Below are 72089 nucleotides of genomic sequence, written 5' to 3'. Positions count from 1 at the left end.
TAAATTCCGAACAGTAAAGTCAGATGAAATCCGTGGTTAGTGAAATCATCACAAATTTTACAAGCTAAACTACGAATTACAGATCAAATAGATATCATTATGTAAACTTAAATCATAAAACTTACTATAACATAACAAAATATAAGATCAGATCTACACGTATATACCTCAAATCAAACAAATAAGTATCACGGTTATATCAAAATAAGATCTAAATAAGTTAAGAATAATTGTGAGGAAATTATACCTTTGATCGATAGAGTTGAAAATATCTAAAAAGTGGAAATGAGGTTCGGAGCTTTTGGCTCGGGGTAATCAGATAAGGTATTTGGGTATCACAATAACGCCTATTTATAGGTCAAAAACTCAGAGTTAGTCCAGTCCATCTTCCGAACCTCAGGTTCGTAAGTCATCACCGAAGCAACCTTTTGAATGAGGACGGTGTAATGGGAAAATCACACTAAACTTGAAAACTCATTAAAAATCACTTTTTAATAATTAATACTAGTTTTTTCAAAAAGAAAAATATAAATAAAAATAAGGAAGTAACGCAGATTTCTTATAAAGGCAAACAAATCAAGCTTCGAATCGAGAAAAACTTCAAAACAAGCTAAGCTTTTTCAATCTCTGGTCTTAAATAAAACTCGTTTAGTTATAATGTTTTGTATGAGAAGTTTGTTTAGGCTCGTTGAGCCTTAATGAATATTGAGCCATTTATTAATTTTCTTTTATCTTTCAATTTTTTGTGTATTAATTTTCACATTGCACAGCTGAAATCCATCTAAGCTTCACCTAGTTTAAGCTACTGCTTGAGTCGAGCTTAGACTTATTTAAGGTTTGAGCTTTATAAAATAGCTTAAAACAACTAGAGCTAGGCTCTGGTAAATATAACGATCTAAGCTCGAGCCTAGTCGGGCTCGCCTCCATTAAACCCCTAATTGTCGAAGTAAATATATGTATCTTGCGAATTTTAGATATATGTATCTCAAACGAAATAGGGAAAAGTTAACGTAAAAAATAAATTAATGTGCTATCTGTGAAAATCAAGTAGTGTAATTATGTAATTATATCATAGTATACACTAAAATTACACCATGTTATATACATAATTACAATATTTGGATCTCACAATTAACACGTTAATTTAATTTGTATTTGATTAAAAATATTATGGAGTAAAAGCAGGGTCGGCCTAAGGGTGTGACAGGGTAGACGGCCCGAGGTCCGACACCCGTTAGACCCAAAATTATATGTATTTTGATGAAAAAAAAATATGTATAATCAATGTTTCAACTCAATTATATAACCACTAGCTTGGTCTATTGGCAAAAAGATATGACATCTAACCAAAAAGTTGTGGATTCTAGTCTTATTTGAGACATTTTTAAGTTTATTTTTATATAAAATTTTTTTAAACAACTCAAATCATAACCAAGTAAGTTTACTTAAAAAAAATTGTTAAAACTTAACAAAATGTTCATTTTATTTGAGACCAAAATTTTTTCCCATCTTTAGCCAAAAAATAAAATTTCGTTTTTTCGAAGACGGCCTTGAGTAAAAGTTAAAAATATTAATACTTTTCAGTTACTTTGATGGTGGTCGCTCCCTGTTGACTGTTGAGTCAGTTCATACTCCGAACCTGAGGTTTGTAACCGAGCCAACCCATTGATTGCATTCAAACCGATGAACAGCCGACGCGCTTTACCCACAGGTGTTAATTTCCGAGTGGAGGAAAGTGATGGGAAGGTGCGTGGGACCCACGTGTGCGTTGGTGGATTATTACGTGCAGATTGACGGTTGAGATTAAACTTTGAGTTTAATCCAATGGTTGGTTGTTTGGGTTGGTATTATTGTACGGGCCAAGAGTTAGAAAGACGACAAACCTTGATTATTATGTGGGCACACCACATTAGGGGCACTTTTTTCAATTAATTTATATTTTGAAGTGACAAAATATCTTATTATAAAATTGCCGTTTAAAAAAAAAGGTGACAAAATGATTTGTAATTTAATATTATTATATGTTATCTGAAATATCTGTTTAGAGGAATTTTTCTAGAAAGTTAAGATTCATGTGACATAAATCATAAATGTATTTGCCATTTTGGTTTTCATTCTCTCATTAGAGCATGTTATTGTGTATGACTATTTGATTAATTGTATTCTTATAAAAGGCATACATTTGCATGCTAATGTTTATGTTTAATAAGATCATCATTAGTTGTTCACTTGTTACATTATCACTTGTCAAATACTTAAACATAATGCTATTGACTATATGGTTCAATGACATGAGGGTGATAGTTAATTTTTAAATATTAAATTCTCAAGTTTGAAATCGAAATTAAGTAGATTTTTCCTCTTTGATGGTGATCATGAGTGAGATCATGTCTCAGAAAAACCCACTCGAGCATTGAGGTAGTTTCACTTGATGTTAAAAAAAATACTTAAACATGATGATAATCAAATAAGTAGAATTGCAAGTTTGCAACTTGTATATCTGGATGTATGATATAGATATTCAAGGGGCTAAGGCCCACAATTGAGGTGTGATTGACTTTATCTGTCATCACTAATAGTGGGCTGGAATTATGGCCGAAGGCCCACAATACTATTGAGCAGAAGGTTTTAAAGAACAAAAAGATTTATAAAAACCTTCTATGGTCGTTGCCGTGATGTTTGAGAGCTCACTTCTTTCTCATCATTCAAGTGCATGCTTGTTGACTCTAGTAGTCTAGTGATACAAGTGATAGCCATGTACGCCATCCTGCATACTTTGATATATAATAGGCGTGGACCATGATCGTGGACATTAATTGCGTTCTCATCATAAACAATGCAAAATATACATTATGATATTGGATAGATTCTGTATATACATGTAGTTATATAAGTAGTTATAACTTATATGTATACAAACTTATAAAACAATGGATTTCACTAGTAGCTGAAAAGAATGTCATATTACAACAACGATTACTTTATTTCCGATGCGTTGCATGCCAAAGAAATGTTTGGCATCTTTCTAGTCGATCAAATGATCACCTTTCTTAATGCCATGATGGGTACACAGCTACACATAGTGGATTGCTACACTTGATAACACAACATTAGTCATTACTCATTAGTCATTACCATTTACCACTATACTTCGAAAAACATAAATGATAACTATATTTCCATACAACCAATCTTATTATATCATTTTCAAAATCTGTGTTTTATATTTAGGCTCATCATTGAACACAAAACACGTGATCTCAAACACAACTCATGTTTAATTTCATAGGTTATAGACCGGACGTTTAAATGAAAAAGAATGATGATCAACATTCAACACATAATACGGCAAACTACTTGAAATGGCATGTTGGCTAGAAGCCTAGAACCCTTTGTGTAAAACTCATGATCAACACTTGTATCAATTTTCGTATCCTGCTAATTTATAGGTAAACTATATTTTCTTTAGTTTATATTTTTCCTTCTTATTTAACGGATAATTCACAAAAAAATGAAAAAAAAAGGTGTAGATTCTTCATGATGTCAGTACACACGTGTTAGCACAACACATGCAAAACCGCAACATTTTACACGTGTCACCCCATAACAAAAAGTAAAAACCCTACTTATCCAAAACATCAAACCATATATATTAGTAACACACTAACACCATAGTAACTAAACATTAACATCAATAATAATATTATGTGACCATGTCTATGTCTAACATCCCATGGGAAGCACTTGTTCTTGTTGCCAACTATCTTGACCCCAAAACCCTAGCCATTGCCTCATGTGTGTCAAAACCATGGTGTTCCATCATGTCCTTAGACCACCTATGGGTGCCCCTTTGCACCAAACACTTCCCATCACTCACCCACCTCCGTTCGGCCGTCCCGACCCTCGCGTACCACCGTCTCTACAATCTCGGCTTTACGTCCACCAAACGTCGCAAACCGCCACCTCCAACACCTAAAATAACCCTCCAAAACCTTCTTTTTATTATAACACTTAATACTACTAAGTCGGCCCCGGTCACAATAATAAAACCCGGGGCCGAGGTGGCACCGGACTCGAAATCGCTATTTAGGTTCGATTTCGACGTCCGGGAAAGTAACATGTGGTTGAAGTTCGATGTGACGGACGAGACACGGGTGACGTGGAATGTGGTGTTGAATGGTTTTGAAGGGGTTTTTACTATGATGGATTGTAAAGGGAGGGGGAGTTTCTTTTCGAGTAGTGACGGGTGGTTTTCGGCGGAGTTGCCGGTGGCGGGGTGTTGTTGTGGTGGTGGGTCGAGTGGGATGGTGGCGGAGATGCGGTTGGCGATGAGGGAGGCGGTGGGTGGTGATGGGAGGAGGGTGGGGGTGGGGGTGTTGAGTGTTGTGAGTTGGAGATATGTTTGTGTTGATGATGGTCTTAGATACTTGCAACATTTTCTTGAACCTTCACATTGATGGGGTTGTTCATTTTGTTACATGTAATATGTAATGTTTTTTAATGGTTATTTGTAAATAATAATATGTAATGTTTCTTTTTAGCGGTTTCTAGTTGCTTTATGTAATCCCTTTATATCGTGTCTTTAGGTTTGGAAAATAATTTAAAAGAAATAATAACCAAGTGAATAACTAGCAACAAAATGGCCCATGTCCTATAAGACCCAAAAGCTGACTTCACTCCTATAGTCCTATCCTATGAGCCTCTCTGGACTCTGACACAAAATAGCCCACGGAAAATGGATCTTTATAACGACGTTTTGGGATTACTCTTTTAATTAATGGGTTTATTGTGGAATATTTGTAGCTGCAGTTCATATAACCAGAGAGAAATCGTCGTTTTTGAGTGAAAAAGTTCACTCTTGAACTAGGCATATTAGAAGGGTTGGGTCAAGTAAATTAGTGCCACGACTCGAAATTAACCGGGGTGTCTGCACCAACTATTCGGCCTAACGACCCATTCCGTTCATTCTTATCTTTTCACTGTTGAACGGCCCATTAAAGAACATTGGCTGCCGTTTCAGTCATTCAACCTCTACAGGGTATAAGACCATAGTCTCATTCCCATACGTCATGCATGGTTTAACTAGCAAGACTCGTCAAAACGTCCCGGTCATGTCATGGAGTGATTTTTTAACTAGCAAACCCTTTAAATTGAAGGATTTTTTTTAAAAAAAAACCTTTAACAAGGGTGGTGTTAACAAGATCTTTAACTTGTGACATGAAGTGATTTTTAACTAGCAAACCCTTACAAGGGTGGTGTTTACAAGATCTTTAACTTGCAACCGTTAAGAGAGGGTATATAGTATATATCCTAAAAAAAGGAAAGAAAAAGATATACTAAAAAATGTGATTAATTGTGAGTGGATGGAACTCTAGCGCTCTATTATTTTTCATGGTCTTTCACAGCATGGTTGAACGCAGCGTCATTGGTAATGTCGCCTGATACGGTGGCGTTAGGGCATAACCAATGTCGCCTGATACGGTGGCGTGCCCTAACCAGTGTCGCCTGATACAGTGGCGTTAGGGCATAACAATTAGCCTAAGGAGTGTTGCCAGTTTATTCGCCAAAGTTTGTTAATTAAGAATGAGAACAATAAGCTTAAGAAGTGTTGCCAGTCCATTCGTCAAAGTTTGTTAATTAAGAATGGGAGATATAAACTAAGACAATTGAAAAGACAACCTATAGAAAAGTGTTTCTTCATGGTTATAGCAATAACCAACCGACAGTAATAGTAGTCAAGATGTTGTGATGGAAATTATGGCTAAGCTAAAGCACCTATATTGGTAAAGAAACAACATTGATTGGCGACCAAATTATAAGTGACAACCATAATGGTCATATCCAATTTCGACGAAAACTATAGCAAAAGAACCAACTTTAGAAACAATGTTGGTCGGCTGAATCCGAACCAGAAAAAGTATAAAACAAACTGGACAGGTTTAAAGATTATAAAGAAAACATCATACATAACTTCTCAAAAAAGAACATTGACCCACTAGATTTGGTTGTGACAAAAATTATAACAGAAGCACAAGCTATAAAAGGATAGAATAGTTAACATAACACACAGACAACTGTTAGTATGATGCAAACACACCTAACTATTAGAACGTATAATACATATATGTAGCCACATACTACAGAAAAATGAATAAAGAATGGTATAACCCCTAGCTCCATACAGTAAATCACCACACATCAAAACCAAACCATATATATCTCAAATATTTCTTAAACATCCCTACACGATCTGAATATATTTCTTACACCGGTCGTCTTGCTTTGATTTAAACGGTTGAAATGAGTGGATAGCTAGGAACACTAAGGTACACAAAGGATTCGTAATAGAGATTATGTAGAAGGGAAGAACTTGTATCAGTATCTCAATTTCAATTCAAACATGGGTTTGATTCACACTCCATTTGAATTACAACTCTATTGTACCGCAATTGGTGCATTGATCTTTGCACTACTTTAATTCCGGTTTCAAAAATAGATAGTTTTGTATCTCGGATTCATTGATATTCCTGGTATAGTAGATGCTATCACACATACAATCATACTCAATTCGATGGAATTGTTTGATCTTAAAGGGGATCTTCTATAATTTCGCTCTAGCATGACCACTTGATGAAATGTGGAGGGAAGTGGCGGAAATGGCCTATACTACTATGATCACCTACTCCCTCCATATAAATCTCAAACCGGCCAACGTGCTTCAGTTTACACCCGCATATAACAACATTTTACTCACCAACAAACCATATACAAATAGATAAAGACACAAACAACAAATCAAGAAACCGGTTTCTTTACACTCCATCTATGTGTCTGTGAACTCGGCTTCACCGGTCCACAATAATAACCCGACTTCCTCCTATTCTCATTATCCCGACCCCCATCACCATCCTTTCGAAACCTCGACATGTACCTACCACTCCCTTCTTTATTCTCTTTTTTCACATCACCGTAAAAGCAATTATTATCATCGTACATGTTCCAACCCTGATAATCGTTATTTTCATTCCGCACCCCCCAATTATCATTATTATCAAAACCACCCCCTTCAACTTTCTTTTTGTCGTCATCACTATCACCCCATCCATAAGGCGAGAAGTTTTGATAATTAGGGGGGAAACTCGACCCGAATATCACTACATGTTCATCTTTGGAATTGGAATCGGGAACAACGCAATCAGAATCCAAATCGAGTATTAGATTCTGATCCACTTCGGAATCCCAATCTACATTATCGATGTAAATATCGGCGTCTTGTAACCTGTTGTCACTCTGGAGATTATACATATTTGCATAGAAGTTGTGTTTCGCCTTTTCAAAGGCTTCTTTCCCTGCGGAATCGTTCCATTTTATTATGTTGTCGTATAAATGGATGGTTTTTTTCGTCTCCAATAATTTCTTCCATGATATTGACCCGACTGAAGAACAAAACTTTTTCTCCCACGAAGGGACGGTTTGATGCCAATTTGAACCACCTTGTTGCCAATTTGAACCACCACCTGAAGTAAGAGCACATAAGTTAGTTTAAATTATTTTAATATATAAAGGTGTAACGAGCCAAGTTGCACATGAGCTACTCAAGATCGGCTTGCTAAAACCTTGAATTGAGCCTAGCTTAAACAAACTTGAGCTACAGCTGGTTACGAGACTAAACGGACTTATTTTTCATACATTTTTTTTATTTAATTTAATGTATTAAATATATATTTGTACAATAATGATAAAATAACTAAATAACACATACCAATTAGTAAACTATGTATATAAACTAATAAACGATAAACACGTTGAGCCCAAGCCAAGCTAGAGAAACTACTCACGAACAGAGCTCAAACTTTAAAGATAGAACTCGAAAGTTACACGAGGCAAGCTCAAACTTGACTCGGCTCATTTACACCCGCCCCTAGCCGGATACGAATATATGATTACAAAAGCCTATACGGTTTAGTAAGTTTTATGCATTAGAAATAAACTATCACCCACTTTTGAAATTAAAAGTATTAGATCTAAGGCGAAGCATAACACAAATTGTGCAGAGCATGCTTATTGTTCCTAACTATAGAAGCAGTATTTCTTCATTTGAAGTCAAGTATGCTACTTTAATAGACTTAGGTAGTTAGGTATTTAACTTCTATTAAACTTTCTGCAAGTTGTGTAAAAGAAAGGAAATACACACAAGTTCCCTGAGATTATTCAAAAACTAACATAAATTAATGTTAATCAAAGTTCTGCTTTGAAACAACTCTGCACCCAGCAGGGACTGTAAACAAATCGAACGTTCAGCGAACTGCTCGTGAACCGTTTGGCAGAAAGTTCATTTACTTAATTGACGAACAAACATGAACACTTGTTACATTCGTTCATTTATGTTCATGAACATATTAATAGAAAATAATTAAAATTTAATTAAATTTTACAAATTATATTACCTTAATACCTAATATTGTGGTCATTTAAGTTTGTTTGTGGCCATTTACGTTTGTTCATATATATGTTCATTCATGTTTGTTCAAATATGTCCGTTTAGATTTTAAAAGAACGAACACAAACATGTTCAATTTTTAAACGAAAGAACACCAACACAAACTATGTCCGAATTAACTGTCGTGTTCGTGTTCATATTCATTTACAGGCCTAGCAGCCAGTATCTCTAAAATTAATACCCTGTTAATTTAGGGCAAACATACAAATTCACATAAAATTATCAAACCCACACCATTTATATAACAATTAACCTCAGTTATAATTTTACAGGTTGCTTAATAAGTAATAAATCAAAGACAAAGATGATACCTAGAGGCGGCTTCCTGTAACCATTAGATCTTATTCGTGTAGTCTCTGGATAAAAATAATGACTCTGATCTTTCCAACTATCCATCAACAATTAATTCAAACACTACATCCAAAACAAACACGCATATTATTTGAAAAGCGAAATAATCAGAATATGGGGATTACGAATTGAAATAAAATACAGATTTTTGAGAGTGAAATTGAAGATGTTTGTACCTTTGATTGAGAATTGGAAACTGAGAGAAATTGAGACACAAAAGGGTGTGAGTTTTGGGTTTTTATTCTGCCAGGGTCAGGCCGACACAAGCTTATTAATGACGGTTTTAAAACCGAATCGAATTTAACCGATAACCGAACTAAACTGAACCGGACCTACAAAGCTGAAAAAGTTTGGTTTTTAAGCACAAAGCCTACCCAAAGTCCAAACTAATTAACCGACCCGTAACCAATCCGAACCATTATAACCAAACCGAATTAACTAACCCCTATGAGCGTTGTTTGGTTCGGATAAAGCTCAATTCTCTTTGTATATTTTTAAATTATTTCACTTGTTGATAGATTTAAGAGTAAAGTGTTATTTCCGTTCTTGTGGTTTGACAAATAATGCGAATTTAGTCCAAAAAGTTAATTTTTTGCATATAGATCATTCACGTTTCTCAGTTCTTGCCAATTACATCCAAATCATTAACCCCGTTAAATTTAATCGTTAAGTCAGGGTAGACATGTCTTTTCACTCTTTCTTTATTATAATACTTATTTGAGTGAATTGCGGCTTCCGTCTCTTTTGTTTGTCCAAATCTGCAGTTTTATTCCCTATTGTTTCATTTCACTTGCAATTAAACCTGAATTCTTTAACTTCGTTAAGTCAGTCAGTGTGCCCTTCACGTGTGGGGCAGTTTTGTTCCTTCTTTTTTCCTTTTCCCCAAATACACACCAGTCCTTCACGTGAGGGGGCTTGCGAATTAGGACTGATGTTTATTTTGGGAGAAAAACAACAAAACTGGTCGTCATGTGAGAGGTACGCAATAGGTTAACAACCAGACTTAAAGAGGTTAATAAATTTGGGTTTAATTGCAAGTGAAATGAAACTACAATAACGAAAGTGCAACATTGAACCTATTGGACTAAAACTGCATATTTGAACAAACCACAAGGACGAAAACCGTAGTTTACGAAAATAAGTATTATAATAAAGAAACAATGAAAAAACATGTCAACCCCGGACTTAACGATTAAATCTAACGGGATTAGTGGTTTGGATGTAACTAGCAAAAACTGTGAAACGTGGAGGGCTCATATGCAAAAAATAAACTAATTGGACTAAATTCGTGTTATTTGTCAAACCATAAGAACGAAAATGACAATTTACTCTAGATAATAATAATAATAATAATAATAATAAAATAGTTTTTTTTTCTATTAAAAGTTGGCTTGGCCTACTAAATTTGGGCGAGCCTCTCTATCCCCAGGTCATATGTGACGTTCATTTGTTTATTATTTGTTAACGCACAAATTTATTATAAGACTAATTTACATACTAATACTTTGAATCGGTGAATATTACTTATTTGCATTGGTCTGTACTCTGTAAGGCCTTCTATGGCATGTGGTAATTGATTGACATTTTTGCTTTTACGTTTTATTGAAGATAGATTGAGAATTGGAAACTGAAAGAAATTGAGACACAAAAGGGTGTGAGTTTTGGGTTTTTATTCTGCCAGGGTCAGGCCGACACAAACTTATTAATGACGGTTTTAAAACCGAACCGAATTTAACCGATAACCGAACTTATAAAACTGAAGTTTGGTTTTTAAGCACAAAGCCTACCCAAAGTCCAAACTAATTAACGGATCCGTAATCAATCCAAACCCTTATAACCGAACCGAATTAACCAACCCTATGAGCATTGTTTGGTTCGGATATAGCTCAAATTAATTTGTATATCTTTGTATTGTTCCACCAATTGATAGATATAATAATAATAATAATAATAATAATAATAAAATGGATTTTTTCCCATTAAAAGTTGGTTTAGCTTACTAAAAGTGGGCGAGCCAAACGAGCAAGCGTCTCAATCCCTAGGTTATAGGTGACGTTCATTCGTTCGTTATTTGTTAACGTACAAATTTATTATAAGACCAATTTACAATAAGTGAATATTACTTATTATTTGCATTGGTCCGTGTGGGCTCTTATGGCATGTGGTAATTGGTCGACATTTGTGCTTTTACGTTTTATTGAAGATAAATTGGCTTGTATATGAGCATATGTTTGGTTCGAATAAAGCTCGAGTTAATTCGTATACTTTTATAGACTTGTATTGTTTCACACGTTGATCGTTGATAGATTTAATAAAAAAAGATAAGATATACTTTCTTTTTGTTAAAAGTTAATCTAACCTACTAAAGTTTAGTGAGCCAAATAAGTGAGACTCACTATCCCCATGATACACGTCAGAGTTTCTATGAGTGAGATTATACTAACGACGTGTGTTCATTCATTTGTTAACGCTCTAGTTTAGTATAATAGGCTTTAGCTCAACTGCCATTGTAGGGGGAGTAAAGATTTAGGCTAGAGATCGAATGTCTCAAGTTCGAATCCAATCTCAACGGAGTTTTTACTACAGCAGGCTTTCGAGCAATTGGTTATCCCTGAAACAAGAGATGGTGGCTATTGTGCTTGAGCTACCCAATGTTGTCTGTGATCGTAGGCTTATTTGTTTGTCGCAAAAAAATCTAATTAAAAATATATATTAACTAGTTTTTCTACTTGGTGCGTTGCGCCAGGATAGGTGACTAAACCCCAGCGTTGAAACTTGGTCGTTGGTAAAATATGTGCGCTACCAATCAGTATCGGCTGCGTTCGTAACGATATATATTAATTTGAGGTTTAAAACCCAAAAGATTAATTTGTCAAATTAACATATTAAAACATTAACATATAAGAAAACAAAATATTTAAGATGATGTTTATTTGGTTGGCAAACCCGGGTGGTGGTAAACCCAAGCGTTGTCGGTCACGAGCATTGAGGTGGTAACTCGATACGAATTCGGTCGGTTTTGATTATGTACCTTACGGTACCAGATTTGTTATGGACTTTAAATAAGGTCGCGAGTCTGCACAAACTTGACCGGTTCCTTTTAGATTTGTTATGGACTTATGAATTTAGGGCTGTTCACGAACCGAACCGAACGCGGGCATGCTCATACTTGGTTTGGTTTGAAACCAAGCCGAACCGAGCGGCTTTAATTTAAAGAAAAGAGCGACATGCTTATGCTTGAACTTGGTTTGGTCTTAAATCAAGCGGCTTGGTTTTGCTTGGTTTCGTACAAAGTTTTCAATTTTAAAAATTCTATAACTCCAAAATGTCATTAATTCAAAACTTTCAACTAAAAAAATGTATAGAGTTCCAACTCTAAAATGTCTAAAACTCAAACTTAGCAATAAAACATACATAATAAGTTCAACAAAGAAAATACTTGGTCGATATTTTATCCTAACAATAAAAAAAATAGTTTGTGTATCAAGTGTGACGAGAACAAGTAGCTAGTTTTTCAATGGTGTAATCAAACTAATAAACGGCAGAACGATAAGAAAGTTTGTGGAAAAGTGGAATTGTGGAAGTGTTGAAAAAGTGACTAGGGTTTAAAATTTAACTTTGAAGTCAACACAAATTAGAGAAATTCAAAAATCCTTAAAATTTTGTATATTTTTATATAAATACATATTATATATATAAATTTAGACTAAAAAATAATTCGAGCAAAAACAAACCGAACCGAGCGAAGCTTTGCTCGTGCTTGGCTTGTTTTCAAATCGAACCGATCCGATCGGCTCATTTCCAAATCGAGCGAAAATCAAACGAGCATTTTTCGAGCAAGCGACGAACGAGCGACGAGCGATTTGGACAACCCTACTTATAATCCCAAAACTAAAACAAATTGTTTTTTGACGTTTGATCGGTTTTCATTATATTTATTATGGTAACTAACTAAGAAAAATCACCGATCAATACGATGCCGTCAAGTGGCCCAATATACCGCTTGCGACACCAAACTTGTTAATTATATATAGTAATAATAATTATTCAAAACAGAATTTAAATTAAATTATGATAAAAAACGTGCCGTCATATTCTCCAAAAAGGGTCAAATTCTAGAAACAAAGACGCACCCTCCAGCCCCTCAATTCAGCGCTGTCCAAATGAGACTTTGAATATCAAAGAATTATTCACAACACCTAGGGGTGTTCGGGATTCCTTATTTTCATCAACTTATAACTTATAAACTTTTTGAAAAGTTAATAATGTGTATAAGGTGTTTGGCAAACTATAAGGACTTATGGATTTTAACTTAATGAGAAGACAAAATAAAGGGGTTTGAAAAGTTATGAATTTGTAACTTATTAACTTAATGAGTTTGATTTACCTATTACACCCTTCCAACCCTCAAAACTCATTACACTCCTTTTAAAATTTAAAAAAGAGTGTCCTTATTAGTCGTTTTGGTTTTCCCCAACTCATAAGCTAATCCAAACATGTTTTTAAAAACTTCTTTTAAAAAAAATCATAAGTTAATAAGGTCTTTTAACAAAAAGTCATTTTTCACTTAAATAAGCAATCCAAAACACACCCCTAATAAATAATCTGTAACTAATTCTGTTATTACGAGCTTCATAAACTGTTCACAATAATAATACTCCATATTAGGCTAAATATGTCTTCAATAATCTCTCAATCATCTGCGATTCACAGCAGCAGATTACATCTTCGTAACCGATCACACCTCCATACTCTTCGTTCCAAGGTATACGTTTCATCTCATTCTATTGGTTTATCATCACTTTTTGTATCAATTGTACAGCTTTTGAAGCGAATATGATCAATTTTTGCGTGTTTGTGAAAGTGAATCTTTCTGTTCTGCGATATGTATGCGGTTTAGCTGTAATGAATCAGCATGTTAGGTGTAATGTAAGTTAGGTCAAACAGATGCTAGTAATGATTATGCGTTATATTTTGTATAATATCAAGTAATTAGTATTCGAATGTGAAGCGGATATGATCTATTGTTGTGTAATTGCTTGTTTAATGTGTATTTGTGTGTATTTCAAGCTAAATCGTTCAGTTCTGTGATATGTATGCGGTTTAGCTGTAATGAATGAATCTGTTAGGTGTAAATTAGGTCAAACAGGCAGTTTAATATGCTAGTAATTGTTCTGTTACATTTTGTATGTGTAATTGCTTGTTTACCTTGTGTTTCTCAAAATGAATCGTTCGGTTGGGATATGTATGCGGTTTAGCTGTAATGAATTTATTTGTTAGGTGTAAGTTAGGTCAAACAGACAGTTTAATATGCTAGTAATTATTATTGAGCTACTTTTTGTATAATATTTGTGTAATTGCCTGCTTAATGTGTGTTTCTCAAGCTAAATCGCTTATTTCTGCGATATGTATGCGGTTTAGCGATAATGAATCGATCTGTTAGGTGTAATTACTGTCAAAAAGTCGGTTTAATATTCTAGTAATTATTATTGTGCTACATTTCATATAATTTTTGTGTAATTGCTTGTTTACTGTGTGTTCCTCAAGCTAAATCTATTAGTTCTGCTACAGGTATGCGGTTTATCTGTAATGAATTGATCTGGTAAGTGTTAGTTAGGTCAAAGATACGGTTTAATATGCTAGTAATTGCTATGTGTTACATTTCGTATAATATCAACGAATCGATACTCAAATGAAAATATTGTGTAGTCAATCTGTTTGGTGTATGTATGTTAAACAGGCGGTTCAATATGCTAGTAATGATTATTGTGTTGCATTTTGTATAATATCAACGAATTGATGCTCGAATGTAATTATTGTGTAATTGATTGTTTATTGTGTGTTTCTGAAGCTAGATCGTTCAGTTTTGCAATATGTATGCGGTTTAGCTATAATGAATCAATCTGTTAAGTGCAGATTAGGTCTAACATGCGGTTTAATATGTCAGTAATGATTATTGTGTTACAATTACATATAATATTAATGAATTGATATTCGAATGTGAGGTTTTTGAAGCGGATATTATCAGTTTTTCTGTAGTTTCTTGTTATTGCGTGTTTTTCAAGTTAAACCGTTCAGTTCTGTGATATGTATGTGGTTTAGCTAAAACGAATCGATCTGTTAGGTGTAAATATGGTCAGACAGGTGGTTTAATATGCTAGTAATGATTATTGTGTGACATTTCGTATAATATCAGCGAATCAGTATTTGAAAGTGAAGTTTTTGAAGCGGATGTGATCTATTGTTGTGTGATTGCATGTGTACTGTGTGTTTCTCAAGGTAAATCGTTCAGTTCTGTGATATGTATGGGGTTTAGCTGTAATGAATCAATCTGTTAGGTGTAGATACGGTCAAAGAGGCCGCGCAATAATTAATATGCTAGTAATGATACAGTGTTACACTTGTTCAACAGAAACTTGCAGTTTTTGACTTAACCTAGGGCTTTTTAGACTTAAATCAATCAGGTTTTGTAAGATTTATGTAGTTTTTAAGCTTCTATAATCTATATGTTTTGAAGTTGAAAAGTAGTAGGTGTGAGCTTAAGTCAAACTAGGGAGTATGCAGATATATGAATATCATCTTATTATTCTTTATGTAGATAACAAGCATGCTAGAATTTCAATTAGTTTATGTGTAATTTGGCAACTGGCCAACTGTTAAAGTTTTATTATGGTACTCTGGTGTCACTTGATGATACTTTTTGTTTGGTGTTCTTCATTCTTATCGTTTTTGTACTATTATTTTGTTGAGTCTTACCAAATATATTTTGAAAAATAATGCATAATATTTCCATAAATTTGAAATTGTTATCTTGAAGAAATAAGAACCACACTCACATGATTCATCGGAATAAGATTGCGCAGATAAACACTTAACACGGTTAAGGAATAACAATCAACATTTAATAAATAACTTCACACTTCACAGTACATATTTATTGCCCATTAAACACTTGAATCAATAGACAATGATGTCATATAAACATTTGATTGTTTAGCACTAGTTTTGGACATAAAGTTTCAAGTAGTGCTTAAATAAACAAGATCTACAAATTTGAGTTTCCATTACACATCAGTAACTAAAGTACTAAACAGTTACAGCTTAAATCAAATAAATAATAATACAAAATATAATTATTACAGTCTTACAGGTATATGTATTTTCAATTTTTTCTTGTCTTTGAAAATAGTTATTAAATGGTCTTGCTACACATTTTATATTTCAGGTGCTAATGATGATCAACAATAACGGGCATGCCATAAAAACGTCTACTTTAGAGAGTAATGTTGGGTTCGTAGGCCTTGTTGGCCCGGTTTATTATATGAAGTCAAAAGAGGAGACGGGTGTGGGCGGTCGGGCCCAAGCCCGGCCCGGTTTAGATTTCTTGCATAATAATTTACTAACCCTAGTTCAGTCTCTATATAAACAACATTATGTACTTGTAATATTGGTCACTCAATAAAGAAATACCTAGTTGCCACCCGTGGACGTAGGTCAGTTTAGACCGAACCACGTTAAATCCTCGTGTTCGTTTATTGCTTTCGTGTCGTGTTCAGTTTCGTGTGTGCGTTTAATCCTAACAAGTAAGTCAGCTCTTAATCATAGAATCAGATCACATAATGATATTTAGGGAAACCAAATTCAAGTGCCGTGGAATATGTAAATGGAGAAGAAGTTAGTGAACCAGTGGAAAATGTAAACTCTGAAAAACAAGGGTCAGCAAAGATTCATGATTTTTGTTTCGGCATTCCATATGGTGAGTTTCTTTTTTTTGTTGGTCCATTTTATAAGATGTATTTAATCTTATGTTATTACAAAAATAATCATTTCTTAACAAATCAATTAACAGGTGGCATTGTTTTCAGTGGTGGACTTATTGGTTTCATATTCTCAAGAAACCCTGCTTCTTTAGTAGCCGGTGGACTCTATGGTGGTGCTTTGCTGGCACTTAGCATTTTAAGCTTAAAAATATGGAAACAAGGCCAATCCAGCACACCATTCATTCTTGGACAATTAGGTCAATAATAATAATGAATCAAATACTATATGCTGGTGTAATAAAATATTCCTTAGATTCAGTATTTTGTAATTATTTCAGGAATTGCTGCTGCACTCCTTTGGAAGAATATTCAAACATATTCACTGGTAATATACTATTTATTGCACTCGCTATTTTACTTTTATCTATACGTCGTTTTGATCTAAACTACCAAATGTTCTTTTTATTATGCAGACCAAGAAGATATTACCAACTGGATTTAACATTTTCATAAGGTAACAAGTTATGGCAATTTCAATCCTTTTTCTAATGAACGGGTTATATGGTTCGTGTTGATTAAAAATAGCTAAGAAAGATCATGCCAAACGGGCCATGTATTTTAGGACATGCAACCTTCTAAACAAACACTATTAAAAATAACACATTGTAATGGTAAACTTGTAAGACATAGATGTTATAATAATATTTAATACATTAATGTTTGTGACTTTAATGTTTTGACAAGAAGCCGCTTTGGCCCGTTAGTAGACACGAGTAGGGGGTGTAAATGAGCCTAGCCGAACTCGAACTTGGCTTGTTTTGATTTGTGAGAGCTTGAGCTTAGCTCGTTTCAAGCTTTATTTCTAAAGCTCGAGCTCGGCTTATGAGTAATTTTTTAAGCTCAAGCTCGACTTGGAGCTCGGTTTATTTATTATATATTAATTGATTTATATACATATATATATATATACACATATATCTATGATACATATAAACGAAAACATAAAAATCCTACGTGTCGCTATGTGGTCGCTTCCCCTTTCTTTGGAGTCACCAGATTTACTTGATTTTTAAATGGAGGTTTCTCATGCATTTGACCCGAATTCACGGGTATGGGTCGCATCAAACCCATATATTTCTTAAACGGGTTATAACATCTCACTAAATTAAAAACTAATCTCACCAAATATTTGATATAAAAATCCTATAAAGTAGGGATATACTAAAATTAATATTTGATTTATTTAAAAAAAAGATGTATATTATTTATAATTAAAAAACCAATTTTATTATAAAAAAATAAACGGGTTTTGGGCCTCATCAAACCCATATAGCTTTTAAACCAGGTTATTACATCTCATTTTTTTGTGAAACAATTTATCATCAAACCATAAGTATATTATTAACTTTCATACAATAAAAAAAATAAAAATTCAAAAAATAACAAATATTAAAAACAAATAATATAAAACAACCCCCGTAATACGGGGGATAAAAACTAGTATATATATAATTATAGTTTTATATGTAATTAATATATATTCTTTAGTTATCATAATATTATAAATAATAATAATTATTATATAAATATATGTTTAATATATTAAATAAAATTTATATAAATAAAGGCTCGTTTAGACTTGCGAACCGGCTCGGTGTCGATATGTGAAGCTTGGGCTCAGGCACGGGCTCGGGCTCGTTCATTAAACAAACTTATTTCTGGGCTCGAGCTCGTTCTCGTTTAAGCTTGGCTCAATACGAGCTTTTAGCTAGACGATCTCAAGTAGCTCACGGGAGGTTTGGCTCGTTTACACCATATGCAAGAGCTTTAACTTAGAATCTTTTCCTTTTTTTTGGCCAGCACTGCAATGCTATGCTTTTACACATATGTTATTGTGTCCGGAGGAAACCCACCTCCGAAGAAATTGAAGTCTGCAGCTGCATCTGAGTCATAGAGTTTTAATATGTATGTCTGAGGTAATTTTTGTTAGCCTTTTTATGTATGATATAAAAATTATAGAGTTTTAATATGTATTTGTTTATTTTCGTTGTCATTACTACCATCAACGTTGTTGCTATCACCACGACCGTTGCACCACCACTATTGCTATTAGCATCAAATATTGGTTCTTTGTTTTGTCTAGTTTAGCTTTTGACTTTCTGGTATACAATATCTAGCAGAGAAATAGATAAATAAGGGAAAAAAGTATAACCATCTCATAAATAAAGGATATATAGTGGTTTGGTAAATGTTTATACTTCCTCATTGGCTGTCTATCAAGAGCCTTCTCCACTAATCTTTTATCTGAAGTATAGACATTACACATACAAACTGATCACTGCTGATATTCTCTCACATAATTTTATATATGTTTTAGTAAGTCAAATATTGTTTTAAACTTCTATTTCATCACTGAAACATTAAAAGAACTCAGTATTTAAAATGGTTTGGTTTTTTAAAAGTGGTTGTAAAACCTCAGTTATGCTTGCAAACATCTTTCTGTTGATTAAATCATCTTTCTGACTTTGTTTTGAATTTTAAAATCTGTGTTCTAGAATTTTTTTATTGATTTCTAAAAACTTGAGTTTTTTATGAAGTCCCTTTGGTAGTTTATAAAAGATAATACAGGGGTTTATAAAACAATTCAAGAAATAATTACCGTCTTTTACAATACCCCCTACACAGTGTCTTGGTTTGTATGTATCTTTGTTATTAGGGAATTTCATGATAAACGTCTGAGAGTTGTATGGCACTTTTAATTCAAATTATTCGATGATTCTCTAAATACTTAATCGGATAAAACTCATACGAGACATGAGTTTAGTAGGGATTTTGTGTGAGAATTCCGAACAAAATAATGACCAATTGATGGAGGAAACATATTAGTATATTACAGAGAGTGGATTTATAAACTGTTCAACCATTTGAATTAGAGTCTTTTGAAATTATGTCCATTTTGACTAGAGGTGGCAAATGGGTTGGGTTGGGTTGGGTCGAACGAGTCATAGGTTGAAATGAGTCATGGGTCAAAACGAGTATGAGTCAAAATGAGTTTGGGTCAAAACGAGTCAATTAAAAAATGGGTTGTTTTGGTTTGGGTCAAAATAGGTTAGGGTCAAACCGGGTTTTGAGTTGTTTTTTTTGTTTTTTTTTTGTGAACGAGAATAACGGCGGAAACATTTTAGTTTTTTTAGATTTTCCGTTTTTACTTATATTTTAAGTTATGATTTTTTTAATTATTTTTTTTGAATTTTTTTTGAGGGGTTTTCTATTAAGATCAAAACCCTCAAAAAAATATTCAAAAATAATAATAAAAAAATTATAACTCAAAATATAAATCATAAACAAAAAAAGTAAAAACACTAAAATGTTTCATACGTTGTCCTCGTTCCATAAAAAAAATCCATCTAGAATTGAACCGAAACCGAAAGAATCGACGAAAATGAAACAAAAAGCCAAAACCGGGTCACATCAATCGAAATCAAAAAAATCAATCAAAACGAAACTAAAAGAATTCAAACCGAACAAAAACAAAACTGAAAAAACGAACAAAAACGAGTCCGGAATCGACCAGAAAGAAACAAAAGAAACCAAAACCCAACACGTCACGGGTGAAAACTCGTGTTGACTTAAAACCTAAACCGAACCCGTTCCGATCTGAAACCCGTTTCGTGCCGAAACCTGTCTTGTACGAAAACCCGTTCCGATCCGAAACCTGTCACATTTCCTTAGGACACTAACCCACATCGACCCATTTCTTTGAACTTGTCGACCCATTTTGACCCGAAAATAAAATGATGGAATTTCAAATGACTCATTTTGACCCATTTATTTAAAACCTTTTACCCAAACCAACTCATTTAACTTTTAAAACAACTCAAATTGACTCATTTGAAAGGGTTTGGGTCAAGATTGCCACCCCTAATTTTGACATAGGATTGAATATGTGAAAATAAATCCGAATATTCATTTTTTTAACAAAATTATAAAATAACAATAATTGTTAAAATAAAATATTTCCAAGGAAGCTACCGGGCACTCCTCTTTTGGAACCACCATGCCAAGGGGGCAACACCTTTAACATATACTCCCTCCGTTCCGGTCAAAGTATCTTAATTTGAAAAACGCAAAGTTTAAGGTAGATTAATTTATTATTTTTTATGCTTACCAAATGACATTAATGCCCTTGAAAATTGGGTCCATAAATATTGTTTATTAATGTTAGTTGTGTGTGTTTAAGGGTAAACTTTTATATTGACTAATAAATTTTGAAAGTGAACATTTGTAATGAAACAAATAAAAAAGGAAATATCGACATTTTTAATGGGACTGAGGGAGTAATAAACTTAACAAACGTGTATCACGCGTTTCATAGCTTACTGGATGAGTATTATGATTCACATTAGTCAATAATTCTATTCAATTATACTAAAATATCTACCATCTATTTATTTATTGCCTGTGACGTAGAATATTAACTTTATATCCAAACTCCTGACTCCTGAGTGTGATTTAAAATTGGGCTTGGTTTCCACTCTTGGTCGGGCCCAATCTGACCAACAATATCACTAGGCTCACTACTCACTTGATACTCGTCTCTAATTGGATCTACACCATGGTTAGATAACATATCGTCACATATAAGTGACACGCATGTGAATTTCAGGGTGGATGACCCCTACAAACTTTCTGCCACGTGTACAAGTTGACCTCTGGTTTTAGGTCCTTTCGGAGTGTCTCATCATATTTTCCACTTTGTTTGGGGCAACTCCTTTAACTGATCCAATCAAATCAAATCAAATCTCACTTCCCATTTGTGTTTCTTGTATTGTCAATTTTAGACATTTAGTTTAACCCCTTTTAAGTTCTATATGTATATTCCATGTAATTTTAAAATGCCATATAACTTAACTCTAGAAAACTTGAAATAAAGAAGGCTACGAAAAATTATACAGAAGGTCATTACTTAGAATCAGCTCCAATTCACAAACAAAACTCGAAAACACTGTCCGTCACCCATAAAAGCAATCAAAAGTACAGTCAATTAAACACTTACTGTCGCGTAGTAATAAGTAGAAATTGACTGAAAAAGAATCACAAAGAACGAACAGTATACCCAAGCTCTTGGGAAGTTGGGGGGGGGGGGGGGGGGGATCCTATCTAGATGGAGGCCCAAAGTTAGATTCTATTTAGTTCCATCGTTCTATTGCTTTAATCGGATTTTGCTACAATAGAGGATATATGATATCATGAATTTGTTTGGATATATATATGAATTAAGAAGTTTTTTAGGGGATACATGATATTCTTTCTTATATTTTCTAAAAAAAAAAGCAAGTTCATTTATTTTGTTATAGCAACTCAATTTTTATAATCATAGTACACAAATTAACCAATACAACTTTAAAATTAGAGACATCAACATGCATTTTATCATTTTAACTAGTTACCCAATCCAATTAACTCCTTTTATTTTGTGAGTTTAATCTCTTTTTAGGTTAGTAAAATAATTTTCCATATTATCAATAGCTATGCGTAATATTCAAACATTGTTAGTGTCTTTACAAAACATGTTGAAGAAATGTATGTTCGCGAAACACAGAAATAGATAGACATACATATAGTGTACACAAGAACACATTCTATATACACGAATCTTGAAACAAACCAAGAATATCCGCCAATGAACGCACATGATACATAAATGAACATAATCATCACATAAAATTAAACACTTAAAAAACCTAGCTGAAATCATAAAATTCTGTCAAACAGATTAAGAAACCGAAACACCGATAAGAATTAGAAAATTAAGCCGTATTTAAACACACAAAACACCTAATCAAAAATCCTCTAGAAACTCTACTCAAGTTGTGCATCCTAAAACGTTAGATTGTGATGAGAAATTAAGTTTAAATAACAATGTTTTTTTTTTTTTTTTTTTTTTTGAAAAACTAATATGTGTGGTCTATTAACTACTTTTTGATAGGTAACATAGGGGGGTTCTAGTTTCCACGTGTTACATGCAGGAGTTGTGACCCCTTATAACGTTGGCTATGCGAGGCTAAGTCAAAAGGCAACCACCATTGGACCACAACAATCGCAACTAGGTTAAACCACTTCAGTCCACTTCAAGATTCTCTAGCTCCCAACTCCCCCTGTTTTTTTTAAGTAAATGTTTTAATCCACACAAAAATTATTTATTTATTCGATTTAAGGATATTTTTTTATTAGACAACAAAGATGTTGAGTTGAAGGGCGAAGCTTCACTAGGATCAGAAGAGGCATGCCCGGCTGCCCCTCCCTCGTCACCACCATTTTTAGGTTAAGAAGTGTAAGTTTAGCCTGTTGCTTTTGAATAATATTATCTTTACGTGGGTGCCCCCTTCTTAATCCAAAAGCCCCCATTAAACGTATGTTCCCGACCCCAATTTAGATGTTTAAGAAATTGTCGTTGGTTGAATTGATAAGAAAATGCAGTGTTATAAGTTATCATTAACACGTTTAGATGTATTGACTATGGATAAGAGGAGAACTTCACAATCAAGATGCTCAGATGTGTAATCCAAGAATTAATGACTTCCACAAAAGTAATAAAAAACAAAGTCGTGAATTCTTAGCGGAAAACTTGACAATATTAGTTTATATGGGTAGTTAAATGCTTAACTTTGGTTTAGTTTTTTGTTTTACATTTCACTTTTTGCAACATGAATAATCATAATTAGTTAAAAATCATACAATAAGCTATGATACATACTGAATCAAGTATAATAATAGAACTTGCAGGTACAATATATATTCTTAGTTTACATTAATCATTGGATGCATATCGTGACTTGCAAACGTCAACATTTAAGGATGCATGTTTTCTTAATTTTGGAACGTTTGGTCATGTTTTCACTTGTAATCCATATTTTTCAAATAATAGCATATTTTGGAACGTTTGGTCATGTTTTCACTTGTAATCCATATTTTTCAAATAATGTCATATGCTATGATACTTTTAATATTGAATCAACTATGACAACATAACTCACATGTACAAGATATGTTCTTAGTTTTCATTAGACTGTGTTGTCATTTAACTTAAATAAAGTGCCATGTAATTATCACATAGACAGCGACCTTTAACTAGCATTGTGGTTTAACTAGATATAAAAAAAATGTGACTCGCAGAAATGGGATAAACTCCACCTTTTTTTAGCCCTTTTGGGGTAAGGGGATGTCGAGAGGAGGGCAATAAGGTTTGGCAATGGCATGGTTATGTGGTTTGGCGATTTGTTAACGGCCGAGGTGGGAGTTGGCGCCTCCACAATGGACAGTCTTAGTCATTACATTGTATCGTGGGTTGCAAACGACAACATTTAAGGATGTATGTTATCTTATTTTTGAAACGTCTCGTCATGTTTCCACTTATAACCTATAATTCTCAAACAAATTCTTATGATAGATAATGGTATTTATAAAATTCTTCAAGTTTAATGATTGGAATTCGATAAGATTGAATTAAGTTACTTAGCCTTACTAACTATGTTTTCCCCTAATCAAATGATTGTGACTAAGTGCAATGTTAGAAAAAGGAAAGCGACGTGACATGGATCCATCAAATCTTTCACAAATTAATGTGTCATGACCAAAGTATTCCACTAAAAAAGATGAAAATTATTTGACGAGTCTATGTCTCATGGATGTAAGGTGATGAGAAGGTATCTTTCTTTTGATGTGCTTAGCTTTGGAAATTGATTATGCCAAAAGAAAATGTATTAGAGGTAGAGGATGGTTCTAGATAAAGAAAACAAAAATTCTAAACTTTGTTAGGGTTACATTCAAAGTGCAACTTCTTGTCATTAACCTTTTGTCATGAAAGATTCTTAAAAAACGAAGGGATAATAACCATAATTAATGAATATATATAATCCTTTTCAAATGTATGAAACTATTCATGATATCTGAGTGAACCTTTTTGAAGCGGTATGCTAATCGCTCATACAAATTTAAAGTTTCATGCTTAACTCACCCAGAAACACCATAAAAAAAAACCATCACCATAGGAAACCCTTTAAATTAGATTTTAAATTTAGAACCATAAAAATATCAAACCTCAATCATCACTATATAGTATATACTATCAAAGTACACATATTTATTTGATTGGATGTTGATTATATTTTATTGCTAACTTTCATGTCTTCCTAGTCAATTACATCTTCTTTGTCTAATCTTAAAAGCATGAGCTTATATGAAAAATCAAAATTTGACTTATTAAAATTGTATTGTGCAAAAGTAAAAATAAAAATGGGCCGTTACGTGTATAAAATTAACCAACCGATTTTCAGTTAGTCGGCTTAATTTATTCGGTTAAAATTTTTTTGGTAGGGTAGGTTAATTTCGGTTACTAACGAGAATAAAACTTGGGCTAAAATTTTTACTTAGAAAAATACATGAAATGGATTCATAAATGCATAAAAGCATGAAATAATAGTTTAAAAATAAAATACATAAAATGGAGGTATAAAAACTAGAAATATAAGAAAATATGAGTGGTTCAGTTAATTGTATATGAAAATATGAATGTTTCGGTTCGGTTAGTTTCAGTGAACTGAATGTAAAGGAACAAATTGATAACCAATTTTCGGTTCATTCGGTTTCCAGTTAATTTCTATTAAGTTTCATCGGTTTTCAGTTTGGTTTCGTCGGTTTTCGGTTATATTACTCTACCATTGACGATTAAATGAAAATAATGTCAATCAACAACTATTCGTTGGCTATGTATTCGTTGTTGGGGGGATTTGATTTTCTTCATCATTGTTTTGAGTGGCATACTATATATTTCATCATAAGCCATCATACTTATTTACATCAACTAGTTGCATCATTTTAACACATACATATGTCCTTACGATAAGTCAAGAATGTTGTAATAGAATAATGTTAGTGAAACAAGGCAACTTGCATAGTGTAGACCCAAATACAACAAACAAACAAACACAAGATATTGAGGAGACTACCCCCCCCCCCCCCCCCCTCAAGTTTTTCTTTTCATATAATCAAAATTAACAAACTTACAAGGAAAAGACAATTACTATATTTGCTCTTACTCCTATTTATAGATCTACTAAACTAGCTCGTTCTCACAATTACTAAATTTTCTCCAAGATAAACATTTCCTTAACATATTACAATTCAATTAAAACAAATAAACATTAATGAAACATAACAAAATAAACCATTAACTTTATTACTAATTCAAGATTAACATTCACATAGATGTGCTATGCTTGATCTTTATAGTGACAAAACTAGTGCACCTCAAAGTCTAGCCATACATCGATCTTTCTCTCATCATGTGGTAAGTCGGGAACGCTTTATATGAACCTACAAAGGTACATACCATTTCTAACAACAAAATACAACATTGTACAAAAACACCATATGATCGAATTGGCGAGTCAAGAACGCTGCGTATAACCCCCTTTTTACCGTTTCGTGAAAACCTACGCAACTTTAGATCTAATTCCAGTCATGTTTCTATGATATGGTAAGTCAAGAATCTTGCATACGAACATATTGTAGTTGATAAGTGATTCGTTATGAGTCATGAAATGTAACCCAACTAATAAGACAACAACCCTATATTATGCATGTCGTGTGTTATCTATAATCATAAGTTTGCATTTAAAATATACCGTGTATCCATTTTTAATAAATTTACTAACAAGTATTGAAACCTTTGAGATGGGTGGAATACGATCAACATCTCTTAATACTATACTTTAGCTAGTAGAAGAATAAAGTTCGACTCTCATACAATGCGATCTCTGTGTGTGTGCGCGCGCGCACGTGCTTGTGTGGGTGTGTGTGTGTTTGTTTAAATAAGTATGTTCAAGTGATACTCGTTGCCAATACTTCACCTTTGAATACAAATGTCTATATAGGTGATACACTATGAGACATGCATTCTCATGAATACTAAATATCTGTCGATAATTACTAGTAGTGACGGATTCAGTAGTTTTTTTTTTTCATCAAGAGGTGCATTGTTTTTAGATGCTCATTTGGTAGTAACTTACTACTAAATGAACGTTTGTAGAAACACGGGACTGAAAAGCTAATACGTGATAGATGGTTGCGCAACATCTAGTTTGAGGCCGTGCTATTAGAAGAATGGACCAATACGAAGTCGCGTATGTTATGCCTAGGCAACAAAATAGATTTTTTCACAGGAAAATAATGTCTTTATTTTCTAATAAATTAACACAAAAGACCTAGAGACTTTGTACTCACATATCTCATGATAAAATCTACTATTCCTTTTGAATTTACTTTCCTTTTCTCTTTTATTAAATAAGCTATTGTCGATCATTTTTTTCTCTTCAACTTTTCAATCTCGTGACTTTAAGAACTTGATTTTACATATATAACTTTGACTTTTTGAACTTTCAATCAAGGTTGCAAAAGTCGTTATCGAGGTTGCAAATATCGCTAAGACCTTAGGCGGTGGACCGGGGAATTGAGTGTACTTAGACTACTCGAGGAGTACTCGGGAGTACTCGAAGAGTACACAGACATGGTAAATATAAAGAAAACTAATTTTTGGATATTATATATATGTTAAATATCATAAGTTTACTAAATAATATTTATAACAAAATAGGTGAATATCACTACAAATAAAAGAAATGCATTTTTAAATACTAAATTATAATAAGATTTTAATCATTAATTAAAAATGATATCCGTTCTTTAATATCATAGAAATATGAATTATGTTTTATTTTTTAAGTCAAAATCGGTCCAAATTGACCATCTTTGACCGCCTCGTAGACATACTTTTGCAACAGTGTTTTCTATAACTAATACACCATTTTTATGATAGTTCTAAGTGAACAAACTTAACTCTAGAGAAACACTGAATTTTCTATAGAATTGATACTAGCATTAAAAAGAGAAAGGTCTAATAAAGGGTTGGCAAAGAGACACCATGCACGTTGATGTGTGGACAATGTATAATAAATAGGGAACATGAAAGCAATATGTAAAATCAATTGGATTGTTTGTATTAATCAAAGATATACAGGGCACACAATGTGGAGGACTTCATGATATACAAGAGCCCAAGAGTACTTGTACATATCCAAGCTCACTCCGAATTTGATCTATGGGCTCATTAACACCCATTATATTTTGATTCTATTATGGTTTAACTAAAAAAGTTTATAATTATCTACATTTGTTCTTGAAAGTCGGTGAGTACATAAGAGCATCCATAGTAAGATGTTTTGAGGAGAGAGGAGAAGATGTCGTGAAGAGAGGGGAGGAAGTGAAATAGAGAGTGAAGATGAACGTCCTAGTGCAATAAATGCAAAAAAAAAAAAGTTACGTGAGAGGAGTGAGGAGAAAGGACACGTTTTATAATCTGTATTTTAATAACATTTGAAATTATTTTTAATATCAGAATGAGCCTTTCTGAGACGGGATCTCAACGGTTCATACTAATTTTGACGTTTTAGGTCTAACTCACTCACGAATACCATTAAGGAGGAACCCATCATATAGGAAGTCAGATTGAGACCTCAAAGATTCTAAGTTTTAAGTTTTTAACCATTACTCTCATATCATTGATCAACATGTCAATTGCATATGGTCTTGTTTTAATTCATCCACTTATTATTTAATAGTATTAAAGTTATATAAAAATTCTTCCAATAAACAAGTACCAAATGTCTAAATATTCTACCCCAAAGTCACAATTTGCCTAATTGTACTAGCACACTAATTTTTTATTAACTTGTTAGGTTTCCTCCAATGCACACATGAATTGGAATTTGCTTGTGAATGTGTGTATATTCCAATATATTACGTATCCATTGGACCATATTAATTATTATTATTTAATTGTTCTTGTAAGAAATCATGCATGATGAAGAATATGTTGCTAGTGTTGTCCCTTTTAATAAAGCAATTCAATTCTTTGAAATATTATAGGCTTTAAATTATATTCTTTGGATTTTGTGAGGCTCTTGGGTGGAACAACAATAATTGGGTACCTCATTATCTTGTCTCACACACTTGTTCAATGTCTTAACACCAATGTGGATGCTACATTGAACAAATATCATGAGTTTCGAAATGCAATCGAAGAATTTGTAGATTTGAATTAATAATATGTTTCTATAGTAGAACTTCATATTTGTGATTATATATAAGATCCTTTCAAAATTGAAAACGCTTTTACATTCACAAATGTGTGATCTGTAATTTTCTAAACATGGCTATCATTACTAAACAAAAAAAAGTATCACGGATAGATGTTTCCTTCGGTGGAACTATTTATCGATGAGCATCCTTCTGTCATATTGCATCGATAGTATTGGTCTGGGTAATCAACCACAAAAAGATTATCGAGAGACATGTGCAGAGGATTACTAATGGCTAATTTAGCTAGGGATTGCTAACGGTTCTTCTTCAGTTGCTGACACAATATTATTAACGAACTGGCTGAGTGCCTGCGTAATGCAGCGGCGTGTGCACGCAACTCGACATTAAACGTATAGTATGTGTCTCTGATGACAGTGTGCACGTAGCCCGAAATTTAACACGTAACTCGTGCAAAGCCAGTTGCGTGTAACCGAAGATTGAACACGCGTAACCGGCCCAGAATGCACGTTACTGACATTAAAACATGCTTAACCAACACCACACGTGTAATTCATAACGATTACCGGTGCAGAGCGCTATGTTGAGCGATTACCAAGATTTGGTTATGTGCGTTATGTGGTGCTGAACACGCATTTATCGGCCCTGATAAATGTAAACAACGACATCTGCGTACCCGGTGACGAAATCAATAAGCAAACCCGAAATATACAGTAATTGCAAATAAATCACTTTTGTAAACCAACCTGTTTTGGCCCTAAACCCGTTCAGACTCGACATCGGTCTGACCTGGCCCCTATCTACTCGAACTCGAACCAAATTAATCATTTTTCTTGTATCAACTTGTTCTGACCCTAATCCACTTTTACAAATGACCCAAGCTCACCCGACTCGACCTGTTACCAGTTATACACGGTCATCGCGTAACATGTTAACTTTTAAAACTAAAAACTATAGCAACAATATACTCAAAATAAAGAGAATAAAATACTCGTTTTTATGATGTAGTTATATTAAGAAAAATATTAACGTGTGAAAGGATATGGCCGTTAAAAAGTCGAGGGGTAATTGGTTTTGAATTAGGGGGCATATGTGTAACTGTTATCTATATTTACAAAATAAGTAGTGAAGTTGAGGGACCAAATATAAAAGTATATTTTAAAGGAATGAAAAGACTTAATTACCCTTAATTTTTATATTTTTAATGCATTGTGCGTTGTACATAAAACATTGAGTTTGGTACCTCTTAAAATTTAAGAGGTCCATCACTCATGCTTTATATAGATAGTATAGATATATCAAGGAAATTTGATTTCATTAAAAAATTAAAATAGAAGATAATTCATTTTTGTTACATTGAATTAGAAACATAATTTAAGTTCTAGAAATAAAAACGTAGCATAAAGTAATAAAACAAAAAAGAAAAGCAAATTGTATGAAACGAATACAATATATGTTTAATACAAAAACACATGGGACATTTATCTTCGTGTCCTATGTGACTATCATGCATCATTAGGTAAAACACATAGACGAGGATTTCAACACCACCGTTGCAGGGTTTTGTTCACAAAGAAAAAAACAAGCGTTCCACTTTGTCAATAAACTATATTGGCCGTAGATAACCATAATTTGATAAAATGTTAGATCTACTACGCGTAAAGGAAGATACACAAACAAAGAGGCAAAATCCAATATTAGATCTCTCTTTTGTCAAGGTTTAAATTTCGAGACAATCGATTCCATCATTGTGATAACCATCAAACAAAAGGATATAAAATAAGATTGTTTGGTTGCAAGACGGAAATGATAGCAAGAAGAACAAACATGACTGGTTATAGTTTTATAAAGGTCGGGTTGTGATTCCTATCGAGAGAGGATTATTTTGCTATTAATAAACAATAATACATATGATTTAAAAAATCCCTTGGTAATGGACATACTTCATAAAAGCATGGGCGATAATCTTATCAGAAATCCAATCCTCAATGCTATGGATTATCGAGGCATGTTCGTTGATAAATCTACAAAACTTGGGCTCCTGGCATACCTTTTTTTTTTTGGTTTCATGGATTACGTCGGTAATTACCAACGAAAAATGGTCGTTGGAAGTTATTTATGATACCATTTTGTTTAGTAGTCTATTATAGTTAATTAATACAGCTAATATCAACATTCAAGTGAATAGATGAAAATACCAAAGGACGATATGTATCTTATGTGTATTAAAGTTCAGGATAACTTCATGTTGAGTTAAACATATTGCATGATTAAGGCATCATTAATCTCAAGATGCTACTACTATACGATTCTGATCAACATAAACGTGGTGGTTTTTCATTAAACATTTCATCAACGTGTCATATGGTTAAGGGATGTTTGGTAGCCTCTTTGAATCGGTCAACAACCAAGTGTGTTTGGTTCACCAATTATAACCCTCCGACATGGAGCCTCTGAATCAATCAACCCTATAAACGGCTCAGATGGGTGATTCGATACAACCCCTTAATCTTTTATATAAACACCTAAAATACTGAACAAACATAATTTTGAAGTATGATCTTTCGTTGTTCTAAAAGAAAGTATAAACTTCCAATCAATACAACTAATGCTGCATGCAAATGAACTTTATATATAGAAATTAGGCTCGAACAATGTAAGGCTATCAGTAATTAAGTTCCTTATGAACTTTGTCATCGAAGAAAAATAGTTTAACACATTATCATGGTTGGTCAATGCCTATAGTCACAAACATCGGCTTTAAAATCTTTTCATGTTTGCATGTGGTTTCGCATAAGCATTGCCACGAGGACGTTAGACATTCTAACATCTCGTTGTGGATGCTTTAACAAGTAAAGAACTTTGGTATGGTGGCTATGGGGTTTTCTTTTAAGACTATCCTCCTAGCTCCTATGGTTGTCCTGGGTTCGGACATATGGAGCGTCAAACTATTAATTAATGATTGAATTTTTTTCTCAAGACTTGAACTTGAGTGTTAGCGATTGGTATGCCCCTAAGGCTAAGGGGTATACAGTATACACCCCTCAACACCATTCCCTTCTTTCGACACGTCTGCATCACGTCAGTTTTCCTCCATCATTCAACATCACCCTTCAACAAAAGAAATACACAATTCTCTATCATATCCACCATTTATTTAATAATAAAAATAATTAAAAAAATAAAAAACAAAAAAAAGAAATATATATGATTGGTTGAGAGGGGAATGAGGTATCACTGAGCATATCGACCACCGTCAGTAAGCTCAGGTTACGCGTGACCAAAATATGAGCGGCAATGTTCTAGTGAGACCCCGCGTGAGGGTTGTCATGTCATATCAGTGGGGGTTGTACACTAGTGTATGCCCCTTAGACCATGTGTAGTCGTAAAGCTCCACATCCAGGGGTTATGCGCCATGTGGCGCCCAGTCAGAGTTATGGTTTTGTACAAAAACAGGCTGTAGTCATAACTCTCCACATCCAGGGGTTATGCGCCACGTGGCGCCCAGTCACTTTTACACTTTTTGTTTTTTTTTTAAATTTTTAATAAGAATAATCAAATAACAATAATATTTTATTAAATAAATATTACAAGAAAAAATAAAAAAAACTATTCGTTGTCGTCGTCGTCGTCTTCGCCCTCTTCGTCGCCGTCCTCGTCCTCCTCATCGTCCTCATCGTCGTTTTTATCGTCGTCGTTGTCTTCATCATCGTCGTCGTCCTCGTCCTCCTCATCGTTTTCACCAGGCAGAGGCCGATACATCCAAAGATGTTGGACCAAATCCTCCTTTAGTGCGTTATGTATCTCTCTTGACCGCACGGAACCCGAGTTTTCGAGTCGTTGATCCATACTTGCCGGAGTCCGTGGTGGATCCGGGTCCGGTATGAAAGTTGGACATATTGCTCTTCCCTCGTCCTCGATGATCATGTTATGCATTATGATACACGCATACATAGCACATCTCATTCTTTCTAAAGACCACAGACGACAAGGATTTTTAACATAATGCCATCGTTGTTGAAGAACACCAAAACACCTCTCGATATCCTTTCTCGCAGACTCTTGCACTTTCTTAAAATACTGTCTTTTTTCATCCATCGGGTCTCTGAATGTTTTAACAATTATCGCGAACTCTGGATATATTCCATCACCCAGATAGTACCCATGATCGTAGAAGTTATCGTTAGCCCAAAACGAAGCGATGGGAACGGTCCCAGATATGTAACTCTCCATCACAGGAGACTGCTCTAAGACGGTTATGTCATTGTTGGAACCAGGAACACCAAAGAATGCCGACCAAATCCAAAGGTCGTATGAAGCGATCACTTGAAGGCTGACCGTTGGTCCCTTTTGGTCACCTCGTGTGAATTGACCTCGCCATGCAGTTGGACAATTAGCCCATTCCCAATGCATGCAATCTACACTTCCTATCATGCCGGGGAAACCATGCACCCTTGTATGTGCCTCGTAAAGACGTTGTAGATCGTTAACGTTGGGCTCTCTCAGATAATGTGGTCCATATAGTTTAAATATTCCTATATTTTACAAAATTTTTATAAAATAAATGATCACAGTAAACAAGTGATAAACTATTTAAAAAAAAAACAAAACGTACCGTAACAAAAATACTCCAAGGTGTCCCGAGTTGTTTTTCGGCCATCTTTAAATACTCGTCGTTGATGTCGGTCGTGTTTCCGTAGGCGAGCACGCGCACGGCTGACGTAACCTTCTGAATAGCCGTGAATCCTAGCGTCCCTCGAGCGTCAGGCTTTTGCTTAAAGTAATCAAACTCACGCTCCAAATCATTGGTGATGCGCATAAATAATTTTTTAGACATCCGAAAACGACGCCTAAAGGTCTTCGGGTTCTTGTATCTCGGCGTGTCGCAGCAGTAATCCGCCATCAACCGGTTGTTGGCTTCGGCACGATCTCGTTCGATATATGTTCTTGTTGAAACGGGGGGTGGAGAGCTAATCGCACCCGTAACGGAACTCATATACTGTGTCGCGAGCATAATCGCATTCGTAACCACCCGTTCCTCCTCCACGTCCTCGGCTTGTTGGTCGGGCCCGAAAAACTGTTTATATATAGATGGAGGATCCATATATAGTGAATTTGGTATAAAGGAATTTTTATAGAGTTGAAAGAGAATTTTTATAAATTTAATGAGGTTTGATTGGGGATGAAATGGTTTAATATATAAGAAATAATTTTTTTTTTTAATTTTCCAACGGTCATTTTTTTTTAATTTTCCAACGGTCATTTTTGCCATTTCTCAGCATTGTATATACAACGCTTGAAAATGTGGCTTCACCATAACGCAGGGGGGGGGGGGCGGTGTACCCCCCGCGTTTTCATCCTACACGCCACACATAACGCACCCATTACGGGTGGTCTTAGCATAATGACTTAACACGAAGTAAAAATGACCATCAATAAAATAAATGATAATATTTTTTAAATATAAATTTGTTAAGTATATTAAACTTTGGCCTTGTTATATAAACAAGAAAAGGAAGCAAGTTGGTCTAAAAGGAGAAACAAGAAAAGGATCCCACAAAATATTTCTACAAGGAAGCAAGTTGGTCTAAAAGGAGAAACAAGTGGTCGTTGTTGGGATCTAGCCCTTCATGTGCCCAACCCTACTTCTAGTAGGCTACACATCTACTAAAATATCACATAGTCTAAGTGAGGTTTAATTTTGCCAGTACAGGTTTGGTTTATTACATTACATGCAACAGAAAATTTTCAAAATAATACTCGTATCATCTATCTTCAAATTTAAAATTATATTAAAAAAATTATTATATTTTCTTTCTCATTTCAATTAAATAATATAGTTTATATATTTGGCATTACCATTTCTTTTTTCTTCATTTACACCCACTTTTAAAATATATTTAAAAATTATATAACATGAACAGTAATTTTTCAGATACACAGAAAAATCACTGCATTTATCTTTCATCCACTCACAACACCTTAAGTCACTCCCTACATTATGTAAACTTTACTCACATATTTAATAGATTGAATGTGAATGCTTACAAATATAATATCTATACGTGTTCAGTTCGTTGGGCTAGTGTTTCTGTTTCAGATATCAAAGCGTAAATAAAAATACCATGAGCACTGCAAGTTGCATCCTAATTTAAAAATATCTTACATAAATCCACGCAAAACATTTCTAACTAATTATAAGGTTTCCTTTATAATAAAATAGAACATAAAAAATTTAAAAAAAAAAACAATCATTTAGTATCTGAAATTTTCAATGGTTTCATTTTTATTTTTTATAAAAGAAAAAACAATGTAATCTAAAAAACTTAACATTTACACTTAAAATTGAAGTTATTTATAATTTGAACAAACAAAATTCTTATAAAGAAAGATTTGATTTGAAGCTATATATAAGATTCGTGAATGAAACATAAAAAAAACCACATGTAAAAGGAATTGCATAAATATGAAATGGTATATGAAACACAATGGTGGTGGTTGTGGCTGCAAACAGAGCGACAAAGTGACATGGCCTGACACACTGCACCTGGCTCATCGCATCTAGGCGGTAAGGGGAGCCGGTAGCGTGTTAACTGATAGTAGTGGAGAAAAAGGTACTCGTGGGGCTTTAAAGAGGAAATGGTGGTGTTAAACAAACTTAAACCACAACATGGGTTTTAACGAGGCGGTAAAAGAGGGGAGGGGGGGGGGGGGGTAAAGGAAATTGCTTGTTAAAGCTTTACTGCTTACGTGGTAATGACTAGATGATTTCTCCACAACAATAAGGCAACTAGCTAATAATAAATTTAATTTTAGTTATAACTTTATTTACTGATAACAAGACTAATTTGTTTAAATTTAACCCAAAAGCATGTTATACCATTTTAAGCCGGCCCTTCCAATATTATGATTTCTAATTTGGCAGTTGAAAATAAGAGTTACATTATTGGTCCATTGCAAGTTGATTTGAATAATAACAAAGAACAAATATACAGTAAAGAGTAATAATTAATGTGTTATTGTTATATCTTCGACTTTTATGTTTATCTATTAAGGGGATGATTGCATATGTTAATAGGACAGTGAAGAGGTAGGGTCTCAAACTCACCTAATAAGCAATAGATGTTTTTGCAGGCGGAACAATCAATCGTCAGGTACAAAATACAAGGCCCTGACAGGTCCATCAGGCGCCCAACATTCCCTGACGTTTCGGTCGGGAAACGTGGCGTCAAATATCTTTCTAGGTATTGTGCAAAAAAGAAGTATTTTATTGATAAGAACGCCCAGCCAATAAGGAATTGACAACACATAGTCAATAGTATTACATGGTACAAACATCATCATCAGATAGCCAAGCCTCCTGATAGGTGGATTTCATGACATGACAGGCGACCATACCTTATCTCTCTCCCTCTTTCCACCCGGCTATAAATACTCCCCAACCGCAAACGGTAAAAGGGTTCCAACTCTTGCGCAAGAATACTCATTAGTGTTCCGCGACAAACCTATATTTACTCCTATCCATACTGATTCTCACCCTGGAGGGTGGTTACGAGAAGAACCCCTCCATCTCCTTCTCGTAACAAGCTCATGGTGTTCTGTTTTGTAGGTGAGGCTACTCAGATCTGCCGGATTATATTCAACTCCAGTGGGAAAGACTAAACGTTAGCATGAGGACTAAGTGATTAGGTCGAGGGATAAACTAGTGTTTCTTCAGAGAGTAAACAAGATGAGTCGTTCATAAGCTAGTCAAGATCAATGTTAGAAATTGTGATTCGTGAAAACAGTGATGTCTTTGAAATTCGTGTTAACAAATTTAGTTTTTTTTTGCACTTGACTAGATGGTCATTTAACTGAAGCAGAACTTAGATTTGCCCGCCTAACAAGCAGGAAACGTGTTTATCTTGTGTTATTCATTGGGCCTCTAATAAGAAGGGCTCCTCCCCCCCCCCCCCCCCCCCCCCCCCGGTTGGCAACAACCACGATTGTAGTTGCGGAACTTTTGGGCCGGGAGAGGACAACATCCTATTCTTTCTCCTCTTTCTTCACTTTTGAGTTTTTCATTGAACTCACAAATACTCAATCGAAAAATTCTCAAAGAGATAAAAAATGTATATAAATTTGTTAAAAATTTTGTACCTTACTTTCGATTTCTATTTTAGGGGTGAATAAATGCAATGAATCATTGCAACCTAAGGATGGCAATGGGTCGGGTTTGGGTCAGGTTTAAGCATTCTCAAACCCATACCCGATTATTAAAGTTCATCCCAATCCCGTCCCAAACCTGCCGGGTTTTAATCGGGTAATTACCCGTCGAGTTTCGGGTTTTCCCATCGGGTTACGGGTTTTGATAAAATACCCGTCATGTATACCCGGCTCAAAACCCGCCGGATTTTGACAAAATATAACTAATCGATTACAAAGATGATTACCATAAAGATAAAATATCACAAATAATTAACATAAACAAGTTTCGACAAATAATATATTTAGAATATAGTATATATATAATATACCAAGCTATATTGGGTACATCGGGTAATCGGGCATATTAGAAATCCCAAACCCGTCCCAAAATTTTTAAAACTAATCCCAACCGTCCCAAACCCTAATGGGTCGGGTATCACCTATCCCATTTATTTCGGGATTCGAGTTTTCCCATCAGGTCCGGGTTTCATTGTCATCCATATTGCAACCCTTCATGAAACATACATTTAGCAGTTACAACTACCATAACTGTCAATTGACAGTTGTTCCACGTTTAATACGAATGAGTTATTTATGTTGTTTATTTGTGTTTATTTTTATTCGCTTATTTTAAGTATGTAAGTAATTATATTTATATAAATATAACATAAAAAGAGCTCGTTTAAATTATGTGTGTAAGTTTGTATGCATACTTAGTTATGGTCAATTATGTTCATTTTCGTCATTTTATGTTCCTTTAAGTAGGTTCTTGTTCGTTTGTTTTCGGTTACGTTCGTGAACTGTTCGTTTAGGTTTTAAACAAAAAAACAAGAAAACACTCGTTTTCTCAATGAACAAGCATGAACACAAAAATTTATTTAGTTATATGTCCGTGCTGGTGCTCGGTTACAATTAAATAAACGAACACGAATATGCCCACATTCATATTCATTTGATTCATTTATAGACCTACATAGTGCTTTATGCCTTTGTGTTTGAGATTCGCATTAAGATATTCCGCCTTTAGACGATCGACATGATCAAGTACAAAATAATGATGTCCCCTTTCAATGTTCTTTTCACACACTCCATTTTTGTAGTGTTTTATCATGAGATCTATAAATGGATTTCAATTCATTAAAATACTCCAGACACTTTGTGTTTTAAATTTATAATATGATTGGTAGATTTAAATATTAATGTAATCAGATTTTTTAATCCATCTAATATTTTATTATATGACTTATTTATACACTCTCTCTTTTATTTTTAGTTACTTTTGAATTTGCTATTTGTCAGGGTCTTTTTGTTTAGTAAAACTTTATGAATGCAAGTTACGTGTTAACAAAAATCCACAGTAACAAAATGAATCAGAATCTTCAAATTTATATAGAAATGGGGAAAAAAAGGTACGACTTGACTTGCAAGCTAGGAAAAGAAATATGTAAGAGAGAAACTTACAATGGTAAGGAAAATTAACTTTTGGCCGTTTCTTTTTTCTGAACGGCTTTTTATATATAACGGACTAGCAAAAGCTAGGAAAAGAAAAACGTTCAGTTATATGACAAGATGAAGATTTTTATCAGCTCGGTCTAACTAACATTGCATTTAATATCTCTGTTTTTTATACATGAAAAGGAATAAGAATATAATCGAAAATGAGATCTTTTCAACTATATTCGCCTGAAAAAACCGCTTCGTTCCGTGATCACCATACCACCCACCAACTAACACTACATTTATTATCTCTATTTTAATACACGAAAACGAATAAAAAATAGAATTGAAAATGAGATCTTTTCAAGTTTTCAACTATCTTCGCATGAAAAAACCCGCTTCATTATGTGATTGCCATACAACCTACCACGCTAAAAGAATAATACAATGTAAATTTCCTTTTGTTGCTCGTAACTGAAAGCCTATCCATCTAGATCAAAATATCTGAAATATAAAAAACTTAAAATAGTGGTAAGCCATCTGCATATTGCATTCCACAGTCTACTCGCTGTCCCACATTCTCCAAATAGATTATCCAAATTCTACTCTAAGTACAAACAAAGAGGGCACAAAATTGAGGGAACATCAGTGCCTAAACTAGTTCGAAGAGGGAGTTGGTTAAGAAAAAATCGTCAACCCAAGATGTTTACCTTAATATGAACCAACCTATTCCATTAGGTTGCTTCACCCCAATCCAGTAAACACGTACAATCAATGTGCTTCCTAACATTCTTCACAGAAAACTCATCATCTGCATCAAAATCCCACACCCATGAATCTCGATTATTACTGAACTCAAGCTGAGAAATATCCGTCATTAAAGCATCAAATTGTTGTTTTTCTACTTCTCGCCTAATCAATCTTCATTGGACCATACCCAGCCGTCTTTTCCTTGTTTATTCGCAATGAAACATCTCTAATCCGTTTCCAATCGAAATAATCCTGGGAATTTATCCCGAAGATTGAGATCCCCTAGCCACACTTCCTCCCAAAGTCAAGTTTCTTTCTCGTTCCCCACCTTCCGTTTTAGAGTGTTCAAATTAAGAATTCTTTATTGTGTAGGTTTTTACTAGATTTAACAATTCGATGCCAAACTCCGGTACCCAACCTTATACCAATCCCATCGATAATTCACCCCAATTTGCAAGCAAACCTCTACTAATTTTAACTCAAAGATAATTACACCGATTAACAACTTGTCACCTTAAGGGCCAGATAAAAAACTTTTAGACTTTTTAATATGTGTGTTCGTTTCTAATTTTTAATAATCCAACTTAGATGCTTTTTGTGATGTTCGCCAGTTTGCTATTTTTTTAGAATAAGATTTTTCATCAACAGTTTTCAGTTTTTTTAATGCAGAGAATCTCTTGTGTAAACCTACCCTTTCGGGGCGCTATGTCCAAGGTCGACCCTTTGACCGTTGTAAGACCGTATGAAGAAACACTAAGTGAACCCTGGGCAGATTATAGATAATCTGGGGGTTAAGTAATGTTTCCCACGAGGATGAGGTCTGGCAGAGAAGGTTGTTCTTCAGGGGACCTGCAAAACAGACACCGTAAGCTCGTCACTGAGAAGGGGGGGGGGGGGTTCCTCCTTGTGAGCACCCTCCGGCGTGAGAATCAGACTAGATTGCTCTGAATATAAGTGTATATTAAGAGATTGGTAGATAAGATTGAGATATCAGATGATGTCCTTACCATTCCAAGGTGTTGGAGTATTTATAGCCGAAGGTAGGTTTCCTAGAAGGTACAGCCGGCTGAATAGTATTCCTGTTCCACCAACAGTGGACTACGCACAGGCCATGCTGGTTGGTGGATAGGCTACGGCCAACAGTAAAGGTCGGCTGTATACTGTTCCTTTACTGCCGGCTACGCACTGTTCCACCAACTGTAGGCTGCGCACGTCCCATCGTAAGGGTTGGTGAGTAGGCAGCGGCTAATAGTGACAAACAGTACTAGAGGGTGCTCCTCCTCGTATTGTTGTCGGTGAGCTGTCACCCTATGATTGGTTCATGGGCTGCTCTGGTCAAATTGTCTGTTCCGCCCATACCTTAGTAGGTATAGTACGAAAGACCTTCCAGAAGCATACGGACTGGCTCATTTAGGCGGGAGTATTCCCGCCTTGCTCATTCCTTCATGTGACTACTGAAGTAGCGAATGCCTTGTGCGTGTAGCCTTGCTGTTAGTGCGGGTAGCCTTCCCTGATGGCTTGTATCCGCAGCTGCGGGAACAGGCGGGGTACTTCACCATTGGGAGGCTTTCCCTGCGGGTACAGCTGGCGTACTGCGCGTAAGGTTCTCTGAGCATGGTGGGTCCTGCTGGAGCACTTGGTCATTGCGCAGACGTCCCTATTCAAGGTGAGTCTTGCGGGTCCAACTGGGCTCTGCTGGGACCTACCTCTTCAAGTCCCCCCAGTCCAATGTTCTTCTCATGAAATATAATAAGTGAGGTGAACTTTTGGACTTAGCAAGGGGTTTTGAAAAGGGGTTTAGTTTTTAGGTTTTCCGTGGTGATTCTTCCCGCGGTTTTCCTGATGTCACGCAGAAATTCCCGACTTTTCTGCTTGATCTTTAGGTGTGAAGCGGGTAGGTTTGTAACCTCCTCGTACGTCAGGAGCGTTGAGTCCCACTTGTGTGGATTCTCCATGGGGTTTTGGTAGTTTTCAACATATTGATCAATTATGCTAAAACCACCAATCCCATCATGGAGTTTCGAACAATATAGTTCTCGACGTTCCCGTCATGTGGGGATGTTATTCCCGTTTCCGCAAGCATGGCCCAGAAGATCCTTCTTGGTTTGAATTCCCTGCAGAGTGCTAAGTATGTGAAGGGTTTTGCCTTAACACTGTACCCGCACTCGTCTTACGGTAACTTTACTTCCAAGGTATTCCTGGCGTCAATTCCCTGCGGGTGCTAAGTATGTGAAGGGTTTTGCCTTGACACTATACCCGTACCCGTCTTATGGTTACTTGGTTACCAAGGTAAGGGGTATTTTCCCGCCTACTTTTGAATCTTTTTTGAATTTTTTTGAAATTCGAAGAGTTGGTGAAAGGATAAGAACAGTCCAAACCTCTGAAACGTCGTGCGACGGTTTCTTCTGACTGTGTCAGGACGTGCAGGAAGTTATGGTAACGTGACAGTACCTGGTCATTCCAGTCGCTTTTTCAGGCGCGTGGGCCCGTTTTTTCGGGCGCGTGGCCGCGAAATTAATGGTATGCGTCCTTTCAACAGCTGTTGCTGGCTTGCTTTTTGCCACGTGTCATAGTTTCATTGCACCTTCGATTTCTCTCTCCTCCGCATTAAATTCATCGCATTAATTGCGATTAGTATATAAAGGGGGAGAGGGTTCTTTGTAATTCACACTTTCACTTTTCTCTTCATCTTCATAACGATTTCCGGTGAATACTCAACTTTTCAGTCGAGCCTTTTCTCGAAATCGTTTTCTTTCATCTGCAAGATGTCGTCTCGTGATCTCGAGTCTACAGCCGATGACAAGAGTACTGCTGGCGAGTGCCAGTGTGCTTTGCCTGTCGATCTGTACCAGTATGTGGTCAGGAAATTCATGCTCGAGTCTCTCGAGCCTGAGTTTCCTGAACCCCATCAGACAGTGTACGATGCCCCCAGAGGCAAGATCGGGGTATATGCTGCATTCTTTGTTTATGGGAATCTTAAGTTCCCATTGACAAAGTTTGTTTACCGTGTCCTGGAGAGGCACGGTGTGCACCTGACCGAGGTGCACCCGATGGCGATTGCCAAAATTCGGCACTTCGAGTGGGTGTGCCGGATTCTGGGCATTGAGCCCTATGTTGACCGCCTGATGACCTTCTACACTTGGAGGTGCATCCAGGGGTGGTATACATTGATAACCCGGATTAAGGGTTTGAAAATCTGGGCAACCGAGCGCAGTCTTCGCGCGTGGAAGCGGGAGTTCTTCTTCATCTCCGCTCGCGCCATCCCACTTGCCATGAAATTCAAGAACGGGCAAGCACTTCCCAGCCTTCACGCCTCCAACTACGAGGAGGCGGAATGGTTTTCGAAGATATCCCGGGTCCAATCTCCGGTTTACCGGTTTGCGGAGTACGGGATGGTGATGCTGGGGATGAGCCGGGTGTGGAAGGAGGAGGATGCGCGAAAGATTCCGATCGTCCTCGAATACGGTTCGAACTCTGTCCCTTACGGTATGCTTTGTTTCTTTTTGTTGATTCTGAATTTCTTCTAACTTTTTATCTGTTTATTTCAGAGGGGAACGACTTGCAGTCGCTCCTGAACCCGCGGGAGGCTGACGGTCCCGCTCGGATGGGTACTCGCGCTCTAGACGAGAACGAGTTGCCCATCCTAGATCAAACGGCGGATCGGTTCGTGGAGGTCTACCCGCTAGGCCATGAGATCCTGAGCGCCAGGCGGCCAGGTAAGGCGCTATTCAACCCTCGACCCCTCAATGTTGAAACCTCTACTGGAATTCCTCTAATCTTATGTTCTGATGAGGAATCCGCAGATGGTCCTCCGTTGGTGCGGAAGAAGAAGGCCGCCGGCGGGAAGGGGAAAGAGAAGGTGGCCTCCACTGCCGATCCGGCGCCTCGGTCAGATTCGGAGACCGAGAGCGAAGAGGTGGCGGGGAATCCCGGTGGTGATAAGACCACCGCTCCGGAGGCTGCGACTGTCACCTCCGGAGAGCCCAAGAAGACGACGGTGATCGGCGCAAAGAGGCCGGCTCCATCGGGTTCGTCCCCGCCTCTCCGTACCTTTAGGCTCAAGAAAACCCGTAAGTACAAACTTCATTTCTTTAACTTCATAGCTTTATCATTAACACTTATCTTCTTTACGCAGGCGTGGATGTTGACGCATTCCAGGGTGGAGCGCAGAGGAGTACCTCTCCGCCAATGACGGTAGGCTTGGTCACACTACTTGAGGCGACGACCCAGGCGCCTGCGCCTGCGTCCGCTGGTTCAGTTGCTCACTCCTTTGAGCCGACTGTTCCAGCTGTGATGACGTTACCGCCGGCTGTGAGTGCTATTTTTACAGCATCTTTCACCGAGCTGGCGATTACTATTGCTGCGGATTCCGCAGCGGCCACCGCGGCGGCCGCCACCATGCCTCCTCCGTCATCGGCAACGACGGCCGATCCCTCAGGTATGCAGGGGGCGTATCGCCAAACTCTGCCACCTTCCCATCTGCCTGACCTCTTGGATGGATTTCCCTTGGGTTCAGGTGATGGGTTCGGCGGCTATCGGCCTGTTATTGACCCTACAGGTGCGTAGGGTTCTTTTGGCCTATTTTATATTTTTCAATCATCTTTTCCTAACTGCTTTGTTTTTTTGCAGTGTCGGATTCCAATGAAGTGTATGTTCCACGATGGAACATTCGCCGAGGAACAACCCTTCGCACACCTGTGGAGTGCGTGGAGTGGGCTCGTCACGCTGCTCCCAGTGGTGCGTTAGGGGAAGCCATGGCTAGCTACCAGGAGGGTAGGCTAAGCAATGAGCTTCGGGTTCTCCTGGCCCGGATGCAGCCGCGCGTCGAGCTGCTTTGTCGTGAAAACGACAAGTTAAAAGCAGCTCGCCTTCAGGAAGTAGCTCAGGCGCGGGCTGTCCGGGAGGAGAATAGGAGGCTTTCCGCAGCGGCGGCGGAGAAGGAGAAGGCGTTCAAGGCCCTTGAAGTCGAGGTTCAGGCCCGTCTTGAGGCTCGCTCCAAGGCTGCCCAAGCTGTTAATGAACAGCTTCGGCTGGCTAAGGAGACTGCTAGGAACGCGACTGAAAGGGCCACCAAGGCTGAAGCTGTTGCTGAGCCTCTACGCCTGGAGAATGAAGAGCTTAAAGCCAAATTAGAGGCTCTCCAGCAGGCTCATGATGCCTTGGCGATGGAGGACGCTAAGAAGCTTCAAGAAATCCTGGACCAGAGGGGGGTGCTTGACCATACCGAGCGTAAGCTAAAGGGCGTCGAAGAGGCTGCGGCTAAAGATGTGTTGCTTGCCAACCTCAACAAGAGTGAAGCCGAACGCGCCCGTAACGAAGCTCAAGCTGCCCTCCAAGAAGCTCTGGTTGCCAAGGAATGGCTTCTTCGAGAAGCGTTGTCTCAGGTATGTTTAGCTTCATGTCTTCACGCTTTTCTTTGTAAATAGAAAAGGTTCTGAGACTTGTATTTTTTCTTTGTAGGTTGTGCATCGGGTCTTCTCAGAGACGTCTTATGACGATGCTATGAGCGCAGCCCTCAACGCTTCTCATGAGGATGGGGAAAAGGCCGGCTTCCTGCTTGGTCTAGGGTTCGTTGAGAAAGGCATCCCGCCTTCCAACTTCCCTTTGTATGATGTGGATACTGAAGCTATTTACGACCAAGCAGTGAACCAGTATGCCGCCTTCCCGCATCCGGTGGTGGAGAAGGTGAACGAAGTCGCTGCTGCTGATGATGGGCTAGCTATTCTTAAAGCCTTCCTTGAACCACCACGCTCTACTGATGGAGCGGGTCCAAGTGGAAGTGGTCCTGAAGCTTGATTCTGAAGATCCATTTCCACCATTAGCGTAGATTTTTGCTTTTGTATAGCTATCTTTTTAATATTTGAATTTGATGAAATAAAGATTGTGTTAGTTCTTTGCCTTGTTTATTTTACGCATGTTTTGATCTAACTTAGCAATTTCTTTAGTACTTAGATAAGTTAACTTTTTAACGTGGTAAATTATAAGTTTGTTTTGCTTCCTCTTTCATGATTGTGCGGGTATGACCGTCACTTACACTTAGTAGGATGGCTTAACTTTACTTATATCTGACCTGCGTGGAAGTTTTCCTCATCTTTTCCTTTGAAATTTTCTAAGTGTTCAGAATAAGTTAACCTTTGAACGTGGTAGATGATAGGTTGAAGTTTTGCTTCCTTGTTCGTGATTGTGCGGGTAAGACCGTCACTTGCACTTACAAGGATGGCTAAACTTTACCTACATCTGACCTGCGTGTAGGTTTTCCTTAAAACTTGAGATTTTTAGCGTTGTGTTTATGCGGGTTTTGCCGCCTTCCACACGTAACGACTTACTTCTTCCCCCATTTATGCGGTGAATACCGGCACATCAGTGTGGGAAATTCATAAGTATAAAGGTAAGGCTATCAATACATTGTGAAAGGAGAATCATTTCCATTAGAAGTGGCTCTAGGCCTTTTCTTTACAAGTTTGGAATTGATCTACATATAACATTTGTGTAATTGAGCTCCATTCCATGTTCTTGGGATGGGAGTGCCATCGAGCCTTTCGAGCCGGTATGCGCCCTTTCCCAGGACTTCTTTGATAATGTACGGCCCTTCCCAGACGGGGGCCAGCTTTCCTGGGCGTTCTTGGTTCGAAGCCTCGTTGTTACGCAGTATGTAGTCTCCTACATTGAAGTTGCAGAGTTTTACCCGCGTGTTGTAGTACTTTTGCATTTGTCGCTTGTAGTTCTCTTCACGCACTGCGGCTAAGTCTCTGCGTTCCTCGGTTAGCATAAGGTCTAACCGTCTTTCCGCATCATTGTCTTCTGGCTGAATCAAGACCCTTGGTGAGGGTAAACCAATTTCGACCGGGACCATGGCTTCAGTGCCATAAGTGAGACTGAACGGGGTTTCTCCCGTACTGGCCTTCTTCAGCGTTCTGTTTGCCCAAAGGACGTGCGGAAGCTCGTCCACCCAGCCGGATCTGTGTTCCAAGAGTCTTTTCTTTATGCCTTCGACGATGCTCTTATTTGCTCTTTCCACCTCACCATTACCTTGCGGGTGTGCCACTGAGGTAAAGGTGTGGGTGATTTGAAGTTCTTTCAGCCACTGTTGTAGCTTCTTGTCAGCAAAGTTGGTGCCGTTATCGCTCACCAAATTCTGTGGAAGTCCAAAACGACAAATAATAAATTCCCAAATAAATTTTTTGATATGTTTTGCGGTTGTTTGGGCTAAGGGTTTTGCTTCTATCCACTTGGTGAAGTAGTCGATGGCTACCACTAGGAACTGAACATTTCCTGCTGCTGTAGGAAATGGGCCTGTCACATCGATGGCCCATTTCTGAAATGGCCATGAAGAAGTGACTGGAACAAGTTCATTCTTCGGGCGGTGCGTGTTGGGTGCGTAAAGCTGGCAAGACCTGCATTTTCTGATGTATGCCAGTGCATCCGTATGCATCCCCGGCCAAAAGTATCCCGCGTTGTTTAGCTTAGCTACAACAGCGCGGGGACCTGCGTGTACTCCACAGATGCCTTCGTGTACTTCCCTTAGGAGGTAGTCAGCATCTTGGTTGTCCACGCATCTTAAGAGTGGGCCAAGAAAGTTACGTCTGTAAAGGATGTCATCGATGAGTTGATAATTCACTGCTTTACAGCGTAGTTTTCTTGCCTGTGTTTTTGACTCTGGTAGTGTACCTGCCGCAAGGTATTTTATTATTGGTGTCATCCACGTTTCCGTGCCGGTTTGGATGACACAAATTTCCTTGTGCGGGACCGAAGGTGCCTCGAGGAGTTCAATGCGGATATCCTTTCCTAAGTGGGTGAAGGCTAATGATGCAAGCTTGCTTAACGCATCCGCAGATTTGTTTTCACTTCGCTTGACGTGTATGACTTTGCAGTCGTTGAAATCGCGCATAAGGGATTTTGCTTGTGCGAGGTACAGGGCCATTGTGTCGTTCACGGCCGTGTACGTCCCGTTGATTTGATTGGCTACCAACATGGAATCCACGTGGGCTTCCAAGTTTTTCACCCCCATCTTACGCGCAATTCTCAGCCCAGCCAAGAATGCCTCATACTCGGCTTCGTTATTCGTACTTGGAAAATCCAGTCGAATAGCGTAAGTGTATTCTTGGCCTGCTGGGTTGGTTAGTTTCAGCCCTGCGCCCGAACCCTCGTTACTGGCTGCTCCATCAGTGTAGAGTCGCCAGACGTCATTGATGTCTTGTGCTGGAGAGGGTTGAGCCTCTTCCTGGGCCTCTTTTTCCCGCGATGCAGGCACTTCTGCAATAAAGTCGGCCAGAACCTGGCCTTTTATGGCTGGTCTTGGCTTATACTTTATCACGTATTCCCCCAACTCAATTGCCCATTTGGCTAGGCGTCCCGATAACTCGGGTTTGCCTAGAACGTTTGCAAGTTTGAAGTTGGAGAGAATGGTGATTGGGTGACCCTGGAAATATCGTCTTAACCTGCGTGAAGCATGTATAAGTGCTAAGACTAATTTTTCGAGGGTAGAGTACCGGGTTTCTACGTCTGTTAGGATACGGCTGACATAATAGATTGGCATCTGGATGCCTTTTCGCTCTACTAGCAGGACTGCCCCGGTTGCTCTATCTGTTGCGGAAAGGTATAGGATTAACTCCTCTCCCGCTTTTGGTACTGTGAGCGTTGGGAGTTCGATCAAGCGTGACCGAATCTCCTGAAAAGCTGCTTCCGCTTCTGGTGTCCAGCGGAAGTGCGTTTTCTTTAAACAGTTTCTCAACGTTGACACGAAGGGAAACGACTTTTCTGCGTGGTTTGCCAAAAAGCGATTAAGTGCCACTAGTCGTCCATTCAGTGTCTGAGCCTGTTTGATGGTAGTAGGTGATTCCATTTTGATAATGGCTTCGACCTTTTCAGGGTTCGCTCTGAAGCCATCTTTAGTGACGATGACCCCCAAGAACTTCCCTTCTTCCATTCCAAAGGCACACTTGCTCGGGTTGAGCTTCATGTTTATCTTCCTGAGCGTGTTGAAAGTCTCTTCGATGTCTTTCAACATCGCATCTGGGTCAAGGCTTTTAATGACCAAGTCATCCATGTAGACTTCCAAGTTCCTTCCAATTTGGGCATGAAACTGGTTGTCCATCAGGCGTTGGTATGTGGACCCGGCATTCTTAAGTCCGAATGGCATCATTTGGTAACAAAATGTGCCATCGGGCGTCCGAAAAGCGGTTTTGTCCTGATCATCAACGGCCATGTGTATTTGATGGTACCCCTTATACACGTCCAGGAAGCATTTAAGGCGGAACGGTGCCAACGAATCCACCTTAAGATCAATTTCGGGTAACGGATAACAATCTTTGGGGCATGCTTTGTTCAAGTCCTTGAAATCTATGCACATGCGCCATTGTTTGTTATTCTTCGGTACCATAACGGGATTTGCAACCCAAGTTTGATATCTACTAACGCGTACGATGCCTGCGTCAAAGAGTTCCTTGACTTGGGTTCTACACGCGTTAGTTTGTTCTGGCCCCATTACTCTGCGCTTTTGTACGATCGGCATAACAGCCGGATCGCATTTGAGCTTATGCTCTGCCTTACTTCGGGGTACACCAGTCATGTCAGCTGGTGTCCACGCGAAGATGTCAGCGTTTTTTTGTAATAAGCGCTTGAGTAAGGTGCGTGTGGGATCAACAATTGTCGGGCCAATGGTGACGGCCTGGTCAGGGTACTTGCCGTTGAAGGCCCATCTTTCTGGTTCGGTGATGGTTGGTTTAGCCATCTTTGGTTTGGGTTTAGATGAGACAGATGCGATGCATACCTGGGGAATGCCGGTGATCATCGCTACACCCTCAGCTGTTGGCCATCCCATCATGCCGTGGACTGAGGATACCACGGCGTTGAATCTTGCCATCCCGTCTCTCCCGAAGAGAATGTCGTATGTGTGGTGTGGCTTCCTCATCACGACAAAGTCCACATCTTCTGTGCGGGAGTGTTTCCCGTCCGTAAGAGTGACGGGGAAAGATAGGATACCCAGGGGGGTGTTTGTGCTGCCATCAAACCCTTCCATCGAGGCGCAGATCGTTTCCAGGCGTTCCTTGTCTTCGTCATCTAGCTTGTCGAAGAACTGCCTGTACATCACCGTTGACGAGGCGCCGTTGTCAGCAAGAGTGCGAGAAGTGATGTAGTGCCCCAGCTGGCTTTTGATAACGATAGGGCCTTCTTTGCTGGGTCCTCCTGGCACTCGCGGGAAGCGCACCTCAGCTTCCTTCCACACACATGGTTCTGTCGTTCGCCTTTTTCTTCCTCTGATCTTACCATGAACCATGTTGATGCTGATGTCAACGGGCTTTCGTCCGTTGCCTCGGTACCGGTTGTCGTTCCTTCCTCCCTTCTTGATTGATGCCACCAGGTGTGCCAGTCTTCCATCCTTGACGAATGCTTCAACAATATCCTTCAAGGATGTACACTCTTCCGTACTATGACCTTTTGTCCCGTGGAAGTCACAGGATTTACTCTGATCCGCATTAGGTCGCTGCCGGATCATTGGAGCTTTCGGCCATGGTAGCTTTTCAGTGGCAAATATCTCCGTGACGCTTTTGGTGAGTGGCGTCCACCGGTGCTTTTGGCTTGAAGGGTGTGTGTGATTTCTTCCGCCAACAAGAGGATGAGAGCTGGATGAGGTGTCAAAGTTTACCCTTGACTGCCAGATACCTAGCTTCCTCTTTTTGTTCTGCCGGGCGATCCGAACATTGTTCTCTCTTGTCCTCTGCGTGTAGAGGTGTGTACTCTGGGGAAGATCCCTTCCCAGTTGCTTTTCCGTCTCGGCAAAGCGCTTTGCCGCCGTCATGATGGCATGCCATCCTTACCCGTCAATGTGCGGATAAGCTCTGGGTATTCGGCGCCTTGGATGAAAGCGGCGCGAACAAGATCTTCACTTATGTTGCCGAGACTTAGCTTTTTGGAGTTGAAGCGGGTGATGAAGTCTAGTAAAGATTCATCCTCCTCTCTAACGCAGTTGAGAATCGTCCACTGTTCTTCAGTATATTTCCTCTGTTGGCTGAAGTGCTGGCTGAACTTATTCTGAAAGTCCGCCCAATCATAAATGTGGTGGACCGGCAAACGATCGAACCATGCCCTGGCCGCTCCAACCAGAGTCATCTGGAACATATAACACCACGTGGGTTCCGTCCAGTTACTGACGGTTGCCCCCGCAATGAATCTGTTCAAGTGGTCGTCTGGGTCGGATAGACCATCATAAGTGCCAATGTTGGACATTTGTTTGGCACTTCTCGGGGCGATTGCTTCCGCAATGTCCCTTGCGAACTTTGACTTTCCTGCATTTGTAGCAATTGGTCTAAAGGTTTTGGAGAAGTCACGCGGTTTTCTCTCCGCATTTGTTGGTTTAAAAGCTTCCCCAAAATTCCTTTTCGGTTGGAAGTCCGTTTCCTTACGCTTCCCTTTCGCCTTATGGCGAGGGTTTGCGTCGGTATCGGATTCTTCCCTCTCGTCGTCTGACTACTCGCACTCACTGTTCATATTGAGATGTTGGCGAGTACTGCCGAATTCGTCAGCCTGTTGAACTGAACGCAAGCGTTAGTCCAATTCAGCTTGGAACTCTCTCTGATGTGCTTCGGCCCACGCCTTCACTTGATCTAGTGTTTGGCGAGGGACTCTCGTTCGTTTTTCCAACTGGGCGTCAGTGAACCCCAGTGGAATATTTACTGCACTTGCCCCGGCTTGGGTAGTCGGGGTAGTGTTCGTAAGATTTGTATAACCGCCGGTGTTCCCCCCAGTTGCTGGGGTTGTGGTTACCGGGGTTTCTTGGTCGATTACTGGCCTTGGGACCGGAGTAACGTTAACCATTTCTTCAGAAATTTTTAAAAAACTAATAATTAGTTCTAGCTTCGTCCCACGGATGGCGCCAATGAAGAAACACTAAGTGAACCCTGGGCAGATTATAGATAATCTGGGGGTTAAGTAATGTTTCCCACGAGGATGAGGTCTGGCAGAGAAGGTTGTTCTTCAGGGGACCTGCAAAACAGACACCGTAAGCTCGTCACTGAGAAGGGGGGGTTCCTCCTTGTGAGCACCCTCCGGCGTGAGAATCAGACTAGATTGCTCTGAATATAAGTGTATATTAAGAGATTGGTAGATAAGATTGAGATATCAGATGATGTCCTTACCATTCCAAGGTGTTGGAGTATTTATAGCCGAAGGTAGGTTTCCTAGAAGGTACAGCCGGCTGAATAGTATTCCTGTTCCACCAACAGTGGACTACGCACAGGCCATGCTGGTTGGTGGATAGGCTACGGCCAACAGTAAAGGTCGGCTGTATACTGTTCCTTTACTGCCGGCTACGCACTGTTCCACCAACTGTAGGCTGCGCACGTCCCATCGTAAGGGTTGGTGAGTAGGCAGCGGCTAATAGTGACAAACAGTACTAGAGGGTGCTCCTCCTCGTATTGTTGTCGGTGAGCTGTCACCCTGTGATTGGTTCATGGGCTGCTCTGGTCAAATTGTCTGTTCCGCCCATACCTTAGTAGGTATAGTACGAAAGACCTTCCAGAAGCATACGGACTGGCTCATTTAGGCGGGAGTATTCCCGCCTTGCTCATTCCTTCATGTGACTACTGAAGTAGCGAATGCCTTGTGCGTGTAGCCTTGCTGTTAGTGCGGGTAGCCTTCCCTGATGGCTTGTATCCGCAGCTGCGGGAACAGGCGGGGTACTTCACCATTGGGAGGCTTTCCCTGCGGGTACAGCTGGCGTACTGCGCGTAAGGTTCTCTGAGCATGGTGGGTCCTGCTGGAGCACTTGGTCATTGCGCAGACGTCCCTATTCAAGGTTAGTCTTGCGGGTCCAACTGGGCTCTGCTGGGACCTACCTCTTCACCGTACCTCCTAAAGCGGGAACCAGATGGAACCCATAAACCCTCACCCCATATCGGGTTCAAACTTAGGATTAAGGTCTTAACTCGTCCATTTACCCCAATATCCTTTAAACTGACCCAAGTAAGAATCAAACTTGCATCTACAAATAGAAAGGGCAGACCTCTTGGCTCTTACTACTAGACCAGCTACTCAAGGCTATTATAGTTTCAAAGTTGCTTGTATAACGTATGATTAGTGTTTACTTTATTGAATTTCTTTTTATTTTGTTTTTAATGGTGAATTAGTTTATCCGTTTTGTATTAATGTAAATGACAACAAACAACAGAGAATGGATTATTTGATGTGAGCAAAAAAGTGGTGCCCCGTTACTCCGTAGTGAGATCATCATGACGTCATCTTGTTGCTGCCCATATTCCAAGTGATGAATTAATTTAAACGGCTTCAAATTTTTTTCTTTACTCCAGTTGTGAACTTTTATAAACAATTGAAACATCAACAAAACAATTCTACATCAACAACCCGTAGAGAAGCCGCCCACCACACAACACCAAAAACTGCATTAATAAAAATTTACGCCAATTCAATCATACTAAAGTTCTAAAATTAGTTCTAAATTAGTTCTATTTTTGAACCAAAGAAAATCAAACGACTTGACATCTTCAATTAGCTCATCGATCTTAATTTCTTTCTTTTCAAAAACCTTTTCATTTCTCATTTTCCTTATTCTCCAACAACCATAAACCTGGCTTCAATTAGTTGTAAGAATCCATTGCAATTATTACATTATCATCATCATTATTTTATTATTAGTATTAGTTATTGTTATTTTTTATAAAACCATCATGTCAAGCTATGATATAAAATATAAATCATAAAAATATAATCATTTAATATATTTTATTATATCGAGAGCATTCTCATTAGAATTACCAAACCATATATGAAGAGTAGTGTGTAAAAATCATATTTCTTTAAACTTAAAACATTTGTTTAGTCTTCCACGTCTCATTATCCAACTCTATATTAATTTTTATTATTTATTTCTCTTACTTTTATGATTGAAATAAAAAACCAAAATGCTTGATTAATAAACAGGGATGATTAGGTTACAAATCAAAATATTTGAGGTACAATATATAAATTTCAGAGACACTGATAGTGAATATCTAAATATAAATATAGATATTTATACTATATAATATATATAATTTTGAGATGAAGATAGAGATACAAATTCTCATTGAGAAGAAAAGTGTGAAATTTAAAAAATATAAAGATGAAGAAAGATATAGACTCCAATTAAAGTACTTTAAATAAACAATTATTATTTTACAATATTTATTTTATTTAATCAAAGCTGATTTGACAAATGTTAATGAATGAGACACCGCTTCCTTCATGGGTTAAAGAGCGTTAAAGACAAGTTTGGTTAAAGTGTTAACGAACTTTAGAATCTCCTACACTCACAAACAGTAATTTAAGAATTGTTTTTACATTAAACCGAGGAAGGTTAAGCGAGGTTAAACTATTTCCTTTTTAAGTGTGATGGAATAAAAAGGGGTAAAGTGGTGTTGTGACACCCACGTGGAGTTAAAGTTCATGAATGTATACATCTACGTAGAGTCATAGGGTACATATTCATGCCACTGAACTCCACGTAAGCATCACATCACCACTTTACCCCTTTTACTCCATCTCACCTAAAGGAAATTGCTTGACCTCGCTTAACCCCCTCAGTTTAATATAAAAAGAATTATTAAAATATTGTGTGTAATATATTACATACATGAAGTTAAGGGACATAAATATATACCTCATTGTCTTAGTTCACAAAATATTTGTCCCGTATCTAGTTTCTATATATTTGAGTATCTAGTTTTCATATACCTACTTTGCAATTAAATATGAAAACAAAATATTTTTTTGTCTCTTATTGCTATAAAGGTACGAATTACATATTGTGAAACAACTTCATATATCTTGTTGATATAAAGGCATTTTATTTCTGATATTAAATTCGTTATTAAAACAAAAGAAATTATGTTTATGTTTTCATTTTGTGTTTTAACTTTCATATTTTTAATACGTATCATGCCCACACTTGCAAAACTGGTAAATTAAGTTCAAACATGGAACAATGATCTCCAACATAAATGGTTGGGATTGAGACAACCAAAGACACTTTAAGATGGGGATACATTGAGTTCAAGTCTCACATAGAATAAAAATAGGGGTTCCGGTGGGTCAGATGGTTTTCTCACATGTGATGGTTTTCCTTATGAGGGTGGTATTTAGGTCAGGATTGATGGAGCCGGCTAATGTATGAGCTTCCATTTGGTGATGTGCCACTAGAACACCAAGGTTCCGTACTTTGGGATGGAAATGATCAGGTAAGCCAGTGACCTGTTATGGTTCAAATTAACTGTTAAAAAGGTAAGTTCAAACATTTGTTTATAGCCTGGATGTAAAATGTGAATAGGAAATATAACAAAAAATAGTTGTTAAACCCAAAATATTAAATAAAATTGTACAATTATAAATTATCAAAAGGAGATGCTAGTTTTATGTAAGTTTTAGGGTAATAAAACAGTGAAATAAGGTGGATTATTTTGATTAATGACGTTAGGATCAATGACTAAAATCTTGATTGGTTTTGTAGGTTACCACTTTTATTAGTGTTTTCCCTTTATTTCAAACCGTCATCCTTGCGCCCACTTTCTTGTGTTAGAAGTGGATACTCAAAATACCATTACAAAACCAATGTTTTTATAATATGTTATTTTAAGGTTTTGTTTGTGGGTTGTATTAAGAAAGATCCACCAATTAAAAATAATAAATTCAAATCCAAATCCAAAGCTTAATTATTGTTAGATTTTTCTTCCTAGTTTTTAAACGTGGGGCTTAAATCCTTAATTAATAAGAATATGATTCACTGCCGGGACGTTAATCATACCAGAAATCAAATACATCAATACGAGATTACAACTAGACAAAACATAGCACAAGATCCTATCGAACTTCAATCATATTACTAAAATAAACCAAATACCATAACTATAGAAAGCCCTCTCCTTGTGACTTAAAAGTTACATCCCTCCAAATCGGTCATTGACCAATCCGACCTATGTGTTATCCACAAAAATAGATAAATCATCAAGTTTCTCCGAGATTGGTTTTGAGCTTTCCGCATGATCAACCATAAGGAGGAGTAAGTATTTCCACCAAGAGTTTCATTTTTATTATGAAGCACCTGATGACAGATTAAACAACGGCATAGGAGAAACATGTGATCAATCTCTTTAGGCATTTTTAGAGCATTGGTAGTTAGAAGTTTCTTAAATTATTTAGCAATTCTGAAATAAACCTCATCAATCATGTGTGTCTAACCATTAGAACAACTTACGTCACTATTCTCAAGGATTTTATACATGTAAACATAAACGACCCTTTCATAACATCAGTAGCTTCACATATAAACCTCATCATATTGTCGAACATACTTATTAGTTTATAATGTGCAAGTTCATGATGAATACAATAACTGCATCGTCTTTAATCAATAAACCTAACAAAACTTGTAAATCATGAAGGTTGTCGTAACTTCTCCAAATGTGAAGTGAAATGCGTAAGATTCTTGACACCATCCCTCTATCAATATTGTTATTACATCAAATGACAACATTATTGTGTAAGGAAACATATAAAGAAGAAATATCAATGGTTTTCTGACATAGTACATAGTGTGTCATAGAGACATGCCAAACATATCACTAGCAATGCACGTGCCTAATTGTATATGTGTGAGTGTGTGACTTTACATCAACCTGAAAAACTGCTACTAGATAAGATAAAGAAAGTATGTAAATTCAAGTACATTTAAGTTAGAAACCGACTATCAACCTTTCGTTTCTCTCTCTCATGGTCATCTTTTTTTTATCTTTTTCCTAAGTTCATGAACAAACTAATTTGACGTTGAGAAATTTGATTAGATACTTATAAATAGTATTCACTAAATTAAAAGTAAAAAAGATAGGTTGGACCATAAACTTTGGACACAAAGGGAAAAGATTTAAACGCATTACAATTACCATGTAGGGGCTGCTTCCGTATTTCACTCTCTGCGAAGAAACCCACGTGACATAGAAACTCGTCATTATGTGTGTGTTTGGTGATACAACAAATAATAATGTTTCATTGAACAATAATCACATATTAATAACTAGTTACGGAGGTTTATTTAGGTTTTTGATTTTAATTCTTTTGTTATTTTATATTTTATAATGATTTGTTTTATATTTTAACGTGATTTTGTTTTAATTTAATACGTATATATTATTTTGTTACGTCTATTATAATTTTTTAACATTTAGGCTATTTTAATTAATATATGTAGGGGTTTTAAGTTTTTTAACGAACTAATATAAACGAATATGAACAAGTTGATTTTTATAAAGGAACAAACATGAACATAAATATTCGTCTTATGAAATTTGGCGGTTGATGTAGAGAGGGGAGGTTGACGATGTTGGTGGTAATCGGAAGGTAACCAGTGATAGAGAAGATAGACTGGCAACGAATAATATGTAGATGAGAGAAATTAAATTAGGGTTTGATGATGGAAGGATTTCATAAATAAATGAGATGTTATAACCCGTTTAAGGGTTATCCGGGTTTGGTGAGACCCATGACCCACGAAAAATATTGTTTGATAATTAAGAGGTTATTTCACAAATAAATGAGATGTTATAATCCGTTTAATGATTATCCGGGTTTGGTGAGATTCGTACTCGCGAATTCGGGTCAAATGAATAAGAAGTCTCAAACAACAAATAAAGCAATCTGGTGGCTTGCTAGGGGTGAGAATCAACCAATGAAAAATTGATTTTTTTTTCTTTTTTTTTCTTTTAGCATTTATAAACAGTATATTTTTTTAATCCATTTATTTATTTATTTATTGATAATCTTGGTTTGATCTAATAACTTTCGTTTGTTGGCAATATATTTTTAAAAGAACTAATTTAGCAGTTGTGATTAGTTTTATTTCTCAACGTTATTATATTAAAATTTACTAATTAAAAATGATGTTGGATTAAAAATACAGTTTTTTTTAATCTTAAATTATACCGAGTGCATGCCCGAATCAGTATCATGACAGACTTAACTGATACACACTAAATAAAATAGGTGACAGTATTGTCAGGTTAGGTATACATGCTCGATTTTACATGCTTTAATGTGTCGATATAAAACACGTGTCGATATCATTTTAAATAATGATTGTCGTTTATAAGTAGTTCTCACATCTCCAAACAACAACATATCATCAATGAAATCCTCTTTTGATTTGTCATTAGGTCGTTTTTAATAAAGTATTAAGTTTTGGAATTTTTATTAATAATATATAAAAGAAAACATATATCAAAGCCTAACAAACATGAACATCGTAGAACTATGATAACTTTACACGAAACATATCAACAATATATGTGAACAAAATGTGATATGACTTTTGATTCACGTATAAGTATTATAAAGATGATAATTCAAGTATGAACATACAAAATATTATCTTTACGTAACACATGGGCAGTCAAAATAAATATATATTGATAATGTTACATTACAAAGGTATAGTAGTATGTTTGTGCATCATGAGACGTCTCCCATCAACATTATCTAGTGAACCATACATCAAACTATTTGGTAGCTGAAAGCGCATATATAGGTGATACAAATGCCACCTCCCCACCCCCACAAATACCCGACTAGAGTACAAATGTGTGCATTGATTTGTCCTCTTAACATGCTACTTTCTTTTGTTAGACGACTTTGGGTGTCGTTTTTAAAAAACAAATAAAAAAGATAAAAATGAAGTATGACTTACTTTCACACTAGAGTTTTAAAATGTGGCGTTAATCTTTTAACAACGCTTTTCCATAATTAACTTATACATAATAATCCGTCTAACAACATCAAATAATTTACAAAATTATTACTCTAGAATTTTGTTGGTCCTATACAATAACGTAACGGATGGGAAGTCAAAAATTCAAAATATCTCGAAAAGCATCTTTGAGAACAAGATAACTTCTTTGACTAAAACTGGAACCACATAACAAATAGGTACGTAGAGGTTACTATAACTCATTGTCTGTTTTTTTTTTCCTTTTCAATTAAACACAAAGGATGAGAACTAAACAAGCAAGCTTATTAAAAATAACGTTTACTTTTTCTGCTTAAAATTGTGTTTTTTTATTTATAGTTTTCTTTTGCTTTTCACTTCTTTTTATTATAATCATAATTAGTATTTATATATCAATTTTCTAAGGTTATGGGGTATAGGTCATTTGAGCAAAAAAAAAGGGTCCTACGTGGACAAAGTGTCACGCAAATGCGCCATTTGACAACCCCCCCACCCCACGCCCCTCCCCCCAACACACACACACACACAAATAAAAAAACTGATAAGGTTATGAGGTATAGCTCATTCGAGTAAAAGAAAGGGTCCTACGTGTACGAAGTGCCACGCGAATGAGCCATTTGAACTCCCCCCCTCAACCCAAAAAAAAATGACCATGCATGACGGATGGGAATGAATGTGGCCATGCTCATCCTTTGAAGGATGGTGGAGTGCCATTCAATGAGGATTTTGATTTTTTTTTTCTTCTTTTCTTTTCTATTTCTTTATATTATTAAATAATATAGTGGTGGATATAAAATAAAGAGAATGAACTATAATAGGGGTTGAATAGTGAGGTTGATTGATGAAGGAAAATTCGAGTTGCACTGAGATGACGTAAGCGTGCCAAATGATGGAAAATGAAAAGAATGAACCATAATATATGGTTTAACCTATTAACTTTATAATTATTCAGTTATTCTTCTTACTCGAATACCAAATGAAAGAGAAATATATATATATATATATATATATATATATATATAGGGGACGGTTCATGCGAGAAATGAAATTAGAGTGAGAAGTGCGAGAAGTAGATCTCAACCATTGATGACATGTAATCAATGGTGTAGAATATAAATGGCATTTGTGTAAATACCAAGATCTCAGTATAACCTGTTTTAATATAAAAAGGGTTAATATAATCTTAGGTTTCCCCTTTTTGTGCCTTAATCACCAAATCGCATCTGCCAAAATCACTTCAAAGCAGCAACGATTCACAAAATCTTTAATCATTACGAGATATTCAGTTAGCTAGGGTATATGGAAGGATTCGTTCATAGCTGATAATCATTGAGTTCTCGTCCAGATTAATTGGGCGTTTTTCGAGGTTACGGTTAGTTGCCTTCTTTCTGATTTATTTTTTCAATCAACATCTCTCATCGTCTCTGTTATACTTCCATGCCTACATTCGTAATTTTTTTCTATGTTATTTGTCATCAAGGTATGATTTTTTGTACTTAAATCAGGTTTTTTTTAGAACAATTATTTCATAGTATTTCGTAGATTATTACAGTACCCTACACAAATTATACTATAGAACTATTATTATGTTAATATATATTTTTTTGGAAGTTTCCATACACAAAACATGGAGCATGTGTAGGGTGCATCTTTGATGGTCTTTGTTAATTATAATGTCAGGTTTATACAAGGATGTATATATTTGATAATATTGTTGTTTGCTGTCTAGGGTTACTCCATTTGTTGTTATTGAATTTAACAACATATTAGTGCAGGAGTTAACAATTGTATATATGGGGAGATTATATATTTAGGTGCTGGATATAAAATTATAAATAATATGGGATATTCGATGTATGCTTACTTAGTTATTGTGTAGTTTGTTATTTGTGTAGGTTGTTGACTGGGCACTATGTATGCTTAAGTAGTTACTGTGTTTACCATTTTTTGTGGAGGGTTAATGAGCATGTTGTGCAAGTAATTTGTTTCCTATATAGGAGTGATTGTGGTTATTGTGTATGCTGTTTGTTTACTATGTAGGTTTACTAAGCTTCTTGTGTATGCATTTTGTTTACTATGTAGGTTTACTAAGCTTCTTGTGTATGCAGTTTGTTTATTGTGTACGCTTATTTAGGTAATGTGTAGATTGTTTTTTTGTGTAGGCTTGTTTCCTGTGCTTGTGGTATGTGTAGGCTTTTTTTTTTTTGTATGTGTAAGCTTCTTGTGGTATGTGTTGGCTTGTTTTTTGTGTACGCTTATTAGGGGTTATGTTTTTTGTGTAGGTTTAGTAATTGCAATTGAAAATGTGTTTTTGTTAATATGTATGTGTTATTGGTTATTGTGTATGAGCTTTGTACGGTGTATGGTTTGTTGTAAAGATATTGAACTTGTGTAGGCTTTATATGAATTATGTTATAAATATAGAACTTGTGTAGGCTTTATATGATTTATGTAGGTGTTTTTTAGAGCACGTGTACGGGTTTTTATTATTATTATTATTATTGTGTAGGATGAGCTATTGAAATTATGTAGGTTTATTAAATTTGTCATGTTTTAGTATTAATATCGTTGTTTGATGTGTATGATATAATGGTTAATGTGTATGACATTTTGATTTTTTGTTACTTTGTTTTTAGGTGTAGTATATAATGTCTAAGTTGTTGTATAACACATTTGTTGCAATTGGAAGTGTTTTTAGTTTTCATGCCTAGCTGTGTATATGTATGGTTTGTGTATGTCTTTTAAGTTGTTACGCTCTATAGATAATAAATGATTGTTTATGTGTATAATAGATGTGTAGGACGCAATGCTTTTGTGTAGTAAATCATAAATGTTGTAATGTATTAATTTGTTTATTGGATAATGACGTCTAGCAAGCCCAAACGTAATGACGCCAGCCCACGCCTCCTGGCCAGCTCGGTTGGTGCACTAGAACATGGAATGGGAAAACAAGTTTAGGTTTAAATATGTTTATTATAATAATAAATCTTCTTTAGTTAAAGTGCTAAATATTGTTACAAAAGGTTTTTTATTATTATAATTATAAAGTTATTTTAAGACTCATATAACTCGTTACCGATAAAGGATAACACAAATTGACTCATTCATTAGTAAATGTGTCAGAAGTGCTATCTATATTTTTCAGTTTTAAATGTATTATTGCTGAAGGGTTGTTGTACTTTAATTTGGGTTGCAGTGATGGAAGAAGCAGTTCACTATATGATACAAGGATCCCATTAGCAGCAAATTTATGTGGCTTGGGAGAACTCAACATATTTGTTATTAAGGTTCCGCAGGTCGATTAATCGAAACCGGTTTTGATTATTGGACATCATTTGTGGTTGTCGTTGCCTTGTATATTTACTATAATTTATAAGCTGAGTTTTGTTTTTCTTTTGTGAAACTGTTATCCAATATACGAGTTATGTTCATGTAAAAGTCGTTAATAGTCTCACAGTTGACGAACTTGATTCATATATTGTAAGATATCACAAAAATTTTAAATTGAGTGTTGAAAATGATATATCCTTGTCTGATAATTTAATATTACACACTTTATGTGTCACAATTGATATCATACCTATATTAATAAAAAATAATCAATTTGATAAGTAGATTTGATTGAATTACTCGACACAGTTGAATTCAAGAACATTATATGTAATCAATATAGAAATTTAATTAAAAAAAATGACAATACGGATAATGACACAATTTTTTTTTTGAAAATTGACTTTCATTAAAAAAAGACACAACCAACGACTATCACCAAGACGGAGAAAGACGCTGAAATCCAAAAACCAAAACCAACAATCACGTTACATCAAATAAACACCAATTTTTCCAATCCACCACCCCTATCTTAGATCTATTTTTGTACCAAAGAAAACCCAAAGATTTTATATCCGCAACCATTTCTGCCACGTTAGTGCTCTTGCCCGAAAAAATCTTTTCATTCCTAGCCCGCCAAATCCTCCAACAAGTAATGATGACAATTCCATGAATAATCAACCTTTTATTCCCCGTCGCACCACAAACCTTATGCACTTCCACCAAATCATTGACATGAAAAACAAATAGTCTAGGGATGTTGCACCATGAACCAATCGCATTCCAAACGGCCATAGAAATGGAACACCCGGTTAACAAGTGCTCGAGCGATTCCTCATTACTCTCACATAAAGCGCAACTATGATCATCACAATACAAATGACGTCTAGCTAAAGCCTGCTTGGTTGGAAGGCTATCCTGAACGGCCCTCCACATAAAAATATTACATTTTTTCGGGACCCAATCGCTCCATTGGAAACTGGAACTCCCAGCGTCCACAACGGACCGCACCATCCATCTTTTAATCGCCGAAACCTCAAACTCTTTGCAGCTACCAACCGCCCAAGACCATGAATCTTCACGGTCAACCATCACCACCCCTTGAAGGAGATCTTCCAACTCCTGCTTCTCGCTGACCTCCTGATGGGAGCAAGGAGCTCTAAGCCAATCCCACACAATGCGACGAGAAGATCCAGTGACCACCAACCGATCAGCTAACAAGACATTTTTATGTTTTTCTACCGCATATAAGGACGGATACTTGTCCATAACCGGCGCCGAACCCAACCACAAATCCGTCCAAAACCTAACTTGGCGACCATTCCCGACTGTGGCCCGGATCACTCTATTAAAACCCACACCATCAACCTTAAATTTGTTCCAGAACATAACACAATTCTTCCAAACCCCGGGAACCCCATTATTAACCGGAGCAAGCCCCCAACAGCGCGAGGTCCCGTGAATAGACAACACTACTCTTCTCCACATCGCGTGCTGGTCATTTAGAAATCTCCCAAGCCATTTAGTAATCAGCGCTTGATTATTAACCTCTAAACGAGCGATACCTAAACCCCCTTCTTTTATAGGTTTGGTGACTACCTCCCAAGCCACCCAAGACATCTTCCTCACTTCATCCGAACCTCCCCATAAGAACCTTCTCATCAAAGCTTCTAAATCATTGGTAACCTTCTTGGGTGCCTTAAAAAGCGAAAAGTAATAAGTGGGAAGACTATCCAGCACCGATTTAATAAGGGTTAACCGACCAGCAATAGATAACGAATTAACTTTCCATTTAGAAAGCCTCTTCTTGAACTTGGACACAACCGGTTCCCAATTAACCACCCTATTCATGTTAGCTCCAACCATAATCCCAAGATAAGTAAACGGGATTCTACCCGGCTTACAACCCATGAAACCGGCTTGGATATCGATCTCACCATCTTCTACACCTACTCCAAATAACACTGATTTATGGAGATTAATCTTTAGCCCCGAACACAAGTAAAATATGCGAAGAATACGTTTCAAGTTATCAAAATTAAAAGAAGACCACTCTCCCATAATCATAGCATCATCCGCATAAAAGAGATGGGATAAAGTAGGACCTTCGTTAGGAAGAGTAATACCATGAAACGCACCTATATCACAGGCTTGTTTCAACATACCTGAAAAAGCCTCCATCATAATAATAAAAAGAAAAGGCGATAGCGGGTCACCTTGACGAATGCCTTTATGACATCCAAATTCGAAAGTAGGAGATCCATTAACAAGAACAGACGATCTGCTCGCCAACAAGATACCACTAATCCAATCGCACCAGACCGAAGGAAAACCCATCTGAGAAAGAACCGACAACAAGAACTCCCAATTCACATTATCAAAGGCTTTATCGAAGTCAATCTTGAACATAAAAATTCTTCTTTCCCTCTTTTTAGCCCAAGCAATAACCTCACTAGCCACCAAAGGGCCATCAAGAATATATCTCCCGGATAAGAAAGCCGACTGATGCTCTGAGACAATCTTATTCATAACCGTTTTGAGTCGATTCACTAACACCTTCGACACAGTCTTTAAGATACAACCAATGAGACTTATCGGTCTAAAATCCCCCAAAGAAGACGGATTGTTTACCTTAGGAATTAAGGTGATAAAAGACGAACCAACCCCCGAGCAAAAACTTTTAACCTTATGAAAATGATCAAGAATATCCACAAAATCCTTCTCGAACAACTCCCAAAAAAACCGAATGAACCTAAAATTAAAACCATCCGGCCCAGGAGCTTTGTCACCACCGCAATCAAAAACCGCCTTCTTGATCTCATGCACGGAAAAATCACTGATCAAAAAATCCGCCTCCACCGAAGACAAGACCGAAAACCCATATCCAATCAACCGAGGCCGGAGTGTAATAGATTCTTTAAACTTACCAGCAAAGAATCGCAAAACTTCCTTTTTAATGAAAACCGGGTTTGTTTCCCACGCCCCATTCACTTCCAAACCCGGAAAATAATTTGAAACTTTACGTTTATTAATAAAACCGTGAAAAAATCGAGAATTTTTTGTAAAATAAAAAGAAATAAAAAAATAAATTATTTGTAACTCCTCCTTTCTTTATGATTTGCCAAGTATGAATAAAATATATCTTTTACTATTATACCCTTAGTATTAAATAAATGACAAAATAAAAGAAAAAATATGATTGGTTGGATTCATTTATCGCACTTCTCGCACTAAGAAATACGTCTGAAATGAACCTAATCTTATATATATATTTATATATAATTCGTTAATTTGTGTAAATTAGCGTTAATATTTTTAAAAATCTTTATAAATCTCTAACATCTCTTTATAATGTTGATATGAATTCATAGTGGATTTTTTTTAAGAAAAAAACAACTATTTAAGAAAAAAACATTTTCTCATAACACCCTTTTACTTATTAAATTGATTTTTACTAGAAATGTATTCTTATCAATTTATAAAAATGTAGGAACTTTGGAATTATAACCTTTTCTTAAATTGTACTTTTAATCAAAATTTTATATCACTAATTAAAAAAAGACTTAACTATTTCTAATTTTGCAGTACATTTTGTTAGTACATACATGATTATCTAATAAAAAACTTATTTTTTATTTTAATAAAAAAGTGTTAACGTTTGAGATGAAATATCAGTATAAATTATGTTGTAATTATGTGTATTTGACCAATTAGTAAATAATTGCATATATTATTTGCCAACTTTTTGAAAACTTTTTAGATTTTATGACCTTTCCATGGGCAATATGTAATAGTGACTCATTCCGCTTTTTTATTATTATTATTATTATTATTATTATTATTATTATTATACACAATCTGTTAAAAGCTGATTGGTGAGTTGATCATCGACTCCACTATGATTAAATTGTTACTACATATTTTAACATGAAAATATAAAATTTATTTATTTTTACAAAATTTTTAATAAATTTTATTATTTATATTATGACCCTTATTCCAGTGTTAGAAATTAGACTTATGATACTTACAGTTTATCAAGTGGTTACGAACAATATATCGAGTGGTTCACGACAGTTTCTTGTACCTTTGCTAACATATAGACGACATATCTATTTATATATAGGTCAAAAGTCTATTGATTTTGGTGTTCACTGTGAATAGGGTTGTAAATGAACCGAATCAATTGTTTGGTTCATCAGTAAAGCTTTTCTTGGACAAACGGGTGGTTAATAAACAATTTACCAGACGAAATTTTGTGTTCGTGTTAGTTTTTTAAGGAATTGAGCTTGTGCATGTTTGTTCGTAAACATTGTAATTAAACGACACTAATTGACACTAATGAACATAAACAAACGTTACAGCCTTACAGGACACTAACGAACACAAACGAACGTAGAAAAGCACAAACAAACATCCATTAATTTGAAAATAGTAATGCTAAATGAACAAAAAGTTGCTAAAACATCTATAAGTACACTACATAGTATCAAAAAAAGTTCAACGCAGTAATCATAAACATAATTATATCAAAAATAGTAATATAATAGCAATAGTAGAACTTGATAAACAAGCATATATATGTAAATGAAAGTAACGAGACAAACATAATCAGATAAACATAACAAACGAACCTAGAGTAACACACTACTGAATGTTCACGAACACAATGAACAGATGCGAATTATGTTCAATTTGTTTGTTAAGTTAAGCTTACTTAACGAAATTCTTTATTCAAGTTCGTCCATTGATCAAACGGACGAACATAAACGAACTTCTCGCCGAACGGTTAGTCGGGCATTCGGTTCGTTTACAGCCTGCCCTAACCGTAAATACTGTTTGTGATGATGAAACAAAGGATGTAATAAGATTTCCAACATCATAGCTTAGATAACATGTCTCCTGATTTAGGATTTTGATTGAATAAAATAATTCATGTTCGTTAATTTGTGACAATTAATTATTAGTGTTTTTTAAAGGAATGAGTATTAACTATTAAGTATTAACCAAAAGGAATGAGTCACGATACATGTTGTCCATACAAAACACGTAAAAACCGGAAAAGTTTTCAAAAGGTTGGCAACTAAAAGATAAGTGAACTAGGATTTGCCAAACCTTTTGATATTGCTTGTTCATCAAAACCACTTTTATACGTAGTATCATGTGGAAAGTTGGCTTCAATAACTAACACAACACCTTTCGTAACATAAAAAACACAAACACTTGTGACAAATAAAAATATCATATGATCGAAAAGTTGAATCCGGGATCCCTTGGATTTATTGGAATTTTCTTAGGAAAGCGTGAGTGAGTTAGAACGAAACTTGAACCACCTCAGGATATATAATATACGTTTCTATTTAGAGCCTTAGACATGCTATTACAAAGCTATATGTAACTGATCATAATATGTGTAGGCTAGTGGTTTAACTAAAAAATGGAAAAATAACTGACACGGCAATGTTGTGTAGACATGTGGACTCTCACTAACTTTTTCATAAAAAACGAGTAATGCTTTAACAAAAAACACGATTATTATTTAATCCTTTTTTTAAATTTAAAATTATGAAAAAATGGTTTGATTTGTTAAAAATGATTGGGTACACCCCTTGCCCTCATGCCCGTGAAGCCAATGGCGCTCCTGCCTTTTGACGTCCCACATTTGTTTGGCTTAATAATGTTTTAGATTCTTATAAGCTGATGTGAACGTTAGCTCAATACACGTAGTCTAAAGATATGTTTTTATATATATTGATATCAATAACTAAATCGCCATGCTTGCGATGCGCGCATATAATGTATATATGTGTGAACTTTCGGGTGAGCAAAAGTGAAATTACACTAATTTTGACGTTATTTTACTAATCTCGTGAAAATAACGTTAAAAAATGTGGAAGGTTAATCAGGCATCATGTGATGGCGTTGATAGCCGAAATAAAAGGGTACATGCACCAATCGACGATGTCCCGATGGTTGAGTGTTATGTGCCTTATGTCCAAGGTTTGATGCAAAACTACTATCGAGCCGGGGGTCTCACTGGAAACAGCATCTCTATTCCTAAATAGTATAGGTAAGGCTGTCTGCATTTTACCCTTCTCAGATCATATCATAGTTTTGTTATTGATGAAATATACTGAGTACGATGATGATTACATCAATAACTACTTTTTCTACTACTTGGATGTTTCTGTTATTCTATTTATGATTATGCCTACGGGCTAATCCGTGTACTCAAATATCGATAATGTCATGGATTAATACCTATAAATTTATCTATGTATATATATAGAGTACCAAAACTTCTTTTATATGTCATTAATTATTATATATATCCGATTATCTTACACTCAAATGGCATCAATTCATCACATATTTTTAAAAAGTGCCTCATGTAAAAAAAAATTCTTAGATCTGACACTGATTATAACAACTAGAAAATGATATCTTAAAGCGACTATGTAAACGTGTCTTAAAAACGCTTATTGCATATTAAATAAATATAAAATAGGTTACTAATGTTATCACTAGACGGTCAAAACACGCATCCAAATACCATTTAAAATCGTTAATTGGAGTCCAAATTTGTTAGGTTTGCATGGTAAAATACTATGCATAAAAAGGCAACTTTGACAAGTGCACCATGCATTGCATCATATGACATATCCCATTCCTCTTTATAAAGCCCTCAACAACACTTCTCTTTCTCATTGGATCCAAACACCTTCTCCTTTCTTAACACAAACAATCTCCCACTATTCGTCACCGCCACTGCCGCTGCCAGACACCAGCCACCAACCGGCCACAAAATGATTCTAAAACATTATAGTCTTGTTATCAAAATTCTCATAGCCCTCATATTAAGCTACACTTGTGACAAAAACATAACCTATTCTACAACATATCTTCCAAACCATGAAACCATCACTTCATCATTAATAAAAGAACTAAAACTTGATGGTGATCTTAATTTCCACAACATCCACCATTCATCCAAAGATTTTGGCAACCGGTTTAGTTTCCTCCCACTAGCCGTTCTATACCCGAAATCAGTTTCCGATATCTCAACTCTAGTAAACTACATATTCCAAATGGGACCCACATCCGAGTTAACCGTTGCACCACGTGGTCACGGTCACTCACTAGAAGGTCAAGCCCAAGCTCACCAAGGGGTGGTCATAAACATGGAGTCACTAGCCAAATCCCAAGAAATGAAATTTCATTTTACCACAAACACAAATACGCCTTTTGTTGATGTTTCGGGTGGTGAACTTTGGATTAATATTTTGCGCGAGAGTTTGAAATTCGGGTTTGCCCCAAAGTCTTGGACCGATTACCTTCATTTAACCGTCGGTGGTACTTTATCTAATGCTGGGATTAGCGGTCAAGCGTTTCGACATGGACCTCAGATCAATAATGTCCATCAGTTACAAGTTGTTACAGGTACTTCTCTAACATTTATACTTATGTTAGTTGATTTATTCTATTTCTTTTAAAGATTTTGCTAAAGTGTTTGGAAAGATGTGGCAATTGGCAATGCCATGATGACAAACTAACAACATCGTCATATTTATATTTATATTTATATTTATATTTATATTTATATTATATATATACTTTATTTGGGGACCATCTAAAGAAAGTACAACTATAGTTTTGGAACAAATGAGTATTATTTGAAAAAGACTACTCTTGCAAGGGTATGATGGTAAATCCAACATAAAATCATTAATAAAGATTGTAAAATTGACTTTTTAATAATATAAACTATGATCCAATGTAGACGATTTACTGGTGACACTCATAACTTTTATTTTTGAGTTTTCAAAATAATAACGGTGCAGTTGTGTTTTTATGTCTTAAAATCGTTTTTTTCTGTTTCTTCTGTTTTATTTCCTTGTAATTAGTCGCTTTTGAGGTTCAAAAGAACTCACAATCCCACTCACGTAATTATCATATATTTACACTTGATTTCCACTCGATTTTGCTCACATAGAATGTGTATGCAAGTTGAATTGCCCTTCACGATGAAAGTGAAAGTTTAAAGTGTCAAAGGTTAAATTGTTATAGACTATTGCGTCATAGTTTGGATTATTAAAATACATTTTGACAAAAAGATTTATGTAATTACTTAACTTATTTTTTCAGGGACAGGAGAAGTAGTAACATGTACAGAAGAACTGAAGTCAGATTTATTTCATGGTGTTCTTGGAGGGCTTGGGCAATTTGGGATCATTACACGAGCTCATATATCGCTTGAACCCGCCCCGGAAATGGTAAAAAGATTATAAATTTATGAAAGTGGTCTTAATATCAAATTTGGGTTGTGTAAATCTTTAATTTGATATCTTGATTTTAATTAGTTTTAGTAATTTTGATCAGGTTAAATGGATTAAAGTTCTTTACTTGGATTTTGCTACATTTACAAAGGATCAAGAAATGTTAATATCATCCAATAGTTCATTTGATTATGTGGAAGGGTTTGTTTTGATTAACCGAACCGGGCTCCTTAATAACTGGAGATCATCTTTAAAAAATAAAGATCCGGCTGGGGCTAGACGATTTGTTTCCGAAGGAAAAACCATATTTTGCCTTGAAATTGCCAAGTATTTTAAGCAGGAAGATGCTCATACCATTGATCAGGTGAGTTGAGTCATGAGTCGAATGATTTTACTAGGTTTTATGCACTAAAATACATCTTGTGCAACTTTAAACCTATTTGACACGTTAGAAAGATACATATCCCGAGTCTACTAGTTAACAAACAAAATCGGTTAAAAATTAATCATGATCTATCTTGCTTATATGCAGAAAGTTAAAAGCTTATTATCGAAATTGAACTACAATGAATTCACACTCTCCATATCAGAAGTGACATATTTGGAGTTTTTGGATAGAGTTCATGTTTCTGAGTTGAAACTACAAGAAAAAGGGTTATGGGATGTACCTCATCCATGGTTAAATCTTCTTGTTCCCAAGAGCAAGATACACGAATTTGCTAATGAAGTTTTTGGGAAAATTCTAATGGATACTAGCAATGGACCGATACTTATCTACCCCGTCCATAAGTCAAGGTAATACCATAAAAAGCACTATTAAAAAAAAACTTTTGAAAAATGTATAAACCTAATCATGGTTAGCTTTATTGTAGGTGGAACACTAAAACATCAATGGTGACACCAAATGAGAATGTGTTCTACTTAGTGGCGTTTCTATCGTCAGCAATGCCATCTTCGACAGGAAAAGACGGGTTAGAAAACATCCTAAGCCAAAACAAAAAGATTCTAGACGTGTGTGAAACGGCTAACCTCGAAACCAAACAGTATTTGCCACATTACAACACACATGAAGAGTGGAGAAAACATTTTGGTAGTCAATGGGAAGTTTTTGCTAGAAGGAAGTTTATGTATGATCCTTTGGCAATATTAACTCCTGGCCAGAGAATATTCCAAAAAGCTACAAACTTTTTATGATAGTATTTATCTCTTGTATGAATGAAGCCATGAAAAGCTATTAATTGATTAAATTGTACTTATTATTTTGAAACATTTTGTGATTTCCACTAGGTTAGTTGTAACAATGGAAGTCATATATATATATATATATAGGTAATTTTTCATTATGGTAATTTTAATGGTTGTGTAGCGTAAATCCATTGTGATTATTTTCATTCTCGGTTTAAGTTGTTTGTTGTCATCTCGAGCTTATAATTAGCATATAAACATCAAGAAAATTCATTAAAAGGAGTCCTGAGGCGGAGCCTCAAGGACCATCAATGGTGAGCTCACTGAGCTGAGTCACCATCAACAAGGGCACGAGCACTCGGCCCGGTTTGGTTTGTAAACTTTAATTTGAGATAGAAGTTGACGTCATATTCAACTTGTATTCGACTCGATCCAACATGTTGCTCGATGAGTTGGATTTTCTTTTTCTTTGAAAATTTTGTATGATTTTTACATGGGAATTAAAGGATGGAAAATTTATTCAAGCAGACAACCGAGCAAGTCACCATCGGCCTGAACTCAACTCGAATGTTTATATCAGTCATCTAGCTCGAGCTGAATTACGAATATTTTTTCAACAAATGAATTACCAGTGAGTTACAAAACCATAACTTTGTTGAAGATCATTTACGTCAATTATTTATTTATTTAATTATAGAGAGGCGAGGTACAAGCCCACTGGACCTAATACCATATCTATATTCTTTTGACTAACTTAAGGAGTAACCCAACTATGAGCCCAAACTTAAAGCTCAATGAGAGCCCAAAGAAAACTCATCTAATCTACTATAGGTTGCTTCAAATCTTCAATATGCTCAAAAATGAACATATATCTATAATATATATAAACAAAGACATAAAAATCCTACGTGTCGCGATGTGGTCGATCCTTTTTTTCTGGAATCACCAGATTTGCTTGATTTTTAAATGGAGACTTTTCATGCATTTGACCCGAATTCATGGGTATGGGTCTTACCAAACCCAGATATTCCTTAAACGGGTTATAACATCTCATTAAATTAAAATTATTCTCACCAAATTATTTATGTAAAAATCATATAAAATAGGATATAATAAAAAAATAATATCTTATTTATTTTAAAAAAGATATATATATATATTATTTAAATTAAAAAACCAATTTGATAGTAAAAAAAATAAACGGGTCTTGGGTCTCATTAAACCATAAATATATTATTAACTTTCATAAATATTACTTATAATTAAAAAACCAATTTCATAGTAAAAAAAATAAACAGGTCTTGGGTCTCATCAAAACCATATAGCTTTTAAACCGGGTTATAACATCTCATTTGTTTGTGAAACAATTTATCATCAAACCAAAAGTATATTAT

At 36.2% G+C, this 72089-nt stretch overlaps 2 protein-coding genes and 2 pseudogenes across 4 annotated transcripts in view; 3 read left to right on the top strand and 1 right to left on the bottom strand.

Moving 5' to 3' along the window:
* The window catches only part of LOC143542818 (protein EARLY RESPONSIVE TO DEHYDRATION 15-like), a 2872-nt pseudogene extending 2532 nt beyond the window's left edge, over nt 1–340 (bottom strand). Inside the window, exon 1 of the transcript XR_013136960.1 lies at nt 248–340. The product of XR_013136960.1 is annotated as a protein EARLY RESPONSIVE TO DEHYDRATION 15-like (transcript). The remainder of the gene's footprint in view (nt 1–247) is intronic.
* A 3134-nt stretch (nt 341–3474) lies between these two features.
* Nucleotides 3475–4457, top strand: LOC143542791 (putative F-box protein At5g04010). The gene has a single exon (XM_077035295.1). The coding sequence runs from the start codon at nt 3714–3716 to the stop codon at nt 4455–4457; it is 744 nt and encodes a 247-aa protein (XP_076891410.1). The 5' UTR covers nt 3475–3713.
* An 8995-nt stretch (nt 4458–13452) lies between these two features.
* LOC143542806 (protein FATTY ACID EXPORT 1, chloroplastic-like) lies at nt 13453–18753 on the top strand (annotated as a pseudogene). Its single transcript, XR_013136956.1, has 7 exons — nt 13453–13616; nt 16077–16136; nt 16440–16607; nt 16701–16868; nt 16950–16996; nt 17085–17125; nt 18472–18753. The product of XR_013136956.1 is annotated as a protein FATTY ACID EXPORT 1, chloroplastic-like (transcript).
* Nucleotides 18754–67963: 49210 nt separating this feature from the next.
* LOC143542805 (cytokinin dehydrogenase 6-like) lies at nt 67964–70803 on the top strand. The gene is made up of 5 exons (XM_077035301.1): nt 67964–68674; nt 69380–69507; nt 69614–69874; nt 70043–70305; nt 70383–70803. The coding sequence occupies exons 1-5, from the start codon at nt 68041–68043 to the stop codon at nt 70702–70704; spliced, it is 1608 nt and encodes a 535-aa protein (XP_076891416.1). The 5' UTR covers nt 67964–68040; the 3' UTR covers nt 70705–70803.
* Nucleotides 70804–72089: the final 1286 nt, after the last annotated feature.

The sequence above is a fragment of the Bidens hawaiensis genome, unplaced genomic scaffold (genome assembly GCF_021521415.1).
Source record: "Bidens hawaiensis isolate Kalapana, Puna unplaced genomic scaffold, B.hawaiensis_p1.1 tig00012997_1, whole genome shotgun sequence".
NCBI lineage: Eukaryota > Viridiplantae > Streptophyta > Magnoliopsida > Asterales > Asteraceae > Bidens > Bidens hawaiensis.
Note: the sequence above shows the minus strand (reverse complement) of the source record. Positions and strands in the feature narration are given on the sequence as shown.

What these genes read in the sequence shown, in the direction of transcription:
- LOC143542805 (XM_077035301.1), top strand. Translation starts at nt 68,041, where the DNA reads ATGATTCTAAAACATTATAGTCTTGTTATCAAAATTCTCATAGCCCTC. An exon ending in TCAGTTACAAGTTGTTACAG is followed by an intron (nt 68,675 to 69,379) that starts GTACTTCTCTAA and finishes TTATTTTTTCAG; the next exon opens with GGACAGGAGAAGTAGTAACA. An exon ending in ATGCTCATACCATTGATCAG is followed by an intron (nt 69,875 to 70,042) that starts GTGAGTTGAGTC and finishes GCTTATATGCAG; the next exon opens with AAAGTTAAAAGCTTATTATC.
- LOC143542791 (XM_077035295.1), top strand. Translation starts at nt 3,714, where the DNA reads ATGTCTATGTCTAACATCCCATGGGAAGCACTTGTTCTTGTTGCCAAC.